The 72,089-nt window shown below is 42.2% G+C and overlaps 2 protein-coding genes and 1 long non-coding RNA gene across 5 annotated transcripts in view; all 3 read right to left on the reverse strand.

The window, feature by feature from the left end:
- LMO4 (LIM domain only 4) overlaps positions 1-2,856 on the reverse strand; it is a 15,129-nt gene extending 12,273 nt beyond the window's left edge. Inside the window, exons 1-2 of the mRNA XM_032118118.1 lie at positions 2,514-2,856; positions 21-259 (exon numbers count right to left, since the gene is read on the reverse strand). Coding sequence (XP_031974009.1) covers positions 21-256 — 236 coding nt within the window. The 5' untranslated portion in view covers positions 257-259; positions 2,514-2,856. The remainder of the gene's footprint in view (positions 1-20; positions 260-2,513) is intronic.
- Positions 2,857-3,376: 520 nt separating this feature from the next.
- Positions 3,377-4,682, reverse strand: LOC116448185 (skin secretory protein xP2-like). The gene is made up of 3 exons (XM_032118304.1): positions 4,534-4,682; positions 4,176-4,426; positions 3,377-3,870 (listed from the first exon to the last, which is right to left on the reverse strand). The coding sequence occupies exons 1-3, from the start codon at positions 4,680-4,682 to the stop codon at positions 3,377-3,379; spliced, it is 894 nt and encodes a 297-aa protein (XP_031974195.1).
- Positions 4,683-21,090: 16,408 nt separating this feature from the next.
- On the reverse strand, positions 21,091-48,264 carry LOC116448100. 3 transcript variants are annotated; one of them, XR_004241806.1, is made up of 6 exons: positions 40,368-48,264; positions 34,359-34,404; positions 34,024-34,116; positions 29,817-33,233; positions 26,889-26,985; positions 21,091-23,703 (listed from the first exon to the last, which is right to left on the reverse strand). It is a non-coding gene; the product is annotated as an uncharacterized LOC116448100 (long non-coding RNA). The 3 variants fall into 3 exon arrangements; XR_004241805.1 differs by lacking the exon at positions 40,368-48,264 and having other exon boundaries at positions 34,359-40,359; XR_004241807.1 differs by lacking the exons at positions 34,024-34,116; positions 40,368-48,264 and having other exon boundaries at positions 29,817-29,953; positions 34,359-40,351.
- Positions 48,265-72,089: the final 23,825 nt, after the last annotated feature.

The following is a 72,089-nucleotide window of genomic DNA, read 5'->3' on the forward strand; positions in this document are numbered from 1 at the left end:
CAGCCTGGCCGTCGCCTCACCTGATGTAGTCGTTTCTGCAGAGAATCATCCCGCTCTTGGTGTAGCAGGAGGTGCCGATGTCCCCCAGCTGGGCCTGGCAGCAGGAGCACTTGAGGCAGCGGCTGTGCCAGTAGCTGTCCATGGCGTAGAGCAGGAAGCGGTCGGCGATCTTCCCCCCGCAGCCGGCGCACCTCTTCCAGGAGAGGGAGCCCGCCGTGACCGGGGGCGGCTGCGCGCTGCCGCCGGGGTTCACCATGGCCTGCGCGGAGAGAGGGGCGGGGGCGGGTCAGCGCTGGGACAGGACGGGCCGGGCGGCAGCGCGGGGCCAGCGCCGCTCCCGGGCCCTGCGGGGGCAGCGGCGGCCGGGCCGCGGCCGCGCAGCTGGCGGGGAGCGGCGGGCGCGGGGGGCAGAGCGAGCGCAACCCGCCGCCCCTCCCGCTCCGGGCTTGTGCAGCTGCAGCTCACAAGTCAGGAACAGTCCCGGGGTTTGTTTTGCTTATGAAAAAAAAGTGTGTGAAGAGTACAGGAGGGGGGGAAAGTTGTGAAACTGGTTTTTCAGTCTAGGAGAGGCTCCGCAGGCTTGGGGTGGTAACGAGGGGCTCCGGACCGGCCCTCGAGGCCTTGGGATTTTATTTTTTGTAGTTTTATTTTGGAGAACTAAAAACACCCAGAGAAACTGGGTGTTTTTACTCCAGATTGAGGACGCTGGCCCGAATAATAGATCGTTGAACTTTAGGACGCCAGTTAACTTCCTACACAAGTACACTCAACTTTTGTCTCGCTAATCTGCCCTTGATCAGCAGTTTAAATGCTAAAGCTTTGTTACTAAAAAAAAAAAAAAAAAAAAGTTTACCGACCCTAGGAAAGCAGCAGAGTAATGAAGTGCACCGCTCCGGCTGCAGTTACTCTGGCCGCCCCCGAAACTGCTACTAAGGGCATTTTTCACTTTCTAATAAATGCTTTATGCAAGCAGGACAACCGAGAGATAATATAGGAATCAATTCATAAAGCTTACTCTAAACCGATTAATTTGTTGCCTTCAATCCAGAGTCCAATAAACTCCCGGTGTTCCTCTAGTCACTTATACTATAAAAAGATCAAGTTATTTACTGCCAATTAAGCAGCATGTTTTGTCTTTGTCCTTTGTAAGCCGTATGTGCTCATGCCGAGGCATCTGGCTATCTGCTAAGGACCTTCAGACTGATACGTCCAGAGCAGCGAGGACGAACTTTTCCTGCCACTGGCCCAACTCGACTGCAGGAGAAGAACTGAGGCCGATTTAAACACACATTTCCTCAGAAAGAGTACCTGGAGGTATGTCCAGTGACCGCACAATAAACCAGGAGAACTGCACCAATTAAGCTGTAACAAAAACCCCGAGACTTTATAAAGAAAACCACTCTAAAAGCCATTAGCATTGCATTTATCCGAATGCATCGTATACCTTTATGTAAATTGATTTCTGATGCATTTGTTCAAGGAATTGCCTTTTGTTACAGTTTCCAGCTACAGCTTAATGAATCTGCATTTCCTGCTCTGAGTCCTTAAACCGTTTTCCTACGCTTTAAATCACTTCGGATTTCTTAAAAGAAAGAAAAAGGCTCCATGCCACCACCTTAACCTGTTCTTTGTCGAAGACAAATATGTGTAAATATAAAATGGGAAACGTTACACTGAGAAAACCATCCAGTAACCCCATTAAGCTAAAGCTCTTAAGGACAAGCAATACCTTAATGCTGATTAATCTAAAAAGATGAATCAAGAGGACTGACCAGAAAGTGACTCCCTTGATAACTAAGGACGGGCCCTCATCAAGTTTCATTTAGAGTTTGGGGGGGGGGGGGGGGGGAAGCTTTTAACTTAAATAGGCTTACTCGAGTAATTACAGAGCCAAGCAATTTAGGTCCTGGGATAGGAGTCAGTGAAATAGAAAGCAGAGCTAGAAGCTAGAGGCAAAATACCCCCCTTTTAACAGCGTCTCTGCTGCTTTTTTAATGGAGACCAAGGGAGGGACAAGCGGAGAGCTGGAAATTTGTAGTACAAAAATGGATGCTTAATTCATGTCTTGGTTTTAATTAGGTGATTCACCGAATTTCTCCTGGATTGAAACAAAAGACCGTGTGCGGGGCAGGAAGGGAACCGGAGAGGAAAGAAATAGAGAGCTCACTTTGATCTTTTCTGCCACTGTTTCAGAAAAGTGTTTACTACGGGGGAAGCGGGTGCCCCAGCCTCCCCCCACCCCCCCACCTCCCCACCCCCCCCCCCGTCCCCTCCATTCACAGCCGAGGCAGGCAGAGCCCTTTCCCGGCGGCAGCTGGGAAGGGGGGTAAGGGAAGGCGCTCCAGTGGCGGCCGCCGCCAGGCTTTGTACGGGGGGCCGCGACAATGCCCGGGGCCCACGGCGACCCGCTCCGCGCCCCTCCGCCCGGCGGGCAGCGGGACGGCAGCGGCGAGCGGGCGGGCACCGCGCACACGAACGCTGAGAAACACGGGGGAGCGACCGGCACTTCTTACCTGCTTCCCCTCTATATTGCAAAAGGCCGGAGAGCGCCGCTCGGGGTTCCTGAAGAGGTCTCCTTGCAAAGAAACAAGCACAGCGCTCGCCCTCTCGCCGGCTGTTGGGAGCGCTGGAGGGAGCCCCCCGCCCGGCAAGGGGCAGCCCAGGCTGGAAAAATATAGATATTGCTATGAGAGGCGTCTGCCCGGGTCCTTCCTCCAGCTCCCGCTTCCCGGGAGGGGAGCTGCAGAGCTCGGTCCCCGCCGCTGAGCCGCACACGCAGGGCGCCGCCGCCGCTCGCTGCTGCAATCGCCGGGCAAGTTTGGCAATGTGGCTTCACTTTGTGCCGCTTCCCCCCCGCCCCCCCCACCTCCGCCCCCTCTCCGGGCTGCGGCGGCTCCCGAGCCTCCCGCGGCGCGGAGCCGGCCGGCCGCGGCCCGCCGGAGCGCCTCAGCGGAGCGGGCGGGAGCCGGCGAGTTTGAGCGGGGCCGGGTACGGAGCTGCTGCCGGGATCCTGCGGCGGCGGCGCTGGTGGGGCGCGGGGGGCGGCCCTTGTGCCCGTCTAAGCGTGAGGCTGCAAGTGCGTGTGTGCCCGTGTGAGTGCGTGTGTGCCCGCACGGTGCGCGTGTGTCCGCTGCCCTTACACATGTGTTACTGACAGAGCAGAATCCCAACTACACTCCGGCTGGGCGCCCCCGTCAGCCCGCCGCAGCCAATCCGCCCCCGGCTTGTTCAGGCGGAATAATAAAACCTGCCAATCCCCGGGAAGACAAAGGAATGAGTGAGAGGGGAGGGAAAAAAAAAAAAAAAAAAAGGAGAGGAAGGGAGGGGGCGAGGAGGAGGAGGAGGAGGAGGAGGGGAATGTAGAGGAAGGAGGGAGTCAGGTGGGCAGCGCTGGCCGCGCCGGGCGCTGAGGGGAGGCGCGCGGCCGTGAGGGCACCGTCCGCCCCGCCCCGCCCGCCAGCTCCCGGCCACCAGTTGAGAAACTTGGCGGCGAGGGGTCGTCCTGGCTGTCTCCGAGGACAGGCCTGCTCCGCCCGGGCGGCGGCGTCCCTCGGAGCCCTTCCCGGCTGCTGGGCGCTTCACCCGCCGCCGCGGCCCCACCGAGCCGGGGGGAGGCGCCGAGGGGAGGTGCGGCCGCAGCAGCCGCTTCTTGCCGCCTTCGTGGCGCCCCCCGCTGCCCGCGGCCGGCCCCGGTGCCCGCTCTCCGTCCTGCGCTCCCGTGCCGGAGCGGGGAGAGGCGGCGAGGGCCGTGCCCAGCTCTCCCTGCGGGTGGAGGGGCCGTGTCGCGCCGCCGACTGTCACACGTTCCCCGCAGGAGCTGCGCTGCGGGACTCAGGGGGGCACGGCCCGCGGTGGCCGCCCCAGTGGAGGCTTCGGTGGGTTAAGCAGCTGCAGTTGGCGGCACGGCTTGTCAGCAGGGAAGGCAGCTGCGTTTCTGAGGGAGAAGCCCGGGGATGACGGCAAATCGGAACAAGTAATGGTCAGAGAGGACGCTTAAAACTGTGAAAAACCCACTACGTGTTAACTGCACGCCTGTGAGGCCTAAGTGCAGCACACAGGATAAGCACAGCCGCGAATCGCTGGAACACGCCCCCGGAATAACAAAGTGCTCCTAAATGCGGGTGCTGTCCCCAGCGCAGCTCCGCGCCCGGCCGTGCCCGGCACAGGGAACACACGCGCTCCTGTCACCCCGCGTACGCGGCCGCGCTCCTCTCGCGGCGGCGGAGCCCCATCAGTGGCACATTCCCGGGATCCGTTAAAGGACAGACGAACTTCATAACAGGAGTTTCTCGATTCCAGACGGCTGACGTAAGCAGCAGCCAATGCAGCGCTGGCCGGCCGGCAGCAACGCTCGGGCCGCGCTCGACGGGCGCCGCGGGCAGGGCAGGGCAGGGCGGCCCCGCCGCCCGCGGGCACGTTCGCTGCCCTGTCAAGTATGTGGTGATGGCAGCGTGACCGGGCTACGAGCTCCGTGCGCCCACCCGATGTCCGAGACAACTAAGTATTTAAAACCTGCTCCTGCCGGCGGCTAACGCAGACGCGGTGCCCCGCACAGGTACACGGAACTCTTCCGGGGAGCACTTCCTAAGTGCTCCGGCGCAGGAACGCTGCCCGCCCGCCCGCTGACAGCCCGGCGCTGAGCCCCGGCCGGCAGTCGCAGCCCAGGTGTGCTTTAACCACATCGCCACCTGTGGGTCTCCCGCAGCCCTGCAGCCCCGGCCTGGGCTGGGCACGGAGCCGTGTGCCCAGCAACCATTTAGAATTGGAAGGAAAATCATCTACCGGGGAGAAACGTATTTGAGAAAACATAGGATAGCGAAGATACATTTTGCTTCTAAATATGTAAGAAATAAAATTTTGACATTTGAATGGCACCACAGGTATGATTTAAACACGGGAGAAAATTATATTTCTGTGTTTCTCCATAGACTGGAGATATGTTCAGAGTCTGCTTAAAGCAGACTTGGGAGCTCATGGAACGCTTCCACAGGGAAAGGGAGAAGAGGACCACTGTTATGGTTAATATTTTTTTAGCATAGGTCTATGAAATATATCATCTGGATGTAATCTCCATGTACATATTATATTTAAACATACTCAGCAGTTTTAGATTTGTTATGTAGGATCTGGTACAACTTAAAATATATAAAGCAACAAGGCATGCTACAGATAATCAACAATCACTGATATTTTAGCTTTCTGACAGTTAAGAGCACAAGAACAGAACAAATGCCAAGCTAAAATAAAATCTACATTGTCTAATTATCTAAGCCTGTAATGGCTGGAAGCTACCAAATTCAGACTGGGAGAGCCATTAGGACCTCTCCTTATTGGAAAAGATATTCTACCAAGAAACTCTGCCATAGGCACTAAAATGTTTACTAGTCTTAAAAATGAGAGTGATACAAAAAACAGGAATTACCTTCTCAAGGAGCAGAGTTTTAAATGGCTTAATGATGTCTTCCAAATAGCATTACAATGTTCATATCTTTTTCTGAAATCTGATCATCACTAATTTTTGTGATTAATTTTAACAGAGGAAACCTTAACTGAGAGCATTTTGCAGAGCAATATTTTTCTAATTTTTCTTTTGTGCAGCATCTGCTGTTGCTGTGCTGTCATCTTCGTTATGTTTTTCATTGTCTATGTGCCATAATGTAATTAGTTAGTTCAACATCATCTGTGCTATTAGATGAGATGTTTCTATGGTAAGTTAACATAGTTCTGTGTAATTGGTAGATTTCAGCAGTAGGCATGAATGTATCCATCAACTTAGGTCGATTTGAGTCCACAAGATTTAAATTCACTTGGCATACGTTATCCTAGAAGACTTTTAATTTTGGCTGAATGGATAAAAAACACAATGCAGAAGAAAATCTGGCTGCTTATATTGCAGTACTGTTGGAGTCAGGGAAAGGAAAGCATAAAATTGCTGGCTTAGTAGTTGCAATCTGAATGTCTGGAAAATGTTACAGCCTGGGATCCAAATCCTTCTTAAACCTAGATGTGCCCCTAAGATACCAGGTAGTCCAGAATTCATCAGAGTTATCTCTCCATTCAGGAAAGGAGTCTTGGTTCTCTTCCTAAATACTGCATTCCTATGGGACCTCTAGGTTCTCTCCCTGAATAGTGCATACCTAGGGGACTCTCTTCCTTTTCTCATTAGAGAGAAATATTGAGGCTGCTGCTTTGAGATCTTCCATGTGGCACTTTGCTAATCCATGTATCTTGCAAACTACACCTTTTGAACAAACAAACTTCTAAAACAAACCCTCTGATCCCAGTCTCTCCAGAAACAGTGATGAAAAATCAACAGCCATTTCTTACTTTAAAGTAATGCATCCTTTTACTCACATAGATTCTTCTGGTTCAGGCCTCAATCAATTTAAAAATGTGACTGGATTAAGCATTTAAGTCAGATATCCAATGATATGGCAGAGTCGTATACTGGCAGAAGCTGGGAAGAATCCTGGATGGCTTCACTCTTAGCATTCTTTTCTAAGCAGTAGACAGTACTGTTTGCCCAAAAGAGTAAGATAAGTTACATTTAGAAATATGTGTATAGATTTTGACTTGCTTATAAATATATGAGTAACTTTAGTTACAGGAACCCAGAACCATGGGAGGTAATTAGTAGGCACAGTTTGCTTATGTAAGGACTTGCAAGACCCTTTTATCATCACTGTATGCATAACTTAGGACAGGAGCCAAATAATATAAATGTCAGTAATTACAGATATATATTTATATTAACAATAAAGTCCACTTTTGGAAGAGCTCAGGCTGTATTTGTAATGACATCATATGGCTGAAATTACGTTCACCAATTTGTCCTGTGCACATTTCTGTTGGGAGAAATTGATACATTACCACAAGCCATCAATAGCAGAAAGTCCTGCAAGTGGGTTCTGTGACTACAGTCAAAGATATCAGAGTTTGAAATTGTATGTAATTTTTGTTTAAAGCTAACTAAAAGTCTTGAAAGGCCTCCAAAATATGTGTATGTAATAATAAGTTCACAACATAAAACAATCTTAAAATTGGAAATGCTGTGTGAATTTTGAAAGAGGTCTTCACATTCCACAGTCTATAGCCATTTTTTAAGCAAATCAGTTAAAATTAATTTGCTACTCTTAAACATATACTGACAATTGATTTTTGTGATGACATATCTGTAGTGATATGTTGTTTCAAAAATGAATATTTTTATTATTCATATGTCTCCATCTTTAACAAGGAAAAATCCTTTGACAAAGACCTACTATAAACTTATATAGAACTTACCCTTTGGGGTAAAAAAAATGTTTTCTTCACACATACTTTTATAGAACTGGCATTAATATGTTGCCTCTATTCACTAGTCACCTTAACAAATGGGAGGGTGGGACAGCACAATTTGGTGCTGTTTGAAGGCCCAAATTATAGGTAAAAGTGGCCACCAACCTACTTTAAATTTACAGTACAAAAAAGATCAAGTGGAAAGGAATTACAAAAATAAAAATCTGACTCAATCAGCTGACCAAAATGCACTTACCTAATGCAGAGGTACATGTTTATAACACTATCATTTATGCAATGTGTTGCAATGAAAAATGAAAACCTAACTCTAGCCTGTATTATCTAATTAATTAGCCAAGTAACTTTAAATATGCAGAATAAATTAGTATATTATCCCTAAGTGAATAAATAGCATGTTTAATATTTCTTCATGATGTTGTCCACACAAAATATCTTTATAATTGCATTGAAATTATTTTCAAAGATGTGTGTCCAGTAGCAAATCCTATGTAATTAGAATATCTGTCTGAGTATATCCAGGAAATGAATTATTTACATGTAGCTCATTGCGATGGAGGAGTAGGTCTGATATCTTTATGAAGTTCCCATGGCCTCTGAACAAAGCTGTAATGTACAGAAAAGTCCATGACCAATGTTTTCCACCTATTTTGCACCTATTCACAGCTTTGTGGTACCTGGCTTGGGCTGTAGTAAATCAATGGAGGAACATTTGCTCAAGCTGTTTTCTCTGTAGGTCTTCAGGGGACGTTCTCAACCTAGAATTTCATAGGGTTTTGTTCTATGATACGTCATTGATGGGAAGGCACAGTTTTAGCTAATCCATCTAGATGTTTGTGGTGACTGTCTCTGGTGGAAATTTGACACTGGGCATTGTTTCAAGAAGCTGAGAGAAAGCAAGGCACAGGCTGAGCACTGAAACACACACATCCCAGAGATCCCCTGTTGAAGTTGTCTTTTTAATTGAAGGGCTACCAGCATGGTATGAGAAAATGGAGGGTTACAAAAATGAAGAGGAAGAGCAGCCTGGTGACTTGTGTCTGGCAGAAATGCCTCTATTGTATTTGATTTGAAATTTACATAGATGCCAGTAGTTATGACACAACTGTCACTTCAAGTTCACTTAACTGGACATGAAACAATAATGACAAACAACCAGAATGACAGTTCTCCTATTCTGCAGTGAGATTCTTCATATCTCAATTCTGCAACATTTCTTCTGTTCACTCCGCCAGACAAATGTGTTTCTGTTATTATGATTTCTATGCTTGGCTCGGCGCAACATTGCTAAAAGCAAGAGGGAGAGTTTCTAAGCTTTCTATTTAGTTTTTTAGCCCTACCATTTATCAAAGAAAGAGCTTCTTAGTAACAATTTTTAACATTAACTCTTTAATAGTTACTTTGCTGATGTAATCCATTATTTAAAAACATTGTATTGCGTAAGAATATTACATTATTTTTCATACAAAAATATAGCGCTCTACTCCTAGGTTGTTTTTCATAACTGGAGTGACTACTACACTCCATGACCATAACTCTTTTTATCATTCTACTATGATTCAGTAGCTTTTGCTGTCTTATAAACAATCTTACAATTAAGAGCTAATGTTAATGGAATAGATTGTTGTCATAGGATAATGGTTTCCTGCTGCTAGATAAATGCTGTGGCAATGCTAGGACATTTATTGAAAGTAATAGTGAAGACAAAGCTAAGAGATTTATTTTTAAAGCAGGTGCCACAGATCCAGTGACACCATTCTGTTACAATTGTTTTATTTCTATTTCACTAAGAGACTGATGAAGATGGAAGCATTTTGCCTGATGTATGCAAGTGCAGCAAAGTGACAGTGGCTCATTTCACTGTAACTGAATAAGCTGCATTGCACTTGGCTTGGGAAGAGATTTATTGTGTGGGCTCATCCATCAGAAAACAGTTTATCCATTAACTATGGCTTTAAAGTATGTTTTATTTCCATGAACAAGATGGGGCTTGATGCTTTATTTCACAGAAACAGTTATACAGAGTTCACAGAAAAGGACAGAAGTGGGGCCCTTTGGTGCTTATTCCACCAGTCATTCCAGAAGCACCCCCCTTTCCTCTGTGCCACAGGGATGGCAGGCTGGGGAGAGTGAACCTGTCCATAGTGTGTGCCCCTCCTCCTAAATCAATGGTTCCTTGTCTCCCTTCTGCATTGGAGGGTGTTGCTTCAGTGTTAGCAGAACAGAAATGGCAGCATTGTTCTTACCAGCGCTGCTTTGCAGAGGGTGGGCAGGAAAGTTTTTGTCTAGTCTAGTGTTTCCTCTGTCTTTGCAGTCACAGGAATTTGAAGTTTCGGAAAATATGCCTTCTTCCACTTCCATGATTTCAAAATTGCTCACCCCTGAATCCTCCAATAGAGAACTGTGAAAAACACAGCTTGTAGAGTTTCATAGGCCCTCTATCTGCTCATGTGGAATTGTAATTAAACACCTTGAGTGCCCCAAATATACAGCTCCTACAAAATTGGAGTCAGTTGTCAGGAAGTACGTGGGATCCATTCAATTCAACGAGCTTTGTCTGGACAGCTATGCCCTAATTGCCTGACCTAGGCTTCAACAAATCCTTTGTCTTTTCTTTTGAACTGTGGAGCGGCTATTCCAAGTGGCAGTGCTGTAGCTATGACAGCTTGAGGATATTCCACAAATAATAAAAAACATGGTCCCTTCCCACAAACTCTCATCATTCTGAAGCATCTTTAAAGTTGTGTTGTAAAACAGTATAATGACTTTATATAACCATAAAGTCCCTGCTAGGATTTCCTTAAGAAACAAACTAATTTTATTATTAAGGCCCGCAGACCTTGACATCAAACCAGCAATTCACTGCTCCAAGGACTTACTCTCTGTAGCTGCTCAAAACACAGTTCTGAATTAACTTCCAAGACCAGAGCTTGAAGGCAGTAGACAGCTTTAACCTTTTCTTGACCCCAGACACATCTCACAAACAGGAGTTCAGTAAATACAAAACTTTTACTTTAATCCATGTGCAAATATTCTGAGAAATAATTAATTCTTCAATTTCTGAGTTTTAAGGAAATGTTTATACTAACAAATGGGCAAGTGTTACAGTACTTGTTCCAAAGGGCCATCAGGCAATGTTGTTCCTCTGCTGAGCATAGCCCCTTATAAAAGGCAAGCCCCAGAGAGAACATCATAGAGAAAAACAGAAATGAGGGAGACCTGCAACCGTGACAGAATTAACCCTTGCAGCTTTGAGGTCTGTTGGGTCATCTGCAGAATACACAGTGCAGAGCTCTAGCAAATACTTATTCTTCCAACTAAATCTCTATAGCACTTGATCTTGTGCTTGTGCCTTCTGGTATCAATCTCCCATCTGAAGCTTAGGATTCACAGGAACAATCTAGGAGATGGAGAATTTCCAGATCCTTAAATCATTGGAGTCATTTACCTAAGTACCTTTAAGGATGTGATGGTTAGCATTGTAAAGTCTTAGGATTTTATTAAAATACTTGGTGTATCTGTTTAAACTCCCAACTCTGGAATCATGGTGTAAATACAAATCTGCTTTCAACTTTTTCAGTAGGAATTTTGAGTCTTCCTGGTTTGGTAAAACATTAATTCTTAAAGATCAACCAGAAACAAATGATTTGTTCCCATTTAGCATTTTATTTTAAAAATTATTCTCCATTTGATCTAATAAATAGTGAGGAGTCATGACTTCTGGATTTTTGGGATTGCCAGTACAGTAACCGAATGTCTTATCACCACATACTGGATCTGCCCAAGAAATCCTCCTCAATTCAAGGAGTTATTAAACCTATTTTGTTGATATGTTTCTCCACATCACCTGGGACTGAACACAATCAACCAGTATTTCATTTCCATACCCCATACTGCCTTGCCAAGGGAGTCAGTATTCCCCATGTCAGTTATCCTATCATAAGGCAGATCCCCAGTCTCTTGCAGCTCTTTGGACTAAGGCGGTTGGTTGTGTATATCCCACCTGGATCTGGCCCAGATGCTTTATTTCTATTGCATGAGATGATTAATTATGTGGTTTCTTTCTGTTTGTCTGATAGAAGCTGAGGTAAGAGAGTGATGGTTGCTTAGTGCACTGTTATTAAAAAGCTGCTTTTGATAGCCCTGAACAGGCTTGAGTTGTGTGCTACAACTAATCATAAAGCTGCTTGCTTGGAAATGTAATGCTTGTTAATACTACACTGTACTTTTATAAGTGAACGAAATTTTGATTGGCTAGAGTTTAACTATAATCAGTAATTAAGGGTCAGCCATCCAGTAAACTCATTAGTTTACACCAATTACATTTGGTATAGTAACTAATGATTTCAGGGATCAAGCCATTTATTTCTAGGCTTTCAAAGTATAATTATTGTGTAAATCAGATAGAGTGTAAATCTTTTCCATACGTTTTGGTTGGTAATTGAGAAATAAAATGGTTTCCAAATGTATTCTTTGTCCAGGTTTTGTTCTGCAGTAGATCTCTCTGGGGACTCTTTAAAGTATATGGAAAAGGTGATGTCAACAGAAGTGTACGCTGGGCAAACTGAAACAGGATTAATTAATAGAGATGAAAGAGAAAAGCCAGCCCTTTGCAAATTATGGTCCAGGTCTCAACTTGGACATCACACCTTAAAATGACAGTTTACAATCTTAAGCATGAGTCACACAGATTGACAAGTATTCAAAATAGAAGAGAATTAAAAGTCCTTTATGTTTAATGTATAAAGGCCTTTCCAATATGCAGTCTTTAAGATGGTGTAATCTCTGGAGCATTTTGCTTTGAAGTTTAATATGTAGCTCCTCACATCCACATAACATTTTCAACACGTTAAACAAATTAGTCTCTGGTTACAGGAGTTTTTAGATATTTACAAGTTGCCGTTTAACTAAATTTAATATGTGCCAGTGAAGTTGCTCATGCACTTGTTCATTTAGAAAAATGCACTTTTGGAATGATTAATAAATAAACCAGCCTTTCCTATGCCTTCAACTTTGGTGTTTATTTGAAAGCAATCTACTTTAAAAAGACATTAATATCCCTAGAATTATTATTAGAATAATTGCTTTTACTCTTCTTGGAACACACATTTTTTCTCATTTCCCTTCAGCACAGACAGCTTTTGACTCAGATATAAACTTCCTATTATTATTCCCCACTCCCCACCCCAAAAATGAAGAATAGGAATTATACACTTTTCACTAAGGAATAATTAATTTGTCTCAAGTATTAGAACAGAGAATTGTAGAATGACTTTGAATGGTAGTCTCTAAGGAACAGCATTGTTTGTTCTCTTCAGTCTTTAATGAGCTTTAGTAAATGGCCAGGAAAAATTACCTTCTTTCTGTAATATGAGAGAAGCGAAGAATGAAGGAAGCTATAGAATCCCGAGGAGGAAAGGAGCAGACACACACACACACACACACCCCCTGTACACATCACTTCCAGTGGTTAGTGTTCTTCTTTGGAACTGAGCACTAGAGCTCTAGTTTTCCATTACAGTTAAAACATATAATGTCCCTAATATTTTTGTAGGAGAGAAAATTCCTGGATGTCTCCCACACACTGACAGTATCTGGCTTATGTTGAGGGACAACTGCCTATAGCTAAGATCTGGAAGTCATTCTGGCTTTCTCTGTTTTGGCATTGATTTTGTATTTTAAGACTCTTTAGTGTATTTTTATTGTATTTCCACCTTTAAAAGCAATTTGCCTTGTCGTGCTCCAGCGTGCTGCCCTGTCTTTTAATAGAATTCTTTTCTCTCCACTGCATATTTGCTGCCGCTCCTGTCCAGAATGGTAACTGAGGCAGCCCTGGCAGGTGTTTGTTTCAGCTACAGCTACAAACCTGTCACCATGGATAAGAGAGTACATTCAGGAGCACACTTGCCTTCCCTCCCCTCCAGTCTCTACACGTCCTCACCACCCAGTCCCACATCAAGTCCCTGGTGCTATGGCTGCTCCATGGCTGCTCTGTGGTATGAGGGAGCTGACCAAGTGAGATCAGCACAGTTCTAAAAAGATCTTGTTGAACAAGGTCTTTCTCCAGTCTATCCTGTTGGTGCTGTTCCAGTTTGTATGGAATAATTAAATGGATTAAATTGATTGTTCTGTGTGCTTGCTCTCAAAGCACTACTGAGAGCAAGAAACCTGGGGTTTGCTACCATCTTCCAGGGAATGCCTCCATACTTGGTATTAAGTATTGACTGGAGCAGGCCCTGTCAGACGTGGTTTCCCCACCCAGGTGAGTGTCTCCACTACATGACTGACAAGTCAAGCACAAGCTTTCCCACTCAAAGAAAGGACTTGGGTCACCCTCCTCACAGAACAGTTGGGTAGGGTGCAAATTCGGGGGGCAAGAGATTCAAGTTCAAACTGCCTCAGGCAGAGCCTAAATACAAGTCTCCCATATCTTGGCTAAATTACACCAGCCAGGAGACTGAACCACAAAAGCTCAGGAGAGGAAGATGAGCACAGGAGCAAGGAGGAGAGACGTGCAAAAGGTGACAGTGCTGTCATTATTATTCTGTGAGAAAAACCTGGCACAGATGTGCAGTTCCTAGAAAGTGGCAGAGCAAGTGTGGTGAGTAGGTAAAGCAACACACGGTGTTACACCACCTTGGTCTGATCGTGGCTTTGGATCATGGGAGGTGCTCTCATGACAGACATCAGATTGCTGACTAGAGCTCAGGGTCACGAGGGATGTGAAGAGAGATGATGAAAGTGGGGAGAGCTGCCTGGATCCATCCCACACATTTAGGGAAAAGATAAAAGTAAAAAGCTGCTGCCAAAGTAAAAATAATTTCTATCATGGGCTCTCTTCAGTGCAATTGTTAGAGAAGAATAAATGGAGAAAGATGGTTGAAAGATAGATAGGAGACAGTGAGAACGGGACTAGTAAGTGAGGCAGAAATGTTGGAAAGAAGACAAAGAGGAAGAAACATCAGAGAGCAACAGGAGGATTGGACAAAGGAAAAACCATTACTTACCGAGACACTTCACCTCTCATTGCTTCAATCTTCTGGCAATAAAATAATAACAATGAGAGAATCACAGAGCATTTCAGTGACTTTGAAGTCCATAAATATTTAGGAGACATTTAAGTGTCCTGTTGATGAGGATTGTGTTAAAAAGAGAGCAGGAAAATTTAAGAGAGTGTTTTGACAAGCCTAAATCAGGTCTATCAGGAGGAAGAAAGGAACAGAACTTACATGCTTGATTTTGTATGTGTAACTGAGTATTAAAATCCACACCCAAGAACACTTATGCTTCTTAATAGAAAAAATTGGGCCTTTTTCAGAGCAGTAAGAACACATGGTTTAAAGCATGCAGCCGCTCTTCTTCAGTAACAACCCACTGTGACTCCTATAATTTATTTCTCCCAAGATTCATTTGAACATCTGCAGTATCATTATTTGAGTTTGTTATACTATTAGCTTTAAAGTTTTATAAGCCATACAGTAGGATAGGTGACAAGCTGAAAAGTTAAGGAGGGTTAATTTAAAAGTTTTAAAGCAAAGCTATTTTTGGGTTATATAAGTAAAAAAAAGGCATCTGAATCCAAACCTCCATGGTTACATTTAAGTAACTCAGAAACTGCTGAAAGGATTTTCTTCAAACTTCACTCAAGACAAATCCCTCTGGGCTAAGACCAAGCATGAGAATTTAACTCAAAAGGTGATTGTTGTCTGAAGGGAGTTTTCTTTTTCTTTTTTCTCCCCTCCCCTCTTTTTGCTTGTTTTGTTTTCAATGTTCTGAAAAAAAAAATAGCACTAAAAAAAAAAGTAGGTTCTGGAGTGTAACTGTTTCATATCCATTTTATCATTGTAATAAGAAAAATGCTGTGTGTAAACTACCTTTTCATTAAAAGCAGACCTCCTGCTTCGCTTTCAGCCATTCTAGCAGTCTTTGTACCCACCTCTAGCAAGCATTTGATAGCACTGTAACTGATGGCTGAACAGAGAAGTATCAAGCTGTACTCTCTGCCCCATCTGCAGCTTCTGTGCATGCCTCAGCAGCTCTGAGCAGCTCTAGTACTACTCTAAATGGACAACTGAGGATTCTCCTAACAGGAAGTCTTTGGAGAGCAGACAATCAGCAGCTCTGCAGAACTCTGCCCTTCACTTCCCCATCCCCAGCTCATGGGAGGTGAAGCATGCTCTGTAGCTGCATGCTGACCTAAACCATGTCTTGATTTCTTGCTGGTCCAGGATTTGGAAGGCAAGAAAGGCAGCTGGTAGTCAGGCTTTTCTCACTCACATTTAACTTGGGGCATCTGGCACTGTCATTCAGTCTTCCCCTTTACAGTTGCAACCAAGGGAGTCACCTCCTAGTTGTGTGGCGAAATGAACCTGTGTAAAGGAAAAACCTGAACAACAAAGTTGGAAATCTCTATTTTATTTTTCAAAGCCCTTGAAGCCAGTCCTCTTTCATAGCAGCATCATGGGTCCTGGTAGCCTGATTATCTGGATTTAAAAAAAAACCAAAAAAAAAAAACCAGAGGAATTTTTTTTTCTCCTGTTCATTTCAACTCTCTCCCACATTTTGGTTTCTACAAATTGTCCCAGGGCAGACAAGAGCCCTTCCCTCCCCCTTCTACCAGGCTTGTTTCTGATTCTCTAGCAGCACGTCCCAGTTACTCACTTGTTTGGTTTTTTTTCCATTTGCAACTTTTGCCCCCTCCAAAGAGCTGCCTTGCCCAGGGAAATTACAGTAACTTATTTCATTTCAAATGCATTCAGAAAGACATTTTAATTGTTTCTTTTCATTTAGAGCAGCATCCAAATTTGGAATTTGTGAAAAACTGAAGGGGAAGGTTTAGAATCTATTTGCTGCACTAATTCACTGCATTTAACCCAGGCAACTCAGATATATGGAGAATCACCTTCCCTTGCCTATCTTCCATATACATGACCTGGATTAAGAGCTGCTCTGGGCAAGGAAGCCCAACTCATTGTTTGTGGCCCTAACACAATGTGGCTTGCAAATTGTGGCAATACTGTAACACTTAGGGATTTGTTTCAGGAGATCCTGATTTTGGAACCAAAATACATGTTTCCTGATGACTGCTAATAGTGAACAGTGGGAAATATGGCTGAAATCGGCACACAGAGATGCATCAGGAATCCAAAGTCTTAGATTCAGTTTTTAATTTTGGGTAAGTCTACTGTGGCAAAACAGAGAGGCCTTAGAGTTGGTATCAGGATGTGGTAGCCTGCAGAGGGATAAGCAGCTCCTGGAAGCTTACAGCTGTACCACCCTACAGGCACAGGCAAGTTTCGGCAAACACTGGAAAAAACAGAGAAACTTAAAGAAAAAAAACCCACAATATTTAAGCAATCAGATAGCTTTTCCATTCATAAATGTCCCATCTACTCTCCACCACCAAATTCTGGGGTATCATTTTTCAGTCAGCACTTGGCACTCAGCACTTTTAGCTGTCTGCTGCTATCTCATTCATACAGCTTTTTCATTGCAGGTCAATATTATCTGACTAGGTTCAGATTAAATCTTAATACACCGTTCATCTGAAAAACACCAACTCCAAGCACATTGAAAAATTGCAAACATGAACAGTATAGTTTCCATGGATGAGGTTGTATTAAAATGTATTCCAAAGGGAAGAGTTGCAGGAAAAAGAGGAATGTGAAGTTATGATCACAGAGGAGAATGCCCTTTTTCAGCTGGGATTTTATGTAAGAGCGAGAACGAATGTGACAAAGAGAAGAAAGGTCCGTCTCCTCGCCACTGCTTCTCTAGCAAAGAAGATTTTCACATCAGCCATGGTAAAATTAGACAGAGGAATAGCAGATCTGAATATTGTATGGGAAGATGCAAAATGAGGAAGAGTTCAGTGCAGTTCAAGGATGGCAAAGTATAATGAAGGCAAATGGAAAGAAAGAGCTGAAACTGGAAGAGATGAACTGAAGGAGCCTAATATGAAGACAGAAGTTTAATTAATAAAGACAGGCAGAGCAAGCTGAACAGAGAAGACTCATTTAAAATGTCAAAATATATCTTTAGTTGTGGCAGCTAAAGTAAAAATAAAGGCAACATACACGGGAAAAATGTGAAAGTTGAGGGGTGCAAGATTGGGTTCAAGGATCGGAGTGCTGTGAAAACTGGAGACTAACAGGAAAGCTCCTCTGGGAGATGACAGCACTGTCTCTAGTGCTTATTGCTGTCTTCCAAAAACCCAACACACTGCTCCATTAGCAAAAGGGATCAAAAATCACCTTCTAATCTGTTTAAGTTAAGGCAGCAAGATTAATTTCACCTGGTGATGAACATGGATATGAGCTAACCAGGCTGGCTTTACTTGTAGTGCATTAAGGAATGCTTGCTTGGCCTCTTCTGATGGCAGAGATACGGGAAGGGACCAGGGCAAGCAGCAAAATGTGGTGTGGTTTTCAGCTAGTAAAGGATGTCTAAAGGCACTGGTGAAGATATTTGTTTGGTATAGGAGAACACATGAACATGAAGACTGGAACCAGTACAATCTTAAGGTTGAATAAAACTCAAGGAAAAAGTTACCATCAGCAATACGGAGAGCGAGAAAATGTGCTCTTTCTACATCTCACTGATATGTGACTTGCATAAAGTGAATTGGTAGAGTTAGGAAGCACACCAAAAACTGAGCTTCCATACCAATAATTTACTTCTATTATCCAGAGTGGTTCTGTTCTCCAAGGTGAGTAGGTCATGGGAAGTTTGTTTCACTTCAGCTATTGCTACAAGAATCCAGAGAGAGAAGAAACAAGAATTTTGGTTCTAAAAGTGGAGAGATTTTAGAAACATTAAAATAACGTATTAAACTGAAACATGGAAATATTCTTAGTAGTCACCCCTGTGTTTCTCCCTATAATTATAGCTGAGAATCACAAATCAAAATTTTGTTGAGAGGTCACCTCTTCTGTATTTTTAGAGGGACTGAAGCTCTAAAACATTTGCCATTACTTTTATATCTATCTTCTATGTTATCATTTATATTGAGGCTCTTAGTATCTGACTCAGTAGGCCTTACGTTGTTTAGTTCTCCACAATTTAGCTCCTTATTTTTTGTGCCTGTCATTCACGCTTCTGTAAAGTTCAGTTGAAACCAGTAGTTCGTGTTACTGGTACTCTGCATTGCAAAAATTAAGAAATAGAATTTGCAATCCAGGTTGTTCGCAGAACATTTTTATACAGCACATAATTTGCCAACAGCTAAATTAATCTTGCTTCACAATGTGAGGCTGTGTACATGCGGTTTCTGATACAAAAGGCTCCAGTGAAATCAATGGTATAGGCATCATATTAACTCAGAACCAGCTTCTTCAGGTCCATGAAGCTTAGTCATGTGCCTGCTAATTTAGAACTCAAAGGTAAGCAAGAATCTCAGCTCTCCTTTTTAAACAGTGTGAAGTTTCAATCCTATTTACCTTGCGTAGATGAAAACATAAATCAGTAGCTGGTCTCCACTGCACATACTAATTTAATGAGCTGGGGCTTTGACCACATGTGTATATACACTCTGGGAACCTGAAGACCTTTCCCTCTATGCTGCATTAGGTTTGGATGCATGCCAAAGGACTATCTATAAGCTGAAGGGAATGGGGAAAGGCGGTCTGGCTCACCAGTGAGCACCAGGGTCTAAAACTAGGGTATGAGACACGAGTCAGGGGTCAAGTACCATCCATAACCTCCAACTGATGATCAGTTGAAGAAATTCAAGAGCTGCTGCAAGTAGCACCACAGCCCAGACAGCAGCCCCAAAACATGTCTCAGGACAATGTCTACGGTCATCATAGCTCGGCTGGAAAGGGCTGGATCCAGTACAATACAGAAGATCTGGAAGAAAGCTCCAAGAAGAGGGTGACACAAAGGTTTCCTCAAACCTACATTTTGGCTCATTGCCTAGGGTACTACAAAACAAAGCACATTTGGGGTTTTTTTCTAGTAGGCCTTCAAAAAAAGTGTGTAATGACAACTCTGTCAGAATGCAAAATGAAGTTTAGAATAAAAAGACAGAGGATAAATATTCATGCACAGCCATCAAGTCTGCTTTGGCACCGTTCACATTGTGTGACTTTTGTTGACCTGACAAGACTGTGACCTGAAACACAGAATCCAAAACAGCAGTGTCTCCTTAACTCTTGTCTCCTCTCTGCCTTGTCCCAAAGACCATTGACCCAGAGGGATGAAGCCTTGGATTTATCATTCTCAGACCTCCGTGCATCTGTCCATTCACAAACAGGTCCCTTCTGCAGTACTGGTCTAAACCAATTCTCTTCACACACTTGTCCAGGCAACAACTCATCCAGTCCCATGCTGCCTATTTTGCAGATGTGCAAAATAGTGAAAATAGACTTCTCTGAGGAGATGTTCCTGAGCAGATAATCTTAAAAACGTGACTACCAATGTCAGGTGTCTTTGGCTTCACAGAGAAAGTCAAGGTAAAGCTAGGAAAAAGCAGAATAAAGGCAATGGATATGGGTACAGCATAGAAAACCAAAATGCTGCTGCAACATCAATTCATCATACGAAAGCAGAGACTGCTAAGGCACATTCAGATAGGGCTAGTACTGGTCACCTCTGACTATGGTTACACTCCTCTCTCTAACATCAGAAGAATGAAATCTATGTCAGATTTTTGCTTAGGTGCCAAAGGAAAAAGGAAATTGTATTAACCATCTCTGAGAATCTGAACAACAGAATTAGTGATTTATGCCTGAAATTAATTTTAAAATAAGTGTGTTTATCTTAGCTTATCAAATCAGTTATTAAAAAAATTAGAAGTTCTGTGATGTGAGAACAAATTACTCTGAGAATGAAATGTCAGGACATCCCCAGCCTGTGGGATGGGAGGACCATCTGCTATCAACATCTAGGAAACCTGCTTTGGGTGGAAAGTTTCCTTGTAGCCTCATTCTTTGTTAGAATAACTGACTTTAGCTCTTATTGCTCTGGTTCTATCCATAACTTTAGTTCAGGGTGCCTCAAATTTAGGCCTTGCTGAGGACCCAAGCTCACTGCCCTCTAAAAGGGAATAGTCCTCTATGCTGGGGTCTCTTGGTGGAGTCATGCTGAAATCAAAATAACTTTGCACAGGCACAGGAATCCCTGCTGCCAGGTCCCAGACCACAGTACAAATAATGCTTGTCTAGAAAACACACACACAGGTTTTCTGCCTTGAAGAAAAGCCAGCAGGAACAATTTGATTATATTTTTTTCTCTCTTAGCTACATGAGACTGCAATTTATTTTTGCATATTTTCATTATGCAAAGTCACACTGGACCCAACAGTGCAAGTACCCCCTCTTCATTCTGTTGATGTTTGGTTTCTTATTAGAAATGTTATCAGAAGGTAAACACAATGCACAGGAAAGTTTACTGCAAAGTAACAAGGTTTCAATACCATACCACACCATGCCGACAACTCAGAAATGTTTTAACAGGTTAAAACTATTTTTGGTAATTACAAAGAAGCTGAAAGAAAAAGCATTCCCCTTAAGCTGACAAGATCCATTTTATACAGAAAGAGACAAGATATGAGACCATGAAAATTGTACAGACACAAATATTTGAGATGTAACTGAGAGGCAGAAAAATATATTCAAATGATCATTGATTGAGCAACATGGAAAAATTCTCTCAGCAGGAAAAACCAGATTTTTACAGGTCGCTGAGAAAGCACAACAGGCACTGTTTTTGTGACAATACATAACACTTCCACCTGAAATTTTACAACCACTTCTAGATATCGATGACTGTCTCTTTTGATATAGCTATTATTGCTTTTTTTTTTTTTTTTTTTTTTAAGATAGAGAAACCAGGTTTCCAGAATGACTAAGAGACTTTACAAAGGTCAAACAGTAAGTCAGGGACAAAGACAGAAACAGACTAGTTCTTCCCGATCTTATTCTCAATCTACCCCATTAACAGATTGTTCAACCATGAAAAACGATCTCTTCCCTGTGAAAAGGTAGGTTTTGCAAGGAAGATAACAAGTTCCACCCGTCTCTCCAGCTGATACTAGCAATAGTGAAAATTTCATTCTGCAGAAAAACTGCCGATGCAGCACTTGTAAAAAAACTCCAAATTCATGTGCAGATCAGAAACTGCCGGAGCACTTTCAACAGCTGCAGCTACCACACACTTGCAGAGAGTCATTTGAACTCATCAGATCTGACTCTGGGACAGACAGCAGAGCCCAGATGGCTCGGCAGTACACAAAGCCCTCCAGCCTCACGTGGGACGAGGCACGGCGTGGTTGGGGCCCCGCAGATTTTCTGGGCCCCAGGTTAAGATGGGAGAGCCCAGTGCAGCAGCCCCACCGGCCGCCCGCCGTGCTGCTAAACGGGGGATGCCGACAGGACACGTACACGTGCAAGCATTTAAATAGTTGTTATTGGGGACTACACGAAAGCCTACAATAGACATTTTGCCTTGGGATGTTTTCACTGCTCTGTTGCAAAAAAAGCAATAAAAATATGTGCTAGTCTGAGGGCTCTTTCTCTGTTTAACCAGCCCCTTTATTATTATCCAGCTTCTCTCAGTACATATGCTTTCTCCTGACAAGGCTGTACTGCTCCAAAGGGCAAGGCTCAGGTCTCAGGCAGGGGTTCTCGTCTTTTTTAAGTGTCTGACTTCACTACAGGTCAGACTGGGATGGATTTGAGGGTGTCTGTCCACAGGCCTGTACAAAGCTGGCCCTTTCAGCTGAGCCAGGTAACTGACCCCAAGCCCAGCCTGGCTGCGCAGGGTGAGAGCTGTGCCAGCCCTGCATCCAGCCCCACCACCCCGCCCATGGCGCTGGGAGCACCCACAGCAAAAGGGTGTTCAGCAGTGCCGGCCGTCCACATCCCCGGCAGTAACCAGCTGGAGGAAGCTTGGAAAGCCCGGCCTTTTTATTCTCCAGAATTAAGACTTTGATTAGCTGCTGGCACAAGACCAAAACTCCATCTGAAATGCTTTAGACAACCCATCTGCACTGGGTTTGGGAGCCTGAGGAGCGCATGCTGTGGCCCGCTCCTCACCCTTGCCAGGCGAAAACAAGGGGGAAAGCAGAGGGTGCGGAGCCTGGCTGGGGAGGAGCGCCCAGGGGCAGTGGGAGCGCTCTCACCTCCGCACCCAACCCGAACGCACCGCCTCATGCCGCCCCTCCGGGCTGCCCCAGCCTGCACAGCTGCAGCCCGCGGGGCCTGGCCCGGGGCTCCATGGCCACCCTGGGGGTCGCCGGCTGGGTCCTGCCAGTCCCTGTGCTTGGGGGAAGCCTGGGCTGCGCTCCTCCTGCACCCACCCGTGGCTGGGGGCCCTTCCCTCCCCTTACCCTCCCAGACCCCCGTGGTCCTTCAGGAGCACCTCATGATAAATTCCATAATTATTCAGCTCTTACTACCAACACCAAAATACATCGCTCAGAGTAAGTTAGCTGAAATTCATTAGAATAAGACATCTAGTAGGCACATGTACTTTATTAGCCTCTTACACCAATAGTTTTAATTAGGTACATATTTCACAACTCCGAAGCTGCTCGAGTGAAGGGCTCCTTTTATCTCTCTTATTTACAGTAACAAGCTATCAAACAAATACCACCGTAACTAAACTCAGATTAAAAAAAAAAAAATTAAATTTTCACTAATAGTGACCTACTCAAGCCTTAAGTTTGGTAAACTTTGGATTTTTAACTGATGAAGGAAATACCCTGCAGCCAGACAGGGCTCTGGGGCGGATGCCCCTGGCCCCAGCCCTGCCTCCATGTCACCTTCAGGTGGGGAGAAGAGCGGTGCCTCGGATAGAGACCGCGGGGATGAGAAAAGTGATTAAATCCAGAATGTTGCTGAATTATTAATGAGGAATTTAAATGATGTTATAAAAGAGGGAAATACAGGCGAAAATGTTACACATTCATGGAATTTTTACTCATGCATAATAATAAGCTGAAAACACTTTCGTTATAATGCTTCCGAAATCGCAGGGCGGGCAGGGGGGTGGGCGCCATGCCTTTCTCGGCCCCGCCCGCCCTCACGCCACTCGGCGATCAAGGGCGCCACCTGGCGGACGCTGCGGCGAACGGCGCGCGCCGCCGCCTGGCGCGGGGGAGGTGATGGCGGGGCCGCCGCCCGCCCGGGCGCCGCGATGGCCGCCATGAGCTCTGCCCGGCCCCGGGGCTCTACGCCGGCCTAGGCGCTCCGGGCCGCCGTCGCTGGGGGCAGCGGACGTGGCTGCGGCAGTCCCGCTGGCGGGCGCTACTCCTGTGGCCGCACCCTGCGTTATTTGCTTTCTCACCTGCGGTGCAGACAGGTTTTCACTTCACAGGCGTTGGCAGAGCCCTCCTGCCCGGGGAGAGCAGCTTGTCTGCGTACATTCAACCGCCTTGTCAGCCTCTGGGGCTAATGCTGCCTAATGCTGTAAATAAATAAATAAATAAATAAAAACAATGTTGCAGGGAATAGGCATATGAGAAGAGCCCCTTTCTTCCCCTTGCATACCTGGAGCCCACCTGCTCCTGGGCAGCAGAGTGGGCTGCTTGAGCCCGCCAGTCTGGGGGCTGTGGACACCTGTCTGAATTACCAAGCCGCTTCCTTGGGAGCAACAGCAGTAGCTGGGACACGGAGAACGGGTTTCCCCATGGCAAAGCTGCAAGTGGCACATACCCCACAGAGCTGTGTTTTTGTCAAATGTCTATGTAGTCTTTTCTGTAAAAACTTCCCACACTGTCTCTCCAGACTCCCTGTACCAAAGTGCAGTTTGTCTCATCTAAAGACTCACATGACACTTTGAGGGCCTCATCTTTAAAAAGCTATTTAAGGTTTTACACAATCAGGCAGGCATTTGTATCATCTACCACAAGTCCCAGTCATCATTTCCCTTTTCCATGGCAGGGGAAGAAACCTGCAAGCTCACAAAACTGGAATACAACCTAAGCCACAAAGTCTCTCAGACCTGCATGTCCCTCTGGAGGAATTCCTTGGGGACATCCTGTACTTCCAGGTGCCTTTCAGTCCGATCAAGCTGGTTTTGGTAGCTCTGCAAAGCAGAGAGCCACCAGCTGACTATAGTGGCAGCAAATAAGGCAAGAACAATGCCAGGCCATTCTGGGCTGTAAGGTCTATACAAATCCTGGAAGTCCTGCTGAATGCTAACTGGCAGCGAGCACCAATTACTGAGTAATGGGCTCTCCACATGCCCCTTTACTTAATAAGTAGACACAGTCTGCACCCACTTTTGGAGCGCAGTTGTCTCTGGTTGTAACACCAAGTGAATGCTTTGCAGAGGGCCAGTCTCACAGTGACTAAAGCTCAGATCGTTACAGCAAAGTCTCAACCAAAAGAAACTGCCACGCTCTTCCCAATTGGAGCAGATGAAATAAAGGCTCTTGGACACAGTTCCTACATAGGAGCCTGCCAGAGCCTAATAATTGCAACATGCTGTGACTCTAAAACAAATGTGTCATGGAGAGATACCCAGGCTAATTCTGAGGGAGTTAAATTTGCCTGGACGAAACTCTTCATTAGCACAGTGTTATTTCTACCACTGCTCCAGCCACTTGTGGTCCCTTCGCCTGTCACTGCACAGAGTACATTCGCTATTGTGAGCCATGGATGGCAGCCGGGGTCCCTCTGGGCAAAGTAATGACATTCAGACCTGAAAAAAATTTGTGCTTTCTTTTCTCCTTTGCTTCTTATGAAATTTCAATTGACCATATTCTCATTATTCCTTTGCTTGGACAACACTGTAAAATTTTTGCTGAATTTTGGGCACTGCGGTCCCTTCACATTTTCTGTCACAGGACAGCCCTGACTTTAGCTAGATGGAAATGCAAACCAGGTTTCACTGAATGCTCAAGCGCCACATTTTCTCCCTAGATCTTCAAAGGGAGATGCTGAAGAGAAGATAACAGAGAAGATCTCTGTGAAATTATGGTGCAAAAAGAAGTTACTGCCAAATAATCCCAAAGCATCTGAGATAGTTTCCACAAAGAAAGCAGCAGGGACTCCTAAAACACAGTTTCTATACATCCTTATTAGGAATGTGACACCATTACTTTCACAGCTAACACTATGAAAGGCTGCTGGAATGTTCAAAGGAACTTTGGTAGGTTTATTTTTCTCTTCGGGAAACAAAAGTTATCACTAAAGGCCTTATAAAAGGTAAGAAACTTTGACAACCTTGAGTCTCTGCAGGCAGCAATTACATGCAAAAGGTTGCCCCCAGTTTATATCCCTTAGCTGTTTTACATTTTTGACACTGAAAGGAGGGCGTTTGTAGTCAAGTAGTTAGCATCATGCTATTGTTTAATGAAACTAGCTGCGTAAGTGTAATGCCACTGCTGAGACTTTTTTACATGTGAGCAAGTCAGTGAATTCAGAACTGTGGTTTTGCAGCAGCCACAATTTTCACCCCATGTATTATGGACTATCTGACAGTATTATGGACAAGGAGCCATCTCTGTGTGTGCCAGAAGAGAGAAACCAGCCACTGCAATGAAGCCCAGCTGAAGTTTTAGTTGTCCCAAAAGACACATTAAATTCCAACTTCATGGATTTATTACTATACATTTAACTGATGTGGGCATTTTTATCTGAAATTAGTTTCTTCCTAATTTTGTGTATACATGTGCCGCACAGTGAGGTAATGATGACTGTCCCATACACATACTTTCGTTCTATGTCATGACATCCTGTTAAATGTAGTTACCAGGATGGACTTTTCTTTGGTTTTAATTCTGAAGTGCATACAGGAGGTAGAAATAGAACCCACTGACTGCACTAGTTTATTGTGTGAACAAGGCAGCCAATACAGATGTGGAACTCCATATTCATGCCTCAGCATGGGTATCTCTTCAGTATTGCACCTTCACACCTGCAGGTATTTATATGATCACACACTGAAATAAATGCAGCATGTGTGGGTGTGTAGAGCTGCACCTGAACATATAATGAGACATGCAAAGAAATACACCAAGTTTTGTTGCAACCCCACTTGACAACATTCTTGTCCATTTTGTCCTGCACGTTCTGTGTTCTGTAGCGTTATCCCTGCTGCTGCTGAATCTTTCTCTGGTCTGGATTGGACTGCCCTATGTACCCACCTGCCTCTCTCATCCCAGGGAAAAAAAACTACTTTGTCGCTTCCTCACTGCTTTCATTCTAAAGACTAATTCCTGTGAACCATCTGCCTATCCAACTTCTGTTGAGCTTGAAGTAGCTGGAAATGAAACTGGGCACAGAAGGCAATTCCACACCCTTTGGGTCTGCTTATTTGCCTGCTTCATAAAGATCACCCGGGCTTTTCCTATAGGCAGCTACTGACTGGCAAGTCCTGCTCCGGCACAGAAATACTGCACATCCTGGGATTGGTTTTGAGAGCCCTCTTTCAGCCAGTGAAAGGACACAAACCTAAAACCTCATGGCGTTTGTGCAGTGTAGAGCCTAGTATTTAGTATAGTAAAACTATTATTACATCAAAGAGCACAAGGAACACAGACATTGTTCTCCCCCTTTTTCAGAGGAGGAAACTGAGCCAAGGTATCCAAGTAAATTGCCCAAGAAAGCATCAGTTAGGCTAAATATTGGAACATCCCTACTTACATGGAATTTCAAGCTGTGAAGTAATTTAAAGCTCCTTAAGACTGAACAAGTGCCTGCCAGAAAGGTTTAGACATCACATCATTGGTGGTAGCTTAGACTACAAGAGAAAACACAAAGAAAATGAAACCATTATTGCTATGCAGAAGTTCTGAAGCCACTGGACTGTGACTTAGAAACATTTGGACGTTGTGTTATAGTTCCGCTCCACCATAAAGACTTGAAGTCTGCGTATCTGTATATATTTTAAGGAAACAGGAATATTAAGAAGTATAAGTCGCTCCTTAATACTTCACAGGCAGACTTGGCATTTCCTAATGGCAAGTGTAGGAGAAAGTGCTGCTTAGTCTTTAGGCCAAGGGACTGTGAGTAGAGGAACAAATTCCCCTCTGATTTTTTTTTGCCTCATAACTGGCTAAATCAATCAATCATTCCATGCATTAGTTAACACATCTATGTCACAGATAACACCTCTAAGTATTTCCTTTTTCCAAAGGAGAGGGCCCCTCTTTGCCCAGTCACAGATTCTGTTTTCCCTTCCCTTCTGACAGATGCTTTGGCGAAAGAGAGATTTGTTTTATGACATTTACTGCATTTGTTGTGCTGACATCACAGAGTCAACAAGAACAAGTATTTATACTTCTATTATGCCTTCATTGAACTGAACAAGGTGTTCAACAGGACATTTTAATTATAATCCCACTTCTAACAGCATGAGTAAAGGTGTTTAAAAAACACAATCAAGCATGAAATAGAACAGTAAACATGCCATTTCAATTACAAAATTATGTATAAGCACATCCTTGCACAGCATAACATTTGAAGACTGCAAGAGATGCTAAAATCTTCATTGAAACCCTGGGAGGTTTTGTGCACAGGATTGAAGGAGGCAAAATACTCCTTGCTCACACTCCTTTGTAAATTCACACTGAATGTTTGACTCCAGGGAGAAATTCATGAAGCCCCAAACTGACAATTTTTTGTACAGATTTCCATGGAGAAAAAGTACCTTGAGCTTTTTTTCCCGTTGCACTGTCATGTCAGACACCTGTTCTGTTTGCAGAGCTCTTTTTCACTTCCCAGCCTAACAGTGCTGGAATTGAAAAGCAAATGTCCTAGCAGATCCTTGCACTGTTATCTAGCCCACCTACCTGTACCAGTAAAGTGCTCTCCAGCAGGAATGTAACAGAGGAAATACTATTTCATGTTTATAGTTACATATGACCCACCAGAAACTCCTGGACATCTGTGGCCCCTCTGGGCACAGGAGGATACTGGGCTACCCTGCAAAGTGCTGAAATCCCCCAGGCTGCCACCGATATACTGTGACTTCACCTAGTCCCTGATTCAGGAAACTGATGCAATACATTGTTTTACAGTGGACCTTAGGGGAACTTTGTTTCCAAAGCTGCACCCTGGAAACAGCTGGGAAGCTGCCTGATGGTTGCAGAGACACTCACTCCAGGAGCTTCTGAGTGAGTATATGATGCTTCAGTTTGGCAAAGTCCACCCTCTCTCTCTGTCTCCAGTGAATCAACGCACACTGCTTAGAATAATACAACCAGGTTGTCACAGAAGCCTGACAGCTGTGACAGGCTGCTGTAATTCAGACCTTTTCAGCATTCTAAACAAAAGAGAATGTTGATGCTTCCAGTGGTTAGGACCAGGGACAGATAGGGAGGCCAGTTCTGTCCGTGTGGAGAAAAGCGTGCAGAAAAAAGGGCTGCTGAGGTGGGAAGATGAAGGTCACAAGCAGATTTGCCAGCTTTCTGCAGCCAGATGAGGATGTGGACACTGCTAGGTGCGACTTTCCCCTGTCCTTCAGGTAAACTCCTCTCTCCAAAGCAGCAGCACAATGTCCTCCTGCTTTTCCACACAGCCCCAGTGAGGAGAAAATTGGAACAACTTGCATTTCTGCCATGCAGATTAGACTTGAACCAATGCTCTATGCATTGAGCTCACAAAGACATCTGGAAATCATAATGTGAAATCTGGCGCTATCTCATGATCTGGACTATTATCTTTTCCACAAACTGTACTGTTCTGTTTAATAGACTATGTGATCGTCTATAGTATAGAGTCTTCTAGAAAATTTGACCTGAAAATTACTCCATTATTGTGATTTGATATGATTAACTTTCTCAAAAATTTTATGGTCATTTAGGTGACCCTGTAAATACAGTCAATAATTAGGTGAGGTATATAAGTATCAATATTTAACAAGCTGCCAAACATATATGTAAAAGCATTTAATTGACAAGAAACTGTATGGGGATATGTAGGTATTTAATGGGACAGGCAGCATTAAGTTTGACTGTCATTCCTTTTTTGAAGTACAATTTGTTATTCTTTCACTAGCCTTTCAGAGCTGAAGGAAAAACTCAGCATATATTTTTCCATTTCTGGAAGAACCTGTCTTTCTTAAAATGCCAGAGCACCTCATTAGTGGAAGCCTTGGTTAGCTTGTAGATGGCTGGCAGAGGTGTTTTGTTGTGCTTGTTTCCACTTCATTTTTCTCCGCTATTACGAGTAAGTACAACTAAAACCACAGTTTTCATTGCCTTTAATGGGAGCAGAATCTGCTTTTACTTCATGGCTATTTTCCATTCTTCTCCTGGCACTACACAGAAATGCATGTGAGGTGAGATTCAGTGGAGAGGTGACTTGGCGGTGAGGGTTCCAAAAGCCAACACTAAATGCAGATAACATATTTTTTACTAGTTATGCACATCTACAGGTCCTGGCAGAAACTGAAGAGAAACCCTATATGGAGAAGTCATTAACCAAGATTTGAATTTGGGAAATACAGGAAATATGGAGGAACCTAAAACTTAAGGCTCACATTTAACATCTCTCTACTTAAAGCAAATCAGAAAATGTGGCAAAGCTGTGAAGTTCATTAATCCTAGAAGAAATGAACATGAGACCTACCTGATTCCTGAAGCTTCTCCTTGAATGTACCATTTTTGTTAGAGGACACTTGTGCTGCTTCTTCTCTCTTTCAGAACTGCTGGAGCCAGTTCAGGTCCTCCCCAGCTTCTGGATAAATTGAGTTCCAACATGTACAACTGAACAAATACACAGAAGGTTTTAAATCATTTTCTCACCACCGGATATAACTCAGGGCATAATTATTAATTTGGATCATAACTAGTTTGTCCTGAATCGTTATGAGAGGTAACAAAGCATGGGAAGAAAAACATCTCATTGATGAAGAGAACATAATTTTCAGGGTCAGTTTCAGAAAGCCGTATGTTTTATCCATACATTCAACGCAGAAACAAGCATGAAGCTTGGCATTTGAAAGGTCAGATTTTAAATTGAAGCCATTGTTCAAACATCTTCCCTTGCGATGAGAAGCAGAAACAGCTTAGGCAAAGCAATCTAAGCCTTCCCTTTCTGGTTCTCTTGTGCACAAGGGAGCTGGAGTCAAGAGCAGTCTCAGGGCTGGTCTATCTGTGCCTGCCTCCAGTAGGCATTTGTTTCTCTTCCCCAGGGACGAACATGTCCAAAGGATGAAACCTGTGCAGGATGAATTCCTGACCATTGCTTCTGGGCATTGCTGAGACCCAGAGCCTGGACCATGGGACACTGTGTACTGCTACTGGGCTGGCACCTGGAGCACCAGCCAAGCCCACCTATGGGGACAGGGTGGAGAGCGGTGATATGGGCTCATTAGCAAGCCCAAGAGGTGTCAAGACCTTGTGGGCACAAAAGCAGAGGGGAGTGAAAAGGAATTAGCTGAGAGATGATACAACTGCTCTGCAGAGCACAGCCACAACAGGAGCTGTAATCACAGAGGAAACAGTGTCTGTCTGAAACACTATTTCTGCTTTTTTTGTGTAAATATAGGAACTATGACTTCATGTCTCACACTTTGAGAGATGTACTCTTGGGCTGGTTTCCTACCATATCAGAGCTCTAAGAAATCCAGAACGTGCCTCTCTGTTTCAGTTCTGGCTGGAGGTTAATCTCTAGAAACAAGTAATGTAACATTTCCATCTATCTTTTCTACTCTTTTGGCAGTTTTAATTATACTAATATGCTATGACAATTTAAACAAGACACATCTCAGCTTCTGGCCTGCTCTGTAATGGTTCAGCTGCTACATGTGCTCCAGCATATTTTGCTCAGACAGGCTGCTGCTGGAGGCAAGGGGGAGACAGAATAGTGCCCTTCTGTCATGAGAGGTTTCATTGCACTGATCATTGTATGTTTGACAGATTCTTTGTCAATGTCAAGTGCCTTTTGTGGTTAAGCCCAGTAAAACTAAAACAAAAGGTCTCCTAGATATTAGATATATAGTGACATTACTGAATTCACTTGGAGGCAGTAATTTTTTGTCAGCCTATGAAAAGAAAAATGGAGCTAATGGGAAAACAAAAGGAAGATGCTGGCGTGCCTTTTTAGCTATTTTTGTTTATGTCAGACATTGTGATTGACATCTGGCCCAGAACACCCCTTCAACCATTGAGCCTGGTGTCATGAAACAGAACAAAGAGAAATTGCCAGCCAAAAAACCACCACTGGCTCAGAAAGCACTCCTTTTTGTTTATTTTCTTTTAAGTGTTTCATTTTCAGTAATCAGTATTGTTACACAAAAGTAGTTCACTCACATGCACTCCCCAATTACTACTTGGACTTTTAAGTTTCCTTCATGTTTGCTTTCTTCCTGCTTGCTTGAATGGCACCAGAGTGCTGGTTTGGTTGGATGACAGTCTGTCATAACAGTGATGTTTGAGGTTAGTGAAAACTGACATGAAAAATACAATCCACTGGCCTTTAACCGAAATCGCAGCTCTGGTTTTTGTGGAGTTGGCAGGCAGCATTTTTAAGCCCCTTTCACGGTGAAGGCAGTTACAACATGTTTTTCTCTGTATCAAACAGTTCCATCATGAAGTACATTATCTACGTCTGTTGTCATATCAAGATATTGTCTTTGAAGAGCAGTTTGCTGTTTCTTACATGGGCACTGCTCTTTTGAAGTGTCCTAAAAGGCTTAAGGTAATTTTATGGCCATTCTCCAGGGCCAGGCCAAATACAAAGCTTTAAAATTTGTTTAAGAGTGATTTTAGGGAAGTACCAGAGAGCAGAATAGGTTCTGCAGGCACACAGCTCCAAGGAGTCTTTGTCACCACCATTCTACAAGTGCTGTAGAATTTCAGAGACCTGGTCAAAATTATATATCAGCAAGAGGAAATTATTCCTTAAATTTCTAACTTCATCTTGAAAGTATGATGCTGAACATAATAGCAAAATAAGACTTTTCACAAGATGAGAGCAAGACAATCCATCAGCCACTTCCCTCCATGTACTTATATGCTGAAATCATATCAGAATGTTTACCCTAATAAAAAACTGCCTTAATCACTTAAAAAATTCTATGGAAGTTTGCCCTTGAATGCATCACATGTGCCAGAGTTAAACATTCTTGCACCATTTTAACAGGGTGCCCTTCAGGACACTGGGGTATATTCTCCTGTTGAAGCAGACACTTAACTCCCCTCAGCATTAATAGCAGATATGCTTATACTTTGAGGGGACAATTTCTCTCTGTCTCTTTGCACAGTGCTCTAAGAAGACCTTTGAAGAAATTGAGAAAAACAGAGAGCACAGTATATTAATTTTAAGGAGATGAAAGCAGTACATATCATTCCTAAATTTCATGGAAAATGCACCGTTAGTAACAAAGATGAGTAGAAAATTTCAAAATCATTCTGAGCAGCATTAAAATCATCCTTCCCCGATTTTCTGTTTTCCCCTTCTTTTCAAAGCACATACATTAAACTCATTTTATGCTTATAATGTATATAATGATTCTAGACAACATAAGAAGGACACTGGGATTCTTCCTATTTCAACGTATAAAGTGGCAAGCCAATTTATGCAGCTTAAACCATTGCTAAAGAAGATGTATCAAAAATTGCCTGTGATCATTACAAATAACAGCCTGAAATGTTCACAAGAAGCTGTTTGCTTATCATATTTTCATTAAAACATCTTTTCACCTGATTTTCTTTTCCCATGCCTGTAACCTGCATTGTAATCAGTCTTATTAACTGAGAACATAAATATGATTTATTATGGTCTGATAATGGAAGCTACATGGACCAAGAGAAGGGATATATTGTCCTTTGATAAAATGGCTCTTTTCTCTCAAATAGAGCTCTATCATGAGAGCATGCAGAATGTAGTGAGTGATTATTTCCTGAGGGTGAATGATGGCAGAACCCTACAGAAAATCTTCTTGTTGGCCATGACAGCCTCCGAGTGTCCCCAAATCTCACTGAGTTTGACAACCTGCAGACACTTTTGATGAACTGTATTCTTCTGTCAGAGACAGCCTGTCTGGGAGGAGAAAAGGGAACCTTTATCGTCTGATCTGCTATTATTGTCTTGATCTTTTATAAGCAATCTCTAATGCACATGAATATAATATCCTTTCACAGAAGTGCCAAACATAATAGAAATGTAGTTAAAGGACCCTTTTCCCGGTTATGTAAATGTCCTAATACCATAATTAGAAAAGATGGGTTGCGAATGATAGCAGTAAGGAAAGGGTAATCAAAATGTTTTAACATTATCTTTCTGTTTTAAAGACCAAAATCTGTGACAAATAGCATTTATGGTAGATATGAGGAACCAGCTTCTGCTGAAGCTTTTACCTAAAAAGAAAATAGTTTTGAGTGTAAAACTGTTATATTTTCATAAAACACATAAATGGCAGCTGGTCTTAAGCCAGGAATGATTACTGGCAGATATGACTTAAAGAAAATGAGTATTCCACTCAAAATTCCTCCATGGCTGTTACAGAAAGAACAAAGCATTATTATTAAGTAGTGTATTTGAACAAAGGGGTGTTCAAGACCAGCTAAGTTCGCCAACAAACCTCTCTTTTATCTACATCCAGAAGAACATGCATACCCAAATATTTTTCAATTAACAGCTGTACACATTAGCAAAACACCCGTCTTTCTCAGCTCAAGCAGTCTGGCTTATTTATCAGAAAAAATGAACTGTTTTTGGGGGAAGGTTTCCAAGTTCCCCAGTAAAAGCAAGATACTTGATTTTTCATTAACCTTTTGACATCTGGAGCTGGGATGTCCCAATATTAACTACTAATGGTCTTTTGCATTACCAGTTGGTGTTGAGAGAAGTCCCAATTGTCAGAGTCAAAAGGTTAATCAGCAATTTCACACCAGTGATGTGGTCAGAGTTCGCATGTTACTGCCTAAACAGAAGGAAGAAGAAAATAAAGTCATTAACAGAAAACTACATCCCAACATTATTAAATCCCTCTTGTATTCTTTTTTTTTTTTTTTTGCTAGAAAATATTCCATGATCTGTTTACTAAACATTTTGACTCTTTAGAGGACTTTGCAAACCTTTTCTGGGAAGTCCAGGTCCAAATATGTGACCAACTTCTTTGGTTTATTCTACTTTCAAAAGAAAAAAAAGTGAAATTTTACTTACCCATCAAGAGCTCATTCCAGACCAGCGTGAGAGAAAAGTCTTGTGTCTGTAACCCATGGAGATTTTAGTAAACCTCTCCAAATGGCCTTACTCAGCCTGAGAGTTGTGTCCTCCCTGCTGGAAGTGAAGACATCTGCGTGTCCATTGATTCAGGGTGAATTTCATAGTGCAGATGCCATATCAGAGATAAAGAACACTGCAGAGCAAAAACCTGAGTATAGACTTTTCCCTCCTACCCCTCTTTCTGTTTTGATTGTAGAAAATAAGTCAACAGCAGCATTCCCTTAACAAATACAGACAGCAATATTATTTCATGTGAAACTACTCACATAAACAGCTAGGCCAGTACCTCAGCTGGTGTCATTTTACCATACACATATCGTACTTTAACTTGGGGCCCAAGAGCTCTCCTATCCATAGAAAAAAAGATTTATTTTCTAAAACAAAATATAAAATATTGCTGACCACATTACAGCTTGGCATTTGCTAACAATTACAATGTTCACACAAAATGACTTCTCATTTGCCCTGCTATTACCTGAAATTGTTAACCATTGCTTGTCTTGTGCTTAGCCCTGATCAAAAACCTTCTGATATCACCATATTTATCAGGCTAGTTCTATGGTCTTGAAACATTATTTTTCCTGTGTCCAAGACAAATAAGTAATGAATCTTGCCCAAAACAACCACCTTCATCCTGGATATTTTCTGCATCAGATGGTTCCTCTCATCTCTTTCTCCAGTTCCAACAGAATCTACAGCTAAAATCTTTCCTCTCTTGATTGCTTCAGTTTAAATGGGGACAAGATTTTACCCTGGAATGGTCTGAAAAAAATACCAGTCTTTCCAAGTGCCCTATTACTTTGTCCACCAATCAGCTGCCTATGGAGCCTGAATGTCCTTGTACATCATCCCAGTCCCCACCTGCATAATTGGCTGCATATGTTTATGCAATTAGAAATGGTGAAAATCTAATAAAAATTAGGACAAATCTGAGCAAGCTATAATTCTGTTTAATCTCTCAAACTGGATTGCTGAAAACTTGCTGAATTCCCCAAACCTCTCTCAGATGCCAATGAGTGAGTCAATATCATACCAAAGATCTCACAGCATAGCAGACATAAATTCTACTTCAGGAATCTCATACACACCCTCAAATAATGAATCTAATGTCTCTAAAGTACTGTAAGGAAAAAAAAAAGCAGTTTCCTCCAGTTACCAGCATTGTACTCAGTGGCCTATAGTGTAAAAAAACAGAACAGAGGGCAGATTTGCATGGGGAAAGAGTGGTCACTTTAAAGGCTGTGCCTTCTTATACAGTATATGTGTATATGTACTGAAGCAATCCAAGTCTCCTGCCTCCAAGGGAGGACCACTGATATTGGCATACTTGGCTTTGCTAGGTCATATTGGCAAGCTCTGAGAAACTCCACATGGTGGGAGAATGAGTTTGTTTCATCTCAATGTGATGCCTCTCCAGACTTTACTTTTAAAAGCCTGTTTTGCACTTTGTTTTATACTGTGATGGTAACTGGTGGCTTGCATAGAAATAATCACCAGTGTAGAATAATCCCAGATCACTTCATTGTGATTTTGGTTGAAATTACGAGAAATTTTCCTTGAATGGGAAAACAGGATTATTTAGAGTTGAAGCACAGTAGATCAATTAATAACTCTGCTCTTGGAAGAAAGACCCCGGGATCCTTTAACTCAAGTTGCGAGGGTTTTGGGTTTGTATCTAAGCCAGACTAGGTATTTGTTGCAGAATGGGGCTGTTCAGTATGAAGAAGAAATTGCAAGGGTTGTGTCATTGTGTCCATAGGTCAGAAGAAAATGTTGTCTGCAGATCAACTGGTTCCTTTTCCTTTTTTCTCCCTCTATATTAATTTTCCTCATAGACTTCATTTCCAAATATGTGCCTTGTTTACTGTTTGAGATCATAGAGAATTTCAGTGAGGAGGTGACCAGGTCAGAAACATGTTTTCCATTATCACACAACTGAGATACTTCTCCCACTCATACATTATGGGATGCTGAGGTCATAGAAAATAGAACTGGAAGGGTTCATCCAATACCTGTCAGCATTCCCCAGATTTTTGACTTCTCTATCATAGAAATGCTCCAGTGATAGGTACTTCATCATCACTCCAGTCAATTATCCCAACAGATAACTCTCCTTTCCTAAGTGACAAATACAGTCTAACCACGAGAGAGACCGATTGCTTTTTTAGGCGTTACCTGTTTTGCTCAAATACAACTTAAAAGTATTTACGCCTTTCACCTTGTTTCTTCATTTATTTCTGTCTCTGCTACCAGTCCTTCACCATTTTTTACTTCACCTTTCTCCCTTCTACCTGACCATTCCTACATTAAGTCACTCCCTTTCTTTTTTGTCCTCTGAGCTATGTGCTCATTGGTACCCTTGCATTTCTTTTCTTCTTTGTGTCTTTCCAAACACATGAAAAACAAACTCTCACATGCCAGCAGCCTCGCTACAGAGACCTATCTCGACATCTCCGAGAAGGCAGCTAAAACACCACACTTTTATTCATTGCATCAGAACCACTTTTCTTAAACAATGAGAAATTAAACAGATGTATTCAAATTCAGGTCTAAAGGTGATGTTCTTGAGGTATGACTGAAGAGCGTAGCTAGCTATGGGAAGCACACTACATGCTCTGAACACACATATGAAGGAGCAGGCACTACACAGCCTCTAAAGAGGGACATCAGAACCCCTGGCAGTCATGGAAAACAGATGCTTGCTTCCTGCTGGCTGTTAAGGTGTTTCATGTACAAAATGAGTTACAACACAGGTATGGACCTACAGGTTCCAGAACACCAAATTAAGTGACTTTGTCTCAAATTTATGCCAGATGATGTACCATCAAAAAGAGCATCACCATAGGCAGAAAATTGTTTTACTTTTGTTGCCTCAAGTCAGGCCCATAGCAATATTGTAATGTACAGGTAGTACAGAAATCCAGTACTGTCCCTGGGGCACTGAAGGCTGCTTGGTCTAATAGGTATTTGGGGATCTTAAGATAATGTCCAAAATTCAGAGCAGCTCAAGTACTGGTGTTTCTTAAAAAAACAACTGTTTCAACTTCTTCTTTCAATTTTTGTCAGAAAAGTATTAAAGAAGTGACTACCCCTGCTACGGCAGGAAGCAGTATTATAAATAAATTGGAGGACTAAGGAAACTTACTCCACACTTACAAGAGGAAAACAAGTTTGTTTTCCTGCATGTTTCATAGCGCATTGTTGCTGCAATGTAAAGTTTTTGAACTGCATTATTTTCCTGTCTTCTTTGACCAGGATCTGTGCCTGAAAGGGCTGAGTGCAGTGGTCTGAAGCAAGACTATTGAGGTCACCTGATAGAGGAGCAGTTTGCATTAGCACTCAGGATGCACAGCAACGAGAAGCTCAGCCTGTGCCTCTCCATTCAAGGGCCACATATAAAGTGGGGAAACGAAACTTGAACTTCGGAGGCAAAGGTTCTTTGTTCCCAGCATGATCTCAGACAACATATTTCCTCTCTCCAAGACTCATTTTTTCCCCAAAATAGGGACTGACAGCTCGCTGTCTTCTCTCTCTGGGCTCGTGGCTCTTCCAGCTAGTGGCTGTTCCTGGTTATGTGTAGGTCTGATGACTGTGAATCTGACCTCCAGGAGGCCTCTGGACACTTCTATATTATATTTGATAATGAAGCCCTCCTGTCTTATCCAATCAAGACAAAAAAAGTAAGTCAGACCAGAGAAAACTGTCTCAGCACAAAATGGCAGCCTCAGTGCAGCAAAGTCAGAGCCATTAGCTATCGACTACTATAGAAATACTGAAACTGCATCAGGGATTTCTTTCTTTAATTGCTATTTAGGGATTTAAATGAGATTTTTAAAAAGAAAGAAAGACAGAATGTTTAGTCTACAATCACTCTTTGCTGCCAATACAGGCTATCATATAAATTACTTAGACACTTTTAAAAATACATTATTTACTCAATAACCCATAATGGGTCCAGAGCTCCTTTTACACGCTATTATAGAAGTACATAATTGCTGAATTTTCAAATGGATATTTCTTCTAGGCAATAGTCTGTAATGGCTCCTTCAAAGCTCTTAGGCTTTTATCATATGAAGGCCTAAGTAGAAAATGTTTAGTTCACTGATCATTGACCTAATAGAGAGCAACAGCTTCTCTGGAACAACTATTGTCTGTTGGGGCAGATGATGTATGAATGACATTTAAAAAAATTCTTGGAAGTATGTGCTAGGGAAAAATTAGTGTTCTGTACAAAGCAAATACTGCTGATAAGCTCCTCAGAATTCTTTTGTTTGGTCCTGCTTGGTTTAGTTTTTTATTTTCTGTGTGAGCCCAAGAGCGAAAGAAAACAGTTGGTTTTGTGTATGAAATGCAAACTCAGTCTAGGACTCATTCGGATCAATGAGAGACATTTTGATGTTCTCAGAGATCATTCAGCTCAATTAAAAGTTGTCTCAAATGAAACTGCAATGTAGGAAGCTGAATTCTGAAATTAGAGAAGGGATGCTGCAATGGGGCAAATCACATTTCTTAAAGTCATGCTGAACACAGTAAAACACACAGGCCTATCCTGTGCTTGATCTAGAAAGGAAATAGGCAACTTGACACATTTTCAGCACTATTGCTGCGAATCTCACAATCACTGAGCTGCTGTTCTCTTCTTCCATTTAGCTTTCAAGTCTGCTGCTTCTGTTTCAGACACAAAGAAAGGTTCAGGTTCCTAAAAGCTTGGTGTAAGAAAACACGTTTTCTCCTCCTACACACTTTGGGCAGTAAAACCCTTGGTATTACTGCCAAATAAACATCATCTGGGTCTAAGTGCAGGACCAGCAAGGATGAATGTGAGTTGGGGACAGTCAGGCAGAGACCCTCAGAGAGGCTGAAGGACACCTCCAGCTGTGAGACTGATGGGCCAGGGGAGAGCTCCTTGCTGGGTGGCACAGCTCTCTCAAGGGCTTGGGGCAGTGGGATGTGCAGCTCACCAAAGGAGGCTACTGAATAACCTGCTCACATGCTGGGTGTGATCTTAACACTGTGTGCTATCAAACCAGACCAACTATCCCCAGCATAGCCCTGTTTTGTATGTGATCTGACATCAGAAGCACTTCCATGCCTTTTATCATTGGATTTCTCCAGCGTGGTAAGGCTGCCTGGGACTCCTAGCATTCTGGCATGATTAACACAAAAAAATACATTTGCTGGCAATTCTAATAGTTCCTTCTGTTTGATGCATCTGATCGAAGAGAAACTGAAATCACAGACCAATATGCACCCAGGCTGCACCAGTTAGCCTCATCATGCAAATGAGGCACACTTGCAGGTGAACTTATTAGAGATCAAATAGTTTTAGGCACTGCAGATAATGAAGGCAGAACGCTTATGTTGCAACAGTCAGAGCTGGAATTTAATCATGTTGTTGATACCTACTGCAGCAGTGAACAAACACAGAAACAGCCACAAAAATAAAACTCTTAGAATGAAAGGAAGGTATAAACTAGACAAATAAGAATAAAAAAGACCCAAACCAAGGAGCATAGCGGTTTTAGAGAAGGAAAAATCTTGCACATTAGATCTGGAAAGACTTTGAGCCCTGCTTTTTTCAGCTAAGCAGCTGGATAAGTCGGGGTTGCAAGGAGAAGCTGATGGGGTGTCACTGTCTGTTCCAAGAGAGAAATGGCTCCTACCTTTGGAGATGGCCCTGCAAGGAGAAAGGGCCATCTTTCTCCATGTGCCAAGCAGCACAATGCTTGAAATCAATGAGAGGGTGAAACATAGCCCACACTAGGAAGCAGCATCTACTAGGAAAGAATCAAGAATGAAACAGAGAAACAGCTTCCTGGAATGGAATTTCTAACAGAGGTTACACAACTGACAGGCTGGATTAGCAATTTGGTAGACATTAAGAATAAATACATTCTGCAGAGGCATTATCCCCTTCTGTCTCAAGAACCCCTCACATGCACTTACCATCCTTTATGGAAACATCTGCAGAGACCCTGAGCAGGCCCACTAAGGTTTGCTCGTTTTAAGGAGCAAAGATGAGACCCAGCAGGTGAAACCTGCAAAAGGGAAACATTTGAATTCCTTTTGGCAGACAGAAATGGATAAAAATACAGCTTGGCATTTCTTCTAATACCATTTGGTAGTAGAAGAGCTCCAAAGATGTCAACAGGAAGCTCTAGAGGTTAGAGGGAATGATGTAACCATATATGACATAATGCTTGTTGTAGAGATTTCCTGGAACTGATTGGTGCCATTCATGATAACAGCAGCCAGCGAGAGTGTGAGGACTGGGTGAAGGCCCAAGCAGCATTCAAGCATTGGATATTTTTCATTCTCTTTTAAAGCAATGTCTGGTCTCTCTTGTTTCAGATGCATAATAGAATAACTATGTGGTATTCCCATGCAGCTTGGTCTGGGAAGACTTGGAAGCAGCAAACTTACCAGCAATGTGCAGCTACTCCCACGCAAAGGGCCACAGAGAGAGAACTGCAGAGGTGGAAGGACAATGAATACTCTGAGCTCCTCCTTCCTCTAGAATGCCCTCCCCTCCATTCCTCTCTTATTCCCAGAAATATAAGATGCAGTCAGGTCATCAGGATATTGTTTATGCCTAGTCTATATAGAAACGCTATGAAGTGCCATCTATGTTTAACAGGAGGCCTCTGATCTGTGTGAGTGGGTGGAAACCGATAGTGAGTGACACGGATGCTGACAATGGCACACAAACTCCACAACACTCTTAAAACTTTTAATTGCATTTAAAGTAATGTAACAAGGCAATGTTTAATGAGTACTTTGTTAAAGAAATTCTGACTTTATAAGCTAATTAAAGAGAAGGGAGTGTTACTGCACTAGGGCAAGAAATCCAGGCTGCTGAATGTCTATACTGTAGCAACATGTAATTCAGATTCAATTGGCAGCTTTGCAAATCTCCAGCCAGCCAGAATGAATGATTACTTTTTTTTTTTTTTTTTTGATGGCCAAATAAATTATTATTATCATCATGATTATGTTAATAGAGAAAAAGTAAAGGATAGGCAAGTACTTTTTTTGCCAGGGCTGGTAAATTTTCATGACACTTTTTGCAAAGCTGTCATATGGCTGGCTTAGATGAAACTGGAAGGCTTTATGTGGGTAACATTTAACTTTAAACATTCTTTATGGAAACTTACATGGCACATAATTTACATATTCAATACCAGTGACAATTTACTTCTCCCATCTGAGCAGGGCTTTCAACTATGCCACTTGAACTAAATTAATAAACAGTAATTAGAGAATGTTGTGCGAGTGAGCTGTTGATGTTGAGAAGATTCTAATCAACACCTTCTTTTAAGGGCCAATTAAAGCTGAATGTATGCAATATAAACATCTTCTTCTATTTAGACATGAACTGGTGAACAAGGTAAAAAATAAAAATCAGAACAATTACAGCAGGTTAAGAGATGATCCAATGGAAAGATGAAGCTTCATTAATAGTGCAAAGAGCAGTAATTTCTGAAAACCAATGGCCACCTTCCATGGAGAAACACTGAGAACTTGTGCAATTTAATTCTGATCAGGATAAACCTCAATGCTTTCATTGTCAGGCTTTCTGTGAAAGCAGCTCTGTAGCTGCCTCCAATTTCCACTGCAGTATTCACCTGTCTGTAAGACAGCCCTGCATCTAAAGTGAGTCCAGAGCTGCAGTAGAAAGAAGGCTTCCCTGGGGGGAGGCAGTAAAGGTGAACATAGCCATCCCATTACTGATGCCTCGTAGCAGAGAGAGGCTCCCTGGCAGGTGATCTGGGGAAGAATTTGCACAGTGTAGCCCCCAGCAGCACTGCTGGTGGGAATACAAACACAAGGATGAGCCTGAGTGAAAGGTAACGCTGCCCCACATTGTCTCAATTCTATTACTGGGGAGCAGGAGCAGTTAGGCCAGAAGAGCTAATGCACTTGTACCTGTTACCTGTGAGTAGTCCCTCACCCCACTGCAAAGGTAAGGTGGTTTACTCCTGAAAGGTGAACTTAAGACAAACCTCGAATCCAAAATTCCGGAAAGACAGAGGGAAGGCCATCTTTGACTTAAATAGAGAGGATCCTTAGTGTACCAAAGGGAGCCTGCAGTAGCAACCGAGACTTGTGCATCACCATTATGAACTGTCAGTAAATTGAAAATAAGCATAACTTCATCCAAACCATAGTTTGCTGCTTCCTAAAGCACATCTTTAAAAAAAAAAATCATCTAAGCTGGTGCAATGAAGCACATGCGAAATTTGTCCTCCAAGTTAGAAGATACAACAGACTAATAAAGGTACAGGAAACATCTGTTCCAGTGCTGCACCAGTATCATTCGGAGAAAATGACTGCATCACTTACGGCCGTTTGGTATCCAGAAATACTACTACAGTAATGGGATGTTGTCACCTCAGGCTCTACAGGAATTTTACTTGTTTAAGAATATAGGATTAGGCACATGATCAGTGTTTCTTCCCTTTGAAAATAAGCATTTCTACTTACCATTTCTATGGTGGTGTGAGAGCATTATCTTGTGACAGTATTTCATTCCACTGGCATTACCTCCTAATTAGCTACTTAAAAATATATGTAAGGGGGTGGAGGTGGCGAGTGGACATGTAAACCTGACAGGTCTGATGTGTTCTTACAAGCTCTGCTAACCCCAAACATTGAAAATATATTAGTAAAACCAAATTAGCCCTTTAAAAACAACATGGCAAGAGCCTCATGTCTTGAACCTTGGAAGTTCAGCATGCATCAGAGGAGCTCTTACACCCAGAGCAAAGCCCTTGGGCAGGGGAGGGGAGCAGGGAGAAGTGAGGAGCAGCATGCCAAATGGGAAATCAGCCCTGGGAAGAGAGCACCACTGAAAGGCTGATAACCTCTACAGTATGGTCAGCCCTACATTACAGTAGTATCATTACCTAAAGAGTTTGGTGTAGGACTTGGGGACTTCTGAAAAGCCAAGCACAGAGAAGTTTACCATGGATGAAAAAATACAAGTAATACAAAGAGAAAATAATCTAACAAATTGTGTTCAATATCCTCTGCACTGTCTCCATATCCTGAGAGATTACTGCATTTATAGGCACAAAATCATAAAAGCTTCCTCCAAGATGCTTCATAATACATGAGCAGGTCTGAGGTCTCAGTTGTGGAATGGTAAGAATTAGGAAGATGGGTATTCTGGTATGCTGGACTCATTTCTTCTTTCAAGAGGTAGGCTGAATTCCTAACAAACCCTCTTTGCAACAAGAGAAACCAAGACACATATATGCATGACAGGTCATTTTGGAGGTACTCAGACACATGCAAGAAGCACCCCCTCGGCAACAGTACTTTTCTAGCCAGCAGAGCCAAAAACTATCATCTGTTTCTGAGTTGTTTTTAAAACTCAATCCAGTAGATGTGTTGGTGATTTTCAGGGTGTTCTGAAGGAGCAAAGTAGATGTCTGAAGAATACTGATAGTATTCTATAGACAGGCTCTAAATGGTCAGTTACTCCAATATCTGCAGTTCAATTCAATATGCAGCATGCAATATTACTTTTGTTCTGATCAGATGGAACTTCTAGGCCTGAATCTGCTTGCAATAACCATGGTCCATCAGTAATTTCACAGCAAACAGGGAGGTGCAGAGGGAAAAACTCATGTGAGCAGGAAGGGAATGAGTCTACATTAATTTCCTCCATAGATTTTTGTTTTCCACTGAGAGTTTTCTCTTGCCTAGCATCAATGCTAGAATGCATTCATAGACAGCACAGAATGATTTGGATTGGAAGGGACCTTAAACATCATCTAGTTCCAACCTCTCTGCAAGGAGCAGGGACGGCTTCCATGAGAGCAGGTTGCTCAAAGAGCCATCCAACCTGGCCAACTTCAGTCCTTTTTTCACACCTCTTCAAGTCCACTTGGTGAATAAATTAAATTAATTTCCTCACTAGCTCTCAATACTTTTTAAATGCAAGCCAAGCCTCTTAGCTTTTCATACCTGGACATCTACATTTTTAAAAATGCTGTTGGATAATTTCTCTCTCTTTCATAGGCTGGTGCTTTGGCCTATATGCACCCTGTGCACTCCCTAAGGCTCATGCATAACTGCAATGGACGATTAGTCCAGCTAAGTCTCCAGCAATTTCAATGGCTTATGCAAGAGTAGATAGGGCACAATATGTAATTTCAGCTTTTTTTGTAAGGGTTTTCAATCGTTCCATGAACTAAATCATTTTATCAGTTTCATTCTCTCTTTCTTTCTTTTTTTTTTTTTTTTAATTTGTCCCATTAAACTACAGAACTGGAACATATTCATGAATAGTTTCTTTCTGCTTTAACTCAAGGAGTTCCTGACATAACAAAAACTGGTAATTAACCGGCTCGAAGACTTTTACAATAGCCTCTTTAAGTAAGTCCTAGTATGCGGCACTTGGAGCACTGACTCCACATTGCTGATCCCACTGCAATGCACCCTCTGTTAAACAAGGTTTGCTTCTCTACCTCAGCAACAACTCTTGGCTCTTTTCATCACTGCTCTCCTGCTTGGAAATACCAAAGTCCTGCGGCATTTCTTTGCATGGAAAAGGCTACCAAACTCCTCCACGATGATTCCCTGCTCTCAATCCACTTGGCTCTGTGACACTTCCTTAAATACTCCATTATCAGAGGGCCACTTGCCACCAGCACAAGGACCAAGTGGCAGGTCTCCAGAGGCTGAGCACAGCCTGGCCTCCCCTCCTAGCTAGTGTAACAGCTGCTCTGTGCTGTTGGTACAGATGCATTTTGGCATACTTTGGCAGTCCCCATGATCTGCTCCTGCCTCACACCCTACTTAGAGCAGGAAGAGCTCTTTCTGATAGAAGAATCAGCTTCAATTTTTCAGGTGTCACTCAGCAGTGTGTGATTTGTAGCTGCTGTTGCATGTTGGCTCTAAGCATAGTCAGTTTTGCCTACTCATGCTTATCTCCCCTGGTTACAGTACATTCTATTTCTGATGACAGTATTACTCTGAGTGTTTGCTCCACCATATATCTATGCTCCCTGCTAACTAGCCCAAGCCTTATTGTTGCAGTTCCTAATATTTTGCATCATTTGTAGAGCCAGCAATATAGTCTGTAAATAGCATGAAAGCAAACTTTAATATATATTTTCCCCCAGTGCTCCAGACAGATTGGTTCACTAAGGAAAAATCACATACATGTGTGTTAACCTATATTTCTTGTAAAATCAAATCATGTAAGAACACTTCAGCCAGAACAAGCCATAGAGCTAGATGAGGAAAGGAAAAACAAAATCTCCAAATATGTACCGCTTAAGTTACAAAACTATATGAAAACAAAGCAAAATTGAAAAGGGCAAAGGAGACAAAATGTAAACACAAATTTTTATACACTCTGTGTAATATAGAGTGAATGTCATTTTGACATTCTGGTATCATGGGCTGCCAATATAGTTCAAAAAAGAAAGAGGTATCTCCAGAATTATGGCAATGCTGCTCTCTCACATCAAAGCTGGTTACAAGATCTAGGTTTGTGGTTGCTCAGTCTAACTGCCTGCTTGGAAACTAAGCAAGGAAAAATAATATCCTGAATAATTGTATTTAAAGTGTCCAGAAAGATAATGAATCTTCAGAACCACCTTTGGAAATGCAGCCCTTTTGGTGGGAGCCCACAACCACACCCCTCGGTGCAATGAGTGCCTCGTGGCAGCTGAAAGTCCCCCAAACCTGGTGCATTCAGGCCTTCTGTAGGACGTCAAGGAAGAAATTGTAACACATCACTAAGTTGATTTTATGCCTTTGAAAAATCTCCTCCTTAACACAAATACTCTATCACTGTCAGCTGAACACATTTAACTTTTGAATTAATATTATTTTTCAGAGGTCAGACATGTGACAGTAACAAAAGTCTTTTGCCAAACCGTGTATTTCAGGCCTGCATCTGAATTTCCCCAGAGCCCAGTACTGTGTAAATATGAGTAACTGCCTCTGGCTCATGGCTAATGCAAAACTTCTGTTCTCTGGACTCCTTCAAGGCTCTGCTCATGGCTTTCTTCCCCATGCCTGCATGGGGAGACACATCCACTCAGTGCCCTCTCCCACGGTATGCACTGCTTAGCAGGTCAGGCAGACTGAACAGCCAGAATTTAGGAACGATGGCAGTCATTTTCCCTCCCATTTTGTCGCCATCCCAAAGACTGCCAGATGTTTCGGAGAGCTTTAGATGGTAGCCACGTGGTTTGTGAGGAGTCGTGCCTCCACCAAGGGCCACAGCTCTCAGGCTGCCCTGGCACCACCAGTGTGGCTGCCGGTCTGCCTAGCACTCATGGGATGGTGGAGTGGAGCAAAAGCCTCTGGGAAGAAGGATAGTGACTGCCCACTCACACAGGTGGACTCTCACAGAGGAGGACAAAGATGGTCTCCACTCTAGGGATGGTGTATTTTATATTACACTGCAACTATATGAAACACCAAACCAGCATTCTGTACGGTGACTTTTGCTGGTTATACACGTCTAGGATGTTCAGAAGTATTTCAGGAAGCACAATTTCTGGAGGCACACACAGCTAAAGATGCCTGGGCTCTGCTTTTTGGTAGAAACAAGTAACTTGTCTGTCCCACCACCCCAATCCCTGCAACTCCAGCAGCCATTGGTTAGTTTCAGTGAGCTTCGGGAGAGGTCTGGTCTGTGAGTGGTTCCACAGCCCAGTTCCCATGATAAGGGAAGTCACAGATTTCTGCAGTAGTTTCACAGCAAGCCTGCTGTCACCAAATTAACTATTAACAGTACCAACTAATATTGCATAAACATTGACATTAACTTTCCCCAAGCAATAATGCGATAACTCCTGCTCCTCTGCTGTGAACTACTGAGAGGATTTGAGGGACACAGTCCCCCTCTCCAGACCTACCCCCAGCTGTACATGGCAATTCCTGTGACTCTTTTTGTCTCTGTCTCTCAGCACAAGTGGGGTCCAGATCTTCTGTCAGTTAAATTTTATTTTCCAGCCTGCTTATTAATTCAGATAGTGTTTTGGTTCACTTGGCTGGCACAGAGTATTTTCACCACACCCTTGTCTCTTCAGACAAACAACCTCTTTTCTAACCTCTGGCAGAGCTAAACCTAGTGAATAAGAAGGAACAGTAGTTAAGGCATAATAAATAAAGCCACCCTGAAGAAATACCTACACAAAGCAAGATGAATGAGCATCACCTACCTGGACAGTGTTGCTGCTAAACAAGGGAGGAATAAATCAGACATGTCAGGAGCACTAGGATACCTGACAAACAGGGAACGACGTTTCTTGAAACTGTAGTTTTATCTCTGCTTGTTTGGATCAAACACTTGTAATAGTTGTGGATTAATTTCCTTCCCATAGTCAAAACAATAAAAGCCAGGCACCATTTTATTAATTTCCAAACCAGCGTCAGATAAGCAGAATTGCATTTAAAAAAGTAAACACCCTGCCATAGAATTGGAGGATATGTAAGCGTTTGGGGTTTTTTTCCTGTGTCTATAAAAGCAGGGGGGCTTTTAGTATTCTGAATAGATTTCATTTTGTAAGTTGTGCTACAAAGCACTGATAAGGCCACGGGAAAGCAGCAGAGATTGAGGCAGAGTAGGAAGAAATACCACCCATATTAGGAGACAGCCACTTACTTAGTGGCTCCCATTTGAATAAAGATGCCATTGTTCAGCCAGAAGAATGCACATATTCACAGGCCCCGCACAGAATAGCTCAGTGTATCTAGAACTCCAGAAGTGTCCAAATTACAGCCGCAGGGCCAAAACTGCCCTTGAGTCTTTCTGAAGAATGACCCTCTGCTTAATTAATCAGCGCTTTAACTGTGAGTGATCCCAGGACACACTTTTCTCAGGCCTTTTTCTTAGCCCTGCTTGTTCAGAACAAACCTTTAAATGTTCTCTGAGTGATTTTTGACCATTTTTTCCCCTTTCAAGATTATTATTTCCTGTTTTACTGTGAAAGCTCATTAGAAACGAAGACCAGAATCTAGATGATCTCAGTTCAGTTTACTTGGATAGGAAATGACTGACTCGGGATGGAGAGACACTGGCTCCCTTTCAAGGCCTCCCAAAAAAGATTAAGTCCACAAACTCCCAGAATATTGCAACTGCAATTTTCTTTCCATATAATAAGTCCACAGACTCCCAGAATATTGCTACTGCAATTTTCTTTCCTTGTAATACATAAGAATTGTAGCAGGGCTGATGAGTTTGTAAGTGCCATTCTGTTAGTCATATTTGATCCCATTGCCATAACTCCAGCTGTTGTGCATGGGATTTCTTTCCCATTTACTCCACATTGAGACAAGTTTGAATTTTCAGCCCTGAGAACTCCTTCTTGCTGTCACAGGCTAGGTTGTCTGGATTCTCATAAAGCTTTTTTTCTTTTCTATCTGAAACAGAACTGAAATTTGATAGCAATGAGAAACGCATGAAGGCAATGAAAAACATTGTGCAACATTTCTCTCCAAATGGGACTACACCTTGTCTACCTAGCTTTGATGATAAAATTCCTGCTATTCTAACTGAAGTTAAACAAGAAACATCAAGGGTTTTGCTTAAAATGAAAACAGCAGCATCTTTTTTTTTAACAGTGATCTTTACTGTGAAAACCAAATTAATTTTGACCATATTTATATACTTGTAACAAAATACACAAACTAAAAAATGTCAAGGCTTTAAAAAAGTTAGCATGAATGTTTTGAAAAGCTGTAGTGATAATATAATCTGCAGCTGGGGAGGCTGGAGCCATACTGTTTGATAGGCCCTATCTTATGATATCCAATATTAAGCTAAGTAAAATGATATGACTGGATGGCCTAACTAAATTTAGTAGTCTGGTGAATTGCCACTCTACTAAATTTAGTCAGCCTATAATGGGCATTAGATATCTACAGCCCAAAAGATAAAATCTGTCTTGCTTTTTTAGACTCCCAGCAAATGCACAATATACAACGTTGCACTACTAAGAAATAAGGAAATCTGCAAGGGAAAGCATGAGAAGGGGGAACCAGGACCTTAAGGAACACAGAAGGAACTGGGTTGTGTCAATCCACATCCTTATGCTCAACATTACCCAGTAGCAGACAAAGGGCCATGGGTGCTCCCCAGATATGTGACCCGAAGGAGAGGAGGACGAGGAGGACACGGAAGAGGAGGAGGAGGAAGAGGAGGAGTCTCTAGACACCCTAATGCTCCTCACTATAAAACTGCCACTCCAAGTGTAATTTTGTGTTGGAGCCATGGGAAGAACACAGGTTACAAGTGGGAGTTTGGCTCTCTGAGCCTTGCTGCTCTTAAAAAATATATGCTGGCTCTGGTTTCATACCATTCCTTTTATATTTTCCATTTTGGGCTTTGTAATCCTGATGGTAGACAGGGAAGTACATTTCTACATAGATTTCCATGCATCTGTGAGCCAGCTTTACAGCTAGGAAAACTGCTAAGTCACTTTTCTCAAAACCATATTTGAGGTGTTACACAGCTCCTGCTGTTGAAGGGGATTTCTTCTCAGTCCATGTGTGCTGTGACCTCTCTACTGGTGTGAAACCATGTAGGACACATTTTCTTATTAAATGTGAAATCTAATAAGGCTAGAAGCTTTTAAAATTTCTGTTATTAACAACTAGAAAATAGTAATTGGACATGAAAAGGAATCACCATAACATTATTCTCAAAAAGAGTTGCATACTTCTGTCCTCATATAAAAAGCTATTGGATGCCCCATGAACTCAGTGATACTTTTTAGTTACAGACAAGAAATGGTGGCCTTGTCCTCACTTCAGTTCCCAGAGCAGCAACAGAGACATAGACATGATATTCAGGAGGTTCTGCAGATCTAGCTTTATACTGAAGGTTGGATATCATAAACTGTAAGTGAGCTTTGATCCCCTCCCTAGAACAGGCAAATTTAACCTGTCTGAAGTTCTATATGCATCATTCTCTGCAAGAAGCAGTTTTATTGATCATACTGGGTGTACATGTTCAGCAGTCAGAGACTGGCTTTAAAGAATAACATATCTCAGAATAATCAATATAGAAACTTCTTATTTCCTTAACCGTTTACACTAAAAGGGAACAAATAGCTCCTTGGAAAAATGTGTTGTCCTTTTGGCAGGGGAGGATGGGAAGCTTCTAAAATAATAGCTGAGAAGTAGGTATGAAAATAAGATCATTACAGCTATTATCTCTATGTTCTACATCCATGTAGGCACAGTGTTTCGGAAACAAGAGAAAGGAGAGGGGCAGGGTCTCAAATTCTCATCCAATTTTCAGTCAGAATCTGCCCTCTTTCAAGATTTTAAACTCTGAGTTCCCAATAAATGGTTGTGGCAAATGAGATCACTGTCTCTGAGTTCCCTCCTCAGAGCTTTTGGAAAGATTGGCCATTTGACCCCAGTTGCATTTGGAGGTTGTGTAGGGCTCATACACACAGGACTATCACAGATATCATGAAGTGCACCCCTACCAATGCCCCCATTGAGGTGCCAGCTCACCCCTGCCTCAGAGGGGCTGTCACAGAGGAATCCTATCAGCCACCTGAGAATCCAGCCACAGTATCTAAATACACCAGGAACCAGGGTGTCCTAGTTCTGCTGCTCACACAGTAACTTGTTTTTCTTTTTATAATTATGTCTTAATCATTCTTTATGCTGAAATAATCATAACATATTTACAACCAGACTCTATTTTAATTTTTGTCTTCAGATCACTTTCTATGTGGCCTCATACTGCCATTCTCAGCCCAAATGACACCCTTCCTATCAAAGCCAATTTGGATTTATTTTCTCAAACACAAGTTTGCAAGGTATTTCTATCAAATGATTTACTCAAGTTCAGATGCTGCAAATAGATCTGCTGGTGTAAAGAAGCAGAGCAGCAATTCTGGATCTGACCCAGAATGTACTGGGTTTCTCATTGGTGTATTTTGAAACTCTATAATGAAACCTCATTTGTGTAGCATGGCTTCATAACCCAAAAAATGTGATGCTTGGCTTCATAACCCAACAGACATGTTGCTTGCCTGCTCACTCCAGTTGTGCTTCTTGCTTTTAGTACAGACGAGTACTTATTGGCAGGTAATCACTGGCATCTTTTTTCCAAACATCATTAGGTTTTTTTGTGGCTGTTGTTGCCTTTTTTTTTTTTCTCTGATATAACTTTTTCCTCATCTGCCATGGGTAAATATTTAGAAAAATCCATTAGCTTCTCGTTGTTCTTTGGATGAGTTTCATCTAGATTTGCTCATTTACACATATTTGTGTTTTACAAGTTCTTTCCCCCTCACTTTTTAATCAACCCCCTGTTTTCACAAGGCCTCCACTTCTTCCTAATTGTCAGTCCTTATTATTTTTGTTCAGGACTGATTTTTTTTTCTTTAAAAAAAAGCAGCTCTGATGCTCATCCATTTTAAAATCATAATTAACTTCATCTCCTTCCTCATTTGCTAATGGGTCTATTTTCTCTCCAGTATTTCCTTTTCCCCTGGTACACTCATAAAGTCTCTCTTGTTTCTCTTTTCCCCTTTGGCTAACTTTAACTCATTCTGCCTTAAGTTGGGGAAAGGGAGACCTTCACAACACAGTGCTCAGAACTTCCACACCATTTTATACTTTGAAAGTCTTTTGCGGATGTCAACTCATTAACTGTCATAACATGACAGTGAGATAGAGAAGTATTTACAGCTTTGTTTAGGTAAGGAAAAGGAAGGGGAGGTCCTGCATAATCGATGCTGACTGCAGAGGGGCTGCTCCAAGGGCCAAAACTCCTGTCCATGTGTCCAGGCAAGTAGACAATTAAGCCTGGTGGTGGGCACAGCACCATCAACAGCAAAGCTAGAAAGCTGAGCTCAGGGAAGGGAGTGAAAACCTCGCTTTCAGCTGCCTTTATTTTAGTTTATTTTTTAGGTGAAGATTCCACAGAGGTTACCCACCTATGTTTCTGTTCAGTTCTGCTGGTCAGATGCTCCTTCACAATATTAGTACATCTGGCCAAAAAACACCAAGGGTGAAAGCAGTGCAAGTATATGCCTAGAGGGTATTTTTAAAAAAGTTGTCGCTTTATACAAGCACCCAACAAACATCTTTACTCTTTGATAGCCACTACTCTTAAAAAAACAATTTCAAAACCATACGTTCAAGGTGCTTGAATTAAGACTTAATTCAGTGCCCATTTCACAGAGGGGCATATCATGGGTTAGGCTTATTTTCGCATGCAAATATGCCAGCCTGGGTTTCCTGTAATTTCCTTTAGTTTTGTTATACCCACACAGCAATGCACAGGATTCTCACAGTGTTTCTTAGCATGTGATCCATGGATCACTGGTGGACTATAAGAAATCAAGTATATGAAAAAACTGCACAATTTCCAAGGAAGACCAAAAGCCTAAGCCATGCAAGCACGTTCCACAGTGAGCAAACGAAGTGAAGGGTGTGGAATCAAATTAACAAATGAGCAATCAAACCTATCTGAAATTTTTGTTGGTTTCCAAATGAAAAGCACTGCGGTTAGGCACACAAGACAGCCTGGGGATATTTCTGTCATGATCTAAAAAGTTAAATGGTTTTCATGAGATTCTTCTTCTAAGCTGATGTCAGCAACATCCTCATCACCCTTGCTTGAACTGTGGTGCATCACAACACTGCTCCCTAGAGCTTATTGCAATCCTGCCCCATACAATAGCTGACCACAGGGATCCTTACTGAGCTCTCTGAGGAGTCCTCTCCCTTCCCGTTCTGTCCACACTGCCCTCCATGCCCACCATGCCTCTTTCACAGGCACAGCCCCCTCCCAGGGGCTTCCAGAGGACAAAGCTGGGGCTGTGCTGCAATTTATGGGACTGTCAACCAGATGAGGTCCAGAGCTGTGATCTTCCTCTCTCCTGGGACTCTTCCCAGGGTGGGAAGTGAGATGTGATGGTCTAGTTCCTTCACCTCCAGTGTATTTTCAAGAAAAGGTCCTGGATCCCCATTTGTATGCGGGTGTGTGTATTTAGGGGAAAGCATGGGAAGCATCCAACCCCTAAAAGTGACTTGCAGGAGAGGCTCAGCACCTAGCCTGCTTAGCACTCCCAAATTGTGCTGGCTAACTACCCAGTTCAGATGTTTATGGAGGTTTCTTTCTGAGGGCTGAAAGTTTGGATCTGTGCTTCTAGTTCAAGTCCTCTCACAAATTTGAAGAATAAGCTTGTAAAGTCCAGCATCTTCCAAATTGCCCCATATAAGTCACTACTGAAACCACATCCGAATGGCTCCCCCCCCACCATACCTTCCACAGAAATGACCCAAACTTTGTCAGGTTCACGTGTCCCTAGAGATGATCTCATTTCACTGCTTCAAAAGAGCTTTGGTCTGCACAGCCTGTAGCAGCAAATTTACACTTCAAAAAGCAGACAGCTTTTTCCACATCTTATTCACTTAATGGGTGAGAATGTAAAATTAGTTCCGTTGCTGATGAGGACCTTGAGCCAAATGAAAAGTGTTCATTTGTCAGCACAGACTTACAGCCTAAAACATGATTATATAGCTAATCCAATAATGGATTTTGATGCTGAGCATTTATTTATATACAAAATGTCTTGTTATCTGTTGATAATCAGGCTCTACAATTTACTCTCTTTTGTGTTATTAGCCATAGCAACATCTTCCAGACATATTACATTTGTGTGTCAACATATAAACACACACACAACCTTCCTGACCCAAATGCTCTCTTTGCCTATTTTCCTTGAGACAGCACTGGAATTTGAGCTTTTTTCAGTTTAAAATATTAGTAGGAAATTAATCATTTTGGACTGAGAACCTCTCTGCATCTTAGAAGTCTTAATAGATTAACATTTGAAACATAAATTTTGTTTCCTTATCTATAACGTCATATGAACTGATTTACTCTTTTTCTGCCTGATGTGAGTACCAGTACCTAATTACCTCAGATATAAATTTGTAAACCTCAAATGGTCCCTGTCCTAAAGTATTCTATGTCCTAACATCAGATGCTATATTAGACTTTGCTAACTGTACGAACTCGGTTATTTGATGGCTGAACAGATCCACCTTTCACAGAAAAGTAAGTAAAACATGTTAAGGTCAATATCAGGCATCGATCCCACATCAGGTACATTAAAATCAATCAGAAAACCAGAAAGCTGTTTGCATATCCTTTTTCAACTTTCTCACTAATTGCTGTTGCTACCTGATACTCCTGCAGTTGTGTGAATGACTGTGACTATCTAACATTGAAGTACTGGGACAGTTTACTACTCATTTAAATACAGATACATAAAATTCAAATATTTAAAATGGGGAGACATTTTAATAGCTATGCTGCAGTAACATTCACCAGATATTTAAAAAAAAAAAAAAAAAAAGTCTGTGGGAAAGTAAAATCACTCCAGTATTAAACTGGGAGTTAATTGCAAATGTGGGGCACACCTGCAAACTCTGCGAACAATCCTGCAACACCACACAAGTGCTAAAGGATAGCTCTGCCTGCGGAAACACCCAGGAACACCTCTGGAGGTTGGATGAAGTCTTTTCTAAATTTGGCAGTCAGGAACAGTTTAAAAGTAAAGTAATTAAGTAAAATTTACCCCAAAGGATACTGCAAACCAAGGGTGCAGGTGAGATGATGTATGAGCCAAACTCGAGCTGTACCACTGCCTCTCCTACAAGCAGGATCAGGCCTCCCTGTGTGTTTTTGTTTAGCTGAAATTTAGTCTACAATAAATACTTATATATTGCTGCAACATGATGTTTTATTGGGCTGCGCTAGTTTACTAAAAACAGCAGGCTGGTAATAGCAGTGCTTGTGGTTCTGCCTGTAATTCATTTGTGGATGGTAATGCACAGGGAGAGATATGATACAAGATAATAAGGCAAATTAAAAAAACTACTAAACTCAGTACTGGCAATATACAGTATATTAGGACCATGTTCAGACAGGCTGATTCTTTGGATATTTTTTTGTTTTACCTTGGCAAGGTAGCTCATTAGATATTTGCTTGAGTAAAGAATAAATGAATATAGCATACATTATGTCCTCACTTTAGTTGCAGAAACAAATATTTCCTGTACCTGCCAATGTAATCTTCAGAGTTTTCGTTATATAAAACACCTCAAGAAAAATGCACCTTGGTAAGATTTACACTTTATTACTCTAATGATTCTACAAACACTGCCACAATGTGATGAAAGGCAAAGCAGTCCTGATCTGATTGAGAGCTAATAAAAATCAGTACTGAAAACTGAAAATAGCACCCTTATCATCTTTCTTTCATTTAGACCTGATTACTAGGGGATTATAATGCAATCACAGCTATGTGTGAGAGGTAGCTATGGGAACCAGTTTTAACTGTTTATCTAGCCAAAGATCTTAATTTAAGTTTGAACACTCTGATTCATTTATATGTAAGACACCAAGGAGACAAAATGCAGAAGAAACAGATGCTCACTTGTTCTTTCCATTTAACTTCATATGCTACCAGCCAATTTGTCTTTCAGGGACAAAATTAATTTCTGATAACAATGTGAGCAAGTAATAAACTAGGAGTTCCTGTCCTGGGAAACTTGTTAAGGCCATGTAATGTTCTGGAGTTATTTAGAAAAAAACAATTTGCTCATAGACTTGCAGGGACATCTGTAACAGAGTTTTCTTTGTCCCTGCACTGTTACTCATTTCTGGGGGCTTTATGACACCTTTTCCAGAGGCTGATTTGAAAAAGTTCAAAAGGAAATATATTGCCCATTATTTCTTTCCTGTGGGGTATTTTCTTTTTCTTAGTCTGTTCCCTTTTTGTCCCCTTCATATTCACAAATCATGCAAACCTCAACCCACTTGCTTTGCTACTTTCACACAGCCAGAGAAACCAACCACCAGCCAGGAGACCTAAAAAATTAATCAAAAATTATCTGAGGAAAAGAGTTTGTTGAAAATTTTGAGGTAAGTACACACCTGAAAACATCTGACAGAGCACTATGAAAAAGTCTGTGGCACATTTAGGTGGAAGGAGTTTTGTCCATTAATGTTGTAAACTCTGTTATGTTACTGTCATGAGACGGGGAAAAAATGTCAAAATGAGGCAGGGAGAGAGCAAAAGAGAGAGAGATATCTCTCCCTAAGAGCTTGCATTTTCAATATGGGCTGTGTGTACATGCTCCTGCATCACTTAACCAAAGTATTCTCCATCTCTCAGTATCTTTGCTGGCGCTATTTCCCCATTTCAGTATTTATTTCGCATGTACAAGTCTTTACTCTGGTAATACTTTTCTATCATTTGGATCATTTATTGGGGTTTTATCCTCACCTGGCAGCCCCTCCACATCTCAGGTTTTTCTTAGGTAAAGTCCTACAGTCTAATGTCTGTCCATTAGCACATTTAAAATCACTTCTTCTGCTGTGCTTAACACTCATTTATAGCTTATGTGCTTCGCATGAAATGTTCCTTTTCCAGCAGTCCTTTTGAAGAAAGTTTAAAGTAAGTTGCAAAATGTTTCTTTTTCATCTAAACAGGGAAATGAATTTAAGAAAGGAAGAGAAGAGCCTGAAGGTTTAGTTCTTTCAAAATTTAAACAGAATTCAAAACACTGTTGGAACACATCTGTCAGAGAAAGCATGAGAGCACCTGCATTTTAAGAATGAATCTCATCCCTAACTCCCTCTTTGATAATAGCTTGCACGAACGGCACCTTTAAACCACATCAATCCCAGATGCTTTCCATCCATCCAGTTATTATTTCCCTTGGCACTGAAGGGCAGCTGCCTCTAGACTGAAGCTTCTCAGTGATGTGCAGCCTACTGTACAGCACCATGGCTCACAAGAAGAAGCGATTAAAACAATTCAGCTGAAATTATAAAACAAGGGGAATTTTAAACATGAACTTCAAACCCCAGCTTGGCCTGGATAATGCACAGAGCAGTATTAACTCTTGATTTAAAGGCCAGATGGTTTCAAACACAAATAATAAGAATGAACTTTGGATAGGAAAAAAACCTAAGAATTCAACGAAAATTATAAACTACCATGGTTCTGTTTGTATTTACATAGCAGGATCTCATCAGCCCCCTGCTTGAGCACACAGGTCATGGCCTGGCTCTGTACCTGGAGTGAACAGTGCACCACAGCTCAGCTGTTTCCCACTGCTCTGCTTTAGCTTCAGTTAGTTTTCAGTGATCAAGACAGAGCTTCTAGACACAGCCACACATGTGTGGTGGCTTGGCCATTAGCACCAATAAGGGTGTCACTGGTAACCCACTGCAAACTTCTGATCAGTGGGGCCCAGAGAAAATTTAATTTCATTGCTTGAACAGCTATTTCTTTTCATACCATCTTTGCCACAAAGCTTTGAAGGCTTTTGTGCAAAAGCAGGATACATACTGAGGCCACACAGATGAAAACAGAGCATTGACTCATGTTTCAAGAACACAGAGTAAGGAAAGTTCACACACTTTAGAAAAAAAACCACAACACTTTGCAAATTAAATTACTGCTTGGGAGAGATGAGATCAGTCAGTGCTCTGGCATCCTCTTTCACAGGGATCTGCAGCAGGGACATGAGAGCAGAGCAGTGTTCCTTTAGGGGGATGCTGATGAAATTTCCCACCAAGACACTCCACAGGTTTGGGACATCTTGATTACCAAGACAATTTTAATAAAAAAGAATGTAAGGATATAAAAGAGAGACACTGTTGGGAAGGTTTGCGTGGGGGAAGTTTGACTGGTTATTTGCGGAGCTCTGTGACAATTCTGAAAATTCATGCTGTCCTACTGGGAATCACAAGAGTCACATTGGGGAAAAAAACCAAATGGTTTTCTGGGCTGCAGGTACAGGAGAGAGGTGGCTGAGGTAGGCCTATAGTTTACATAATATTAATCCTCCAAAAACCAAAATGTTACTTAGCATACAATTAAGGTAGAAAGTATCCTTAGATTGAAAAAATCCTAAGCCAATGATGTAGATTAATCATAAAGTACAATTACTGGAAAAATTGAGCATTTCAGTCCACTTCACCAGTGACACAGAGTCCCTGGCAAACTGACTCAGTAAGATCAGTTTAAGGTGGGGAAGTGCATAAAGGAGAGGGGTGAAGAGTTGGGCTGGGGCAATTTTGGGAAACCTGTTCTACAGAATCACATCTGCCACTTTATTTCCTGTGAAAGTCTGAGACCTGACCACACCACAGTGCAAAATTTCTTAGATATATCTTTTAAAACCTTGCAGACCAGGAAGACATTAGTAGAACAATGAAAAACTTGGCATCTAAACAACTCTATGAAGTATTTCCAAAACCAAACAGATATTTTCCACTCTACCACAAAACTCAATATAATGTAACATATTACACATTTTAATGCAGAAAGTCTCACATAACCTGTCTCCATTTCAATGAAGCTGTAAATTTGGGGGCTATATATATGACATGCAATTTTGATTATGTAAAGAAGTGGAGTAGCACAGCTGGGCTGGAGTCACATGGACTAGGGAAAAGAGAGATTCCATAGGCCTCTCTAAAAAGCTCTCATCACAAAGTGAACCTATAACATTGCCTTTATGGTACTGAGCCCACAAGCACAGAAGATGACAAGCTTGTTTAGGGTGGGAGAGGTTGAAGCAGGATGCCTGTGCCTTGGCCTAGTTTAGTGTTTTACAGATTGTAACCACTATATTCCTGCAAAAACAGAAGCAACATGAGCTCCCTCAGCAGTACACTAGTGTCTAAATTGACAACAGAAAAAGGAAATGTTTCTTTTAGCTCTAAAAGCTAGTGCAAAAAGCATATGTGATCTACATGCGAGCTGTGTTACTAATACCTCAGTCTTCAGTGAAATGATCCCAGACTGGTTCACCTCTGATCTTAGAGGGCATCAGTTTTCAGAAGACCAACAAGTCAGCAGATGCTCATCCTTTCTGCAATGCCATGGTAGAAACTAGGTCTTTGTTTCATGCTGCATAAAGGCTGTGAAATCCAAGAAGCTCAGAAATCTCAAGGACTACAAAATAAACCCACTCCTGTGCAGTTCTAATACAGGAAATTCCAGTGTGAGGGAATGCAGCCTCTCTCCAACATACCACAACCAGCAGAAGAATGTGGCTTCCCAGGAACAAAACTTTTAACTGGTTCCTAGTGGGCTTATGCATAAGTTGACTTCATGTTAAAGTAACAAGTCCATTGGTCCATTCAGCCATGGATGTATTTCAGCTGGCCTTGCTGTGAGAGCAGCAGAGCCGTGGTGGACAGCCTGCTACATGTCCCATGTGGGCCTGCCAGACCAGGCACATCGGATCCATGGAAAGGGTGACATGTTTTTCCTGATGAGCTCAGGGGAGGCAGGCAGTACTGTGAAAGTCTCTCTCTTTGTGTGAAATTAGAACTACCCTGAGGCTACCAACATCTCTCCCTCCTTGTGAAGTCAGTAAAAACCATCAACATCAAACATATTAATTTAACTAAGTAAAAAATATAAATTGAAGCATATCCTGTATCATGAGAAACGGTCTTCAGTGTCTCCTGCATCTGGCAAGACTAGCAGTTAGCACACATGATACTGTCTGTACCTGTGTAATAGTAACCTGACTACTGAGATCTATGACCCAAACCATGGAGACCATACATGGCCTTCAGAGATAATTATTCTGGAAATGTTGGGGGAAAAAAAGAGAAAAGATGAGAATTGGACTCTGAACCTGGCATAGTTCCAATAATGGCAGCTTAGAGCCTGCCACTCTCATCTTTCCTCTGATAAATAGGTGGCAAGGGAATGCAAAAGATGCAAACTTGTGTCTGAGAGTCCCTCTGAAGTGGTCCAAGCACAGTGGCACCATGCCCAGGGGACTGCAGGTTTGGGGGCAGAGCATGCATTGGGGTGCAGGTCACAGTGTCTGCTTTCTCTTTCCCTTCAAGTTCTACCTGCCTCTGTGGCACAGGGCAGGGACAGCATGGATGCACCTGGTGCTTTGAATTTGTTACTTAAAACGGTTCCTTACAGTGATGTGCCAACTCAGCTGTAGTAAATCTAGTCTTTTAGGTTTAATCATATTATAAATGTTAGCCAGCTATCACAAACACAAAATCCTCTCCTTTTTTACACAAGGGCTCTGTCCATCACCCAACTGAAAGCTAACAACCTGAGAGCAACTGTTACCAATACAGGAAAGCTTAGTTGTTCCAGCTAGATGAAAGGCACCAAACCTGAGACAAATATTTTGTCAACCCTCATGGGGAATCTTGTAAAGCCATCTCCCATCCTGTAACTGCTATGTGGTTAAATAGCAGCTTCAGTTCTCTGATGTTGCAATCCAGCACCTTTCACAGGCATTAAATTCCCTCTAAATTAATTCTAAGGAAAAAAAAAATGCTTTCTGCTCAGAGTTATTTCTATTGCCCAGTTATTTTATATGAATCTGATAACTAGCTTCCTGCTACAGAGATTACATCTTGAATACTTAATGCCAATTTGGAAATTTTTTAGACAAAACAAAAATACATCTAAAACATAACACACACAGTTTAGCTAAGTGTAGAACATTAATGCAAGGCATGATTGGAAAAACAGCAAATAAATTGGAGGAGGGGAGCAGATTCAGTGGATATCTCTCAGGGTTAGTACATGCTGTAACTGGTCATTCAGACATTTCTGGTTCTAAAAGTACATTTTTTTTAGCATAAAAATCTCAGAGTTCAACAATTTAAAAAAAAAAGTTAGAAAGAAGGATAGAGTGCAGCCAAAGGATAGCCTTTAACAACCATTTCAAAATGAAATCTAAATATGCTTACATAATAGATAAATGTTGGCTTCCAGGGAAGCTTTACAACACTTTCATTCCATCCTGGACTGGGATATATAGAATTGTTTTGAATTTCCCTAAGTGTCCAGAGCTCCCTGCTAAGCACACAAGCTGATATTTTGATTTATATAATAGAAGCTACTTTTTCCCCTGGAGTAACTCACTGGGCTCTCTTCAGCAACTTTCTGGTTTACCTTTTGAGCCGCAGTACAATTTTATTAATAGGACTATACAATAATTACTCTTCTTATATTCTCATTAGCTATTGATAACTCACTGCCCTATATTTTGCTCCATGGATTCCAGGATCTACATTTAAAAAAATAAATCAGAAGTTTCTTCCCCCCATTACTTAAAACTCAGCAAATATAGGGGTTTGCATATAGGTCACAAGGTTCACTTTCATGCCCCTCCTCCATAGCAAGTTCTTCAGAAGTTTTTCTTATCCCTCATAGCCAAACCAGCAGTGGCCAGTCCATGGTCTATGCATGCACACATGCAGAATACCTGCACGGAATAGACAAATTAAGGCTCAACTATCCCTAACCTAAGGTGAGACCTAGTGAGTTGTCTGAATGGTGCAATGACCTAAGGAAGGAGCGGGCAATTATATTGCCAGGAACAGATGGGGAAAATGCAGCCCTGAATTTGAAATTATCAGACCTAGATGAGGTTTGCAGACTCATGAGAAGGGTAGGCAAGTACCTGATCCCAAGACAGACTAGGCATCCTTCCATCTGCAGTTTGTCCTTGTTCATATACAAGTGAGTAAAAAAATCCTGTAAATGGCTAAATAACTTAATGGTTGTTAACAAGAAAAAATATATCAAGAAATGTGTCTTGACATTGTACCTTCAGTCCGGTACAGGCAGCCCATTTCTCACTGCTGGCCCCACTGATGGCTCCAGCCCTCATGCAGCAGCTGGCAGTGCTGTCCCTGGAGATCTGGAAACGAAGTGGCACCGGTTCTTCCCCAGGCAGGCCTGCTCAGCCGCTGCTTCCATGGGCAGCACCAGCAGCTTAACACACAAATACCTCCTGAGGAAAGTACAGATGCAGAGTCCTCAGGCTGGTGGGTGCAGCCTGCAGTGACCACGGGCACTGGTAATGACAACCTTTTTATGCATACAGACTTACAGTATTAATTTGCAAGCAACAGACAGAAGCAGAGCTGTTGGCCAACAAGTAATATTTTGTAGAGCTGATGCCATGTCATACATTAAAAATCTTACATCAGCAAAACATATGGTTTAATGCTAAGCCCAAGGGTGTCCCAATGAAGCCAGTTGCACCTCTCATGGCCTTCAAGAGAGCTATCCAAAGAGTTGCACACATGGGGGTTTAATTATTTTACTATAACTTTTCCTTCATGTTAGCCTTCTTTTGCAGGCTGCGTGTTTAAAGTTGAAGGAAATTACATGAAAAAGCAAAAGAAAGTTAAAGTAGGATTCATAGCAAAGAAAGTAGGTACTTTGACTTTAAAGGTGCTTAAAATTAGGGAGGAACTTGAAGGCCAAAGAAAATGTCCCATGGTGCTAAACAATTTTTATAACTTGTCATTGAGTATGATGCTTTTAAGCAAGTCCATCACTGAAGGTTGTCCTCTGTCACTGAACCCAAAACCCTGTACGATGTTTTTATCTAGTCTAGGTTTCCATGGCTAGTGTATTTCAACACAGGAGGGAGATCTTATCGAAACAGGAGAGATTAGAAGCAGCAAGCAAACATGCTCAGCAAATGGATATGAATCTGGAGAGACACCCTCTCCTGACAAAAGCACATCCTACAGATATGGGTTAAAATGGGTTAAAATGTCTATTTTAAAGAGTTGAAAAACCATTTTGCTTCTGCAGACTGAGAGGTGATTCCACACTGCAACTGCTCGTTGGGCAGAGGCATATGCCAACCCTTTAGTATGGCTGCCCAAGCAGTAGCCGAGGAAGAGTAGCTTTCACAACTTGGCAGCTTGATGTGGAGATAATCATGTGGATATGGGCCCTGACCTCTGCTAGAACAGATAATAGAACAAAAAAAAGAGGAAGATGGCAAGGAGATACTTGATTTCTTTGGGTAATTGTGACTTGCAGTTTGTTATCACACTTAAGTTGAACTTCAACGGATTTTGGGTTTTTTGTGAATTTTTAGGGAAAATTGATAACATCAGCAGCCACCTATCTCCTATTGCCACTCTCTTGGTTCCTAACACAACTAATAATTCAGACCTGATGGGCTCCTTTTGATCACTTTGGGCCAAGGTGTGGGGTAACAGAAAATGATTGCAAAAGAAGGCAACTGAGAAGAGGCTATCCTGGCCATAGCACTGACCTTTTGTACAGCTGAGAACCCACACCACGGATATTGTGTTGGCTTCTGTATTCCCTCCGCTGCCAAAGACAGTGACTACTTTCACAGATGGCTTGTTCCCTGGGTGCAGAAACCTGCTCACATCAGCCCTTGCATTCACTCCAGCACCAGGGAGAGGTTCCTCCACCTTTGAAAGACCGAAGTGGATACCTCATTAGGCCTTGACTATCCTCAAGCAATCGCTTAAGATTTCTGCCCTATTACTGATCTGCCTTTTTTAGCAGGGGTCGTGGAATGGGCAGTGGCTGTCTTGTCTTCGTTATAATGCATGATTTGAAACTTTTCAATTAAGCTTCAGATCAGGCCACAGTACTGAGACCACTTTAACGAGGGTGAGTAATGACCTTGTGCTGCGCGTGATTTCTGGCACACCATCAGTTTTAATTCTTCTTGATCTTGCTGTAACCCTTTGATACTTTGGATCAAGGGTTCTCTTGAAATGCTTTAAGCACATCGTAGGACTTTCAGGGACTGTTCTGACATGGTTTCTATCCTACTTGTCTCAACGTAGCCAGACTGTCACCTGTAAGTTTTCCATATAAATTCAAATTGTCGAAGATTAAAAGGGAGCTGAAAATCTGGCCTGTGTGCAGAACGGGGGAAATCTGGTGTGGGTCCCTAGAGTGAGTGAATCTAAGGAGGATTCTGCTATGAGAGCAAGGTAACCCCTTTGATGTGCCATGCCCAAATACAGAAATGCTATGATTAGAACAGAAAGCTACATTATGCTGGAGTAGTGAATTTAATAAGAACTACTGAGAGAGAGACTTTCAGAAATTTAGACTTCCCAGTTAATACCTGTCTTTACACTACCTATAGGTCAAACTAAAAATCTGTGGTTTTAAACACAGAAAAGACCCTCATCCAGTTAAGCCAGTGATAGAAATCACATTGACATCAGTAAGATAAATGTCTTGCCTTTGAATTAAGGACTATTTGGACCCAGATCCAAATCCAAGCCTTGTAGCTGGAATCAATTTCTAAACAGTCTGTGCACGGACAAAGCAGATCAACTTTGGTATTTTCTAGGTGCTTTCCCAAGTCTGGAAGTCTCATGAACCTGGATTTCCTTCTCTTGTGAGAAGGAACAGCATCTAAATACAAAATTAAATTCAGAAAGATTTTCTAGAAGGCTCCTGATTTCTCCTAGGTTTGTACGCTCCCCACAGCTGACACAGGACTTCCATGAGCACAAGGCAATGAAACAAATACAGGTTTGGTCATAAAATCCCATAAAATACTTCTCACACAAAGTCATATAAAAGTCATATATAGCTTTCAGATATGAATGTTTCACAACGTCTGGATGCACAAACCCTCAAAAGAGAGTCATTTTCAACAGGAGCAATCGGTTCCTCTTAACAGCTCGAGACCAAACACCAGATGCCCTGAGGTGCCAGACTCAGCATCCATGAGGGACAGAAGCAGCTACAAGCCTCAGCCCAAACCTTGGGTAGCACCAAGCAACTTACCTATTGAGGAGACAGTGAGAATGCGACTGCAGCCTATGCCTTGCAGGCAGGTATGTGGGAGCCTGTGCTGCCTGGCCCATAGCCCTGCTCTGTCCTGTCAAGGTACCCAGCATGAGGACAATGCTTGCTGGACTTGCCAGAGGGGTGAAGTTTTAGGTAGCTATTGTCATCTGAAGTCTTCTCTTCAGACATCCCAAAAGCTCCTCTCCTGGCTGACAGGGCACACCAGGGCTGTCACCCTGGAGAAGGCTGATTTAAGCCTGGCTGCTGACAGTCTCACAGGCTGCCTACTAACAGAGCAAAGCAATGAGATGTTCCCCTCCTGCTATAGTTTAGACATTTTCACCTTTAAAAGCAATGGACTGAGCTCCTTAAAAACAAAAATTCCCTGTACTTTTTTTTAAAAAATTCTTGAAGCTCTTCTTACATGCAGCATAGTGGGGGGGGGGGATGGTTATCTGCAAGGGTAGCAGAGAAACCCATGCGTTTTATTGCAGTTGGATGGTACTAACAGGGAAGTGAAAAAGCTTTCAAACTTGCTATCAGTCACTTGATATATGCAGGAGTTGGTTTTTATTGATATGCCTCTAGTCACCAACTGAAATGGTTTGTCTTTCGTTACACCCTTTATAGGAGGCCTTTTTCACTGCACTTGCCTGGTGGCTTCTGCAGAGCTGGTAACATTGAGCAAAACTCATTTCCCAAACCAAGCCTATTGGATAGAATATACATCTTTTTTTCCTGGGATGTAGCAAGCAGAAAACACTCTCATCTGACACTTTCTTGGCTGCAAGGAGAACAGATCAACAGTACCATAAGTATCCTACAAGAGCAGGCATTGAAAAGAGGTGAGGGAATCCAATGGATTTGACTCTAGACAAAATTATCATCGCTGTGTCAGGATTGACTTCTTTATTAGTCTAACAGGGTCACACCTATTAGCATGAAAAAAGGCATTGGTCATTTAACACAAACCTCTTTACTGTGCACTGGAAACACAAATTCCAGCTCCTGTGACTCTTAACAAAACCGCAGAGAGCAAATCACAGCAGTGTGCTCTATCCCCATCTCAGGTCCTCTAGGCAGCAATTACAGAAAACGTTTCTGTTATCGCCACATTTCAAAGTCAGAGTACGGCGATGCTGATGTGTGGCTCTAAACCCAGTGGAGCTTGATCTATTAAATGCATAAAGGGGTCTGTGTGTCAAAGGAGTCTGGTCTAATCAGGGGACAGAAACCACAAACTTACAAATTCAAAACTGAGATTTCTTCGGCAATTTGACCAACACTTCAGAGCACATCCATACATTTTAAATTTCGCACTCTAATAGGAATACATAGCAGTGCTCCTTTCAGAGGTGTTGCATTGATTAATAAGCTTGTCACTAAGGATGGAAATTGCTACATAAGTGTTAAGCACTGTTAACTAATAAAAGACAATTCCATACATTCTGGTGGAATCTAGAGAACTTCAGCAAAAATTATTAGTTTCATTTGCATTTGTACTCTGTCTGACAACGGTGATCAAGCTGGTGAAAGTTATTTCAAATGTTTATGCTCCATGACTGCAGAAAAATTAGAGGGAAAATTCTGGCTCATAAGGCAGAATCGTGCCTGCTGAAAAAATCTTTAATTTCTGAAATATATGAAGAGCACAAACAACTATTTCTCTCATCAAATATGCGCACACCTCAGTGATATTCAGCTTAGTAACTGTGTAAAGAAGGAGCAGTATTGATGAATTTAAAGTACAGAACAACATTCAGCAGGGAAACTGCTAATGCTTTCCATTTCAGTCAAATGTCCTCTTTAAGGGTTCAGGCTTCCTGGCAAACCAGAAAACATCTGTTTTAGGAACTTCTAGCTCTGTTTTTCTGTGATTCACCTTCAATGCCATATCACCAATGTGAAATACTATGGACCACCTGAGACATTACTGGCACATGGCTATGGGCACTGCTTTTGGATTCTCAGGAGTCAAACTATGTTTTTCCTCAAATAAACCAATTGGATGAATCTCTGTACCTCTAGATTGTATCATTCTTCCTGTGAATACTTCCTGTGACAGAGTTTGGGATTAGAAACTACATCTTTAAACTTCCATTTCTATGCCTTTGTCATAAACCCATGGTTTCTCTTGATCGGATTTGTAAATAAACAAACAAAAGCAGTTGAGCAAGACTGGCGGCTTCTGCCTCCAGGACTTCCAGAGAAGAAGTCTGCTGAGTTTGTGAGCTAGTAGATGGTAGGCTGCAAGAGTCTCAAAAACACAGGATACTTCTCTGACACTGGCCTACTCTGTGATGAAGCAAATAATTTTACCTCCAGATCTTTCCCATTTTTGTTTTTCTGGGTCAATGCTGTCTCTTAACTGATGTTGGTACTGCATCTCCCATGAAAATGGGGTTCAAATGGCTCTATGTGCTGTTAGAGTATGGCTTTCTTTCTGTTTTCTTTGTTCTAACCAACCATTTAGATATGGAGAGAGATTCATCTCTCTTTTCATTCCATTTCTATGGAAAGAAAAAAGAAAAAAAACACTCAACAGGCATAATTTCCTGACTTATTTGTACATGCCCATTTTGTCAAGAGATGTGCTGCACATCTACTGTGAATTGCTGAAAATGTAAGGTAGCTATGAAACACGATGTTCTTGTGCTTACAGCCCTTTGCCTTTAAAAGAAGATCTGTAGCCTAAACAGGCAGCTTTAAGAACTCTCCTGACTCAGTTGTAATCAAGATACCATCTACTCAAATAAGCATTTGTACTCCTAGTGATTTTAGGAGATGAATTACTGATCTTATTACCATAGTGAATACCCTTGAGGCAATGCACAGGCCAACAGAATATTGTTTTCTGCTGGTACAGTACCCATTTTTAGGAGAACTCTAGGAGTATTTCTAGCCATGTGGTAATAATAAAAGATTTGCTTAGACTATATTTGCCAGAAAGTCCTATTTGCAGAAGTGGCTTTTAAATCTTTGACACTGTTCATGGGAAACAGCTTGTCAGCTATGAAAATATTCCTACCAGCTCCTGTATATCAGCCTTACCACTGGGGAAAAGGGATTTTCAGGTGGCATAGCCCACTAGCAAGCCGAGCAACTTTTCAGCTGACATGGTGAGTGGCAGAGTAGCATTACCTGGATAGGCAAAGGTGGTTTTTGCCTGCCAGCAGCACTGCAGCCTGCAGTGCCCTTTGAAGACAGTCCCCTTTCCATGCACAGCTCTGTGTCTGGGCAGGCAGTGGGAGCCAGAGGACAGAGAGTGATGGCGTGTGGGAGGCCTCCAGCTCAAGCACACTCCATTTATTTATCACTGAACCGTCATCTGGTCAACAGGAAAAGTTGATAAAACTGTTACCTTCAGGGCTCTGTTCTCCTTGGGAATAATGAAAAGGTGAAGCTGGTTAAGGTCAGTGCACAGGAGGCCCTATTGAAGGTGGGAGCAGGTTGGCCATGAATTACCGAGCATCATCTGGTATCACAGATAAGCAGAATGGGTAAGAGACTAGGCAGGCTCTACAATAAGGGATGGATTTAATTAACAATTGCACAGAGGGAGCAGACCGTGGCATTCTGGCACAAGGACATCCTACATCTGACAGTTGCTTAAAGAGACAGGGAGCACCCTATTATAAAAAATATATTACTCCTCAATGTATTTTAAAAATTACAAGAGAAACAATAACATATTGTATTACCCCTTCTCTCCAGAGCTGCCTGATTACACCAGCACTGAGCACCACAGGCTCTCTGCAAATATTCTGCACTGGGGCCTATTTAAAAACATCAGTCCAAACTTGGTTGCAAAAGTACAACACTGCTGAAGTTAGGGGGTTGTGCAGATGTAACTAAAGGCAGATGTTGATCCATATTAACTAAACTATTAAACACATCAATCTTACCCAACCATCTGACGCCTTGTCCTACTTCCCAATATTTTGTTTCCCAAAAGTTTATTCGAATTCAGCCAGCTAACAATTTGCAAGCTTCTGGCAACCCTTTTTTTTGTAATTTCTTGCTTTCCACCCCACCTCCCCCCTGCCCTCTCTCCCCCCCCCCCTCCTTTCTCTCTCTCCTCTGAAGTTATTACTTTAATGTTAAATGAATCTTCTAATTATTTTGAAAGTTCAACATGATCATCATTGCACAGTTCTAGCTGTTCCTCTCTTCAGTCAGTAAAAAACAACAACAACAACAAAACACCCATGGAAAGAAGCTGAAACAAACTAGAGTTCAATTCTTATTCTTTCACATAAGTGTTAGTAAAACATTCATTATTGCACAAACTCCTTACTCATGGGTCCACATTCAAAAAAATGCAGACAACCGACTTTGATGGTCCCAGCTTCAGTCCCAGCGGGTGTTTAACCATGTCCCACAGATCAGTGCAGCTTCAGCGGATGGACTCTCCTCCCAGGGAGCCAAGCATGGGACACACCATTGCTAAAATGGACATAAATGGAAAATAGAAAAATACATCCCTGAAACACATCTGCACAAGTAAATCACCTTTTTTCTTCGTTCACCTGAATAAAGCACTGCCCAGTCACTGGAAACAATAAATGAGGGGGGGAAATTATTTACTAACCTATCTATAGGAAAAAAGTTTCAGAGATTTCAGAGCTTCCCTGCTAGTAATGCATTTGATTTCCTATGTTACACCAGGTTTGAGACCAATATGACTTACTCTGGACTTTTTCACTGATGACAAGCAAGACCCAACACTGTATCCTTGTCCTTTTCTAAATATATCTGTTTACCAGAGCCCATCCTGTAGAAGTAGATAGCTTTGTCTGAATCATACTTAAAAATCAGTGCTATAAATTATACTCTTAAAAAAAAAAAAAAAAGCCATGGAAAAGGTGTGACTTGAATGCATAAGAATTTTTTGAATGAATAGAGCCCTTAATATTTAGTTTTGCCTAATGAAGTAAGGCATGAATGTAAAAGGATTAGTATTCCCGTAACATTCAATTCACACACACAAAGTGTAATTCATGGAACCTGGCTTTAATTTTTTTACATATAAATAATTAATGCTGCATTTAAAGCATGTTAAAATGTTTCATTTCTTAATCAGCTAATTTGACTGAGAAACAAAGATGCCTTTATTTTCATTTTCCTTGACTAGAGTTACTGTAGTAAAAGGTCCCCTCTAGCTTTTGGCTTTCGACTCTCAAGTTTGCTGCTGCCAATTAGTTTTCTAAAGTCACTGTTTTTCAAAATGTTTCTCACTTTTAAAAAATGTAACTGAATGTCTGCACATCACAGAGTTTCTTGTGTGCAGACACAGGGTGTTAAACATTCTTTGGGTTGACTTGGGTCAGCCTTAAAAAATCTCAGACACTGAAACTTGAGAAGCAGTCGTGTGCTAGTGTTTTCTCCACATCCTGTTAAGTATTAAGTGGTTATTTAAAATAGAGTTGTTATACTCAGCAACTGACTTAAAGTGCTTGATATAGTTTACAAGACGATTAATTAAATGAGAGCATAGCATGTGATGAACATGTATTTCCATAATCATTCACATTGGCCTATAGTTGCCCTTTAATTTTCATACTAATTAAAGTAACACATTGAACTGCAAATTGTAAATGGCTGCATTTCTCAGTAGATGTTAACACTGATGTAAGCTGAATGGCAAATAAAAAACCTCAAGAATTAAGCAGAGTGGTTTTTGACTCTGATCCATTCAAGTTTCCCTACTCATTCCATTACTGGACCATGTCCACATTTTAACAAGACTGCATTTTTCCTGTGTTTTCAGCCCCATATTTTTCTGAGGTACAATGTCTGTATTTTTCTGTATTGTGGTGTCTGGTTAGTTGGTTTCCATCTGATACAATAGCAGTTATTCAGGGTTTGCAGTTACAGATTAGTTTTTTTAAGTGATGGTGGGGCTAAAGTTTGTAATCTGATGGCAGAAAGGAAGATAACCTATTTCACCAGTAGTTTTACTTCTTACTTACATCTCACCCATTATCCTCCTTGGTTCTTGTTCAAATCTTGACACGGCTGACTTGGAACCTGAAATGCAAACTGGAGGGCTGCACTTTCAGGTTGCATCAAGGAAGGGGGAAGTTACTCCCTAGAACATTTACTGGGACTTGGAAAAGAGAAGAAACAGATAGGAACAATTATCCTGTGGCTCACACAGCTGTTGGCACTTCGACTTGACATATGCTCTGATGGGGACCACTGCATCTACCTCAAGCAGTCTCCAGCATGTAATGGAGATATGGTAATTGCTATTGAATGAGAAGTAACCTTGAACTATAGGCATATGAAAGACACCTTTAAAAAAAATCCTTGACAAAAAAACCCTTCTGTCAGGGCCAACAGCTCAAAAATTAACAACTAATCACTCCTTTCAATGTGTCCTCCATCTAATTGCTTCCATGATGAGGTAGGGGTTTTTTTTCCTTTCAGAAATGAGCATTATAAAAGATTTCTTTTTAATTTAAAATGAAAAATTCCTCCACTCCCAGGTGACCTATCCAAGAGAAATAATAATAAGCACTCGATTGCTCAGAGAGCATCAGCTCTCACACGTATTACAAGGCTGAGCGTTCATGCTCTCTTCTACCCCACCCTGCTCCCTTCCCGCAGCGTGTCCTATCTCCAGATCCTAACTCGGCTTGGCCCAAGATGTTACTTGTTAAAATTAACTTTCAGATCAGACTGGAGTCAGTGTACTTGGCAAGGAGGAGAGGAAGCAAGACTGCAAGGGAGGGAGGCAAAGAGGGAAGCTGTAGCCCAAGCAGGGTTTTTGGGATCGGAACAGGCCACAGCAACACTGCAGCAGGACACGGAAGTAAAGCCAAGTTTGCTCCGAGTTTCGTCACAGCCGCCTTGAGCATTATGCTGTCCCCAAGTCCCTTGTTGTGGGCCACAAAGGCTCCCCCTACACCTGCCCTAAGCCCCCTGGGCTGCAGCCAGGCAGGGCTGAGCTGCTGCTCCTGCCTTGGTGGGGGCACCAACGTGACTGTTCCCATGATATGCTTCGTTTCAGCAAAAGTCTTCTGAAGCTCAGCTGTGGCAATGCTGA

Source organism: Corvus moneduloides, chromosome 9, assembly GCF_009650955.1.
Source record: "Corvus moneduloides isolate bCorMon1 chromosome 9, bCorMon1.pri, whole genome shotgun sequence".
Taxonomy (NCBI): Eukaryota; Metazoa; Chordata; class Aves; order Passeriformes; family Corvidae; genus Corvus; species Corvus moneduloides.

Coding starts and splice junctions, on each gene's coding strand:
- LOC116448185 (XM_032118304.1), bottom strand. CDS start 4,682: ATGTGGTTAAAGCACACCTGGGCTGCGACTGCCGGCCGGGGCTCAGCG. Junction 4,427..4,533: donor GTGCGGGGCACCGCGTCTGC/GTTAGCCGCCGG, acceptor CATACTTGACAG/GGCAGCGAACGTGCCCGCGG. Junction 3,871..4,175: donor ACGCGGGGTGACAGGAGCGC/GTGTGTTCCCTG, acceptor AACCCACCGAAG/CCTCCACTGGGGCGGCCACC.